Here is a 72,089-nt window from a genome sequence, read left to right as displayed (position 1 = left end):
TCTGAAATCTAATCAAATTTCAGTAATATCAGCCCGTGACCTTTTCTCTTATTAGTGAATTTATGCACAGCTTAGTCTCTGACTCCCTCAGTGCTTTGTGTGTGCCGGTGTTGCCTTCAGCATAATTATTGGAAAATTTTGAGTGCTAATTGAGCATGACTGAATTTTGATATAAAGCATGTGTACTGTATGTGAGAAGAAAAGCATGCTTGTGTTTTTCTCAGAGTGGAAAGGGATTGGGAAAGCAAGATTTACCGCAAGACATAGAATCCTGATTTTTCACGATCTAGTTATTTTTAATACAGTTCCATTACCAGGAGTCTGGTGACATAGTTCCATGTAGAACTGTACATGTTTCACATAAAATCCATTACCATAAGACTCCTTGCAGCACTGAACTGAAGCTCAGATAACACTGTCAATGATAAACCACTCTATTTTCAGGTGTTTAAAGCAGCAAGGAAATTTTGCTTCTGGCAGAAGCTTGACTAATGTCCAAACATCAAAAATAATTTTTATAAAATTAGTTTTTACACTTTCTGTAAAATCTTGGCTGTCCTTTCAGAAATAATATAAAGGTGATGTCCTAGAATACTTTGCTGAGTATTTTGATGCTTTATCTGCAACCAAAGCTGTTGCTTTCTTTCATCCTATTTTTTTAAAATTTGTTATCTGTTAAAATGGATTATTTTTGCACCTACTGGTGAAGATGCTTTAGTTTCACCATTGAATGAATGTATTGGTTAAGTAAATTAATGTGATTTCAAATAAAAAATTAGTATTAAATAAAGTAAATTAATGTGATTTCAAATAAAAAATTAGCTTTCTCTCAAGAATTCTCAAGCAAACAAGACCTAGAAATAATAGTTTAATTCCCACAAAGTAAAATACTGAAAACAATATTTGAAAGTATTTGTAAACAATCTATTTGTCTAAAACATTTAGACAAAAATTTAGAAATGCAAATTGAATCACAAGGTGACTTTTGCCTAGTTTCTTTGAATTTTAGCTTATTAGCTAAGGCCATGCTGGGTGCCCAAATTGTTCACTTAATTTTTCCATGTGAACATTCTATTCTGGTTTTATTCTGATTTCAGATGTTTTGAAATGTGATAATCCTTTTTTGTTTGCAATAAAGTTACTTTTAATTTTGAATAAGAATGAATGGAGATGATAAATTGTGAAATGCCCAAGCTTGATCAAGTTTTCTTAGTATAATCAAGCCTGAAGTGTAGATGAAAATCTAAACTTATATCTGTCTTTTCTAACATATAAGTTTAAGAGATAAATTGATAGATTTTAAGTTAAAACAATAAATATCTGTGATTCAAGATTTAATTTTATCCTTGTAAGTTAAATATCTTATCTAAGAATATAGGATTTTTACAAAAATAATTGCTAAATACTTTGTTTTTAAAGACTATTTTCTAAGCAGGCTACAGGTTAATTTAAAAAATGCACCATGCAATGCTAGCGTTTACAAAAATAATTGCTAAATACTTTGTTTTTAAAGACTATTTTTCTAAGCACACTACAGGTTAATTTAAAAAATGTACCATGCAATGCTAGCATTTAAAATTTCAAACATAAAGTAAGCTGAAGCTCAGTCCCTCAAAAATCTGTTTTCCATTCTTTTTAAGGACAACATATGACTTTTTGTAAGAAAAACAGATGGTTCCTTCTTAAGCAAGTCACAGAAGAGACCATGATTGCAAGAGAAATGCTCTAAACCAGCTCAGAAATTTAGAATGAAAAGAACTGCATATATACCTAAAATTACATACATACTTCTAACAAAAATTGTTTTAAGAGCCTGCAATATGAATTTTTAAATCTTACAGCAATTGTAATTAGCAGACAGAAATTACATGGATAATTCTTTTATAAGGTCAAATTAATCCTAAAGCTTTGTTTGGATTATGAGGAGAAATTTAATAACATCAGCAAACATGAAGAAATGTGAAGGGGGGATCTTTTCTATTTATTCACTTTTCTTAGTTTTCACTGAAAACTCTAGAAATACCCAGCTCAGGACAGCCTCTTTCCTAAGAGAGACAGATATCCACTGTGGATGAAGAATCTGTGAATAGAACATCCCACACTAATAGTTCTTTTTAACACTTTTTAATTTATTACTACCTTGCTAAGACTAAGATTTCTGCAGCTTTATTTGCACTCCTTCATTTTCCATGCACAATTCTGACCAAGAGGACATTCAGTGTTTCTGACTCCATAGGATGAAGAAAGTACTGAAGACTAACTAAAATAAAAGGCAGAGATATTTCATGTCATGTGTCTAAAACTCTTCAACTAGGTGTAATGAAATTCTTCAAAAGAAACAAAATACTTTGAATACATAGACAAAATGTATATAAAAGGTTGGATTTTAGACATAACCTTTGCTGTTCTTTGTCTTTCTCACATTATAGAACTGAGTATTCCTCATACTAGCAGTGGCACAGACAAGAAACTTGACTGGTTCAGAAGAACTTAGATGTATTTTTGCCATCCAGTAAGGGATTATTATTTCTGGGTTTTGGGGGATTTTTTGGTTTTTTTAAACATGTTTATCTCATTTTTAAATAAAACATTACTTGATAGTGCTCTGGCAAAACCTGGAAAAAAGATGTAATTTCTCCTTAAGGCCAATTTGTGATGACATCTCGTAAACTTTAGCAATGGAGAACCTCTCCAGTGACCATCACTTAGAGTCCACAACCTGCAGGATATGAGTATTCACTGGGAGGATCATTTCCATGATTTCACACGGTGAAAAGGCTGAAGCCTGACTGTTTCAAACACATTAGAACACCACATTATTTTGCATCTTGCAGGGCTCCAAGGGAAGGCTAGTATATCATTCATTAATACAGAGATGAAAAGGAGAGAAGGCAAACTGTTCCTAAATGTAACTATAGAGAGTGGGATGAAACAGCACATAGTAATTTTTTTAAGCCCTCTGGGAAAAATCCGAACTTATATGACACAATACAAAATATAATTTAAATACAATTGATCTGAAAGCTTAGAGGTTTTGGGAATATAGTGTTATTAGTACCAGATAATAATAGCATGCATAGTAGTAATATTCAACAGCTGTTACAAAAATAACATTTAAAACTCATCATGCATTTTTGAGAACTTAAAATATGTGACTTTAGGCACGGCCCTTTTCTATAATGTCTTATGCATCTAAGTTGTGCTACAGCTGGCTGCTTGATCAGATTGGCTAAGCACATCTGGTAAAACAAATTTTCTTCATGGGGTACAACTGAACATAGAATCATAAAATAGTTTCAGTTAGGGAGCACCTTCAAAGACCTTTCACTAAACCAGGTTGATCAAAGCTACATCTAGACAGGCCTTGAACAATTTCAGAGCTGAAGTATCCACAGATTCTTTGGGCAACCTGTTCTATTGCTTGCCACCTAAATCTTCAAGTTTAAAATCACTGCTCATTGACCTGTTGCTACAGGTACTGATAAAAAGCCTCTCCCCATCTGTGTTGCAGATGTCCTTTAACACATAGGAATGCTGCACTAAGCTCTCTCTGGAGCCTTCTCTTCTCCAGACACAACAACCTTTCTCCACAGGAGCAGTGTTCAAATACTCTGCTCTTTCTTGTGGCTTTCCTCTCTACCTGCTCTAGCAGGTCCATATCTGCTTTGTACTGGGAACCCCAGTGATGAGCCATTCTATGACATTTATTAGGAGCCTTTGCTTAGTTTGCTTATAGGACAAAGTCATGCTTATTACGTCATTCAAAAGAAAAACAGGTAAAAAATTCAATTATTTCTAGTAGCTAGTTACCTGTACAGCTGACAATGCTCTTGCTCGGCAGAAAATTATGATCAGCAGATATCACCTGGGGATGCTCCACAGAACCTTATCTTTACAATGCCTTTTAGTACTTTTCATTTTCAGAAAAATGTCAATTTATTTTCCTTAGGTTTACAGCCACCGTGTTATATTTTAACAAAATATTGTAGCATCAAAATAACTGAAACAGCCTTTGCTGTTAATTATTCCAGTGTTATCAAAAGCCATCAATGTGAAAAAGGTTTTGTTGCCCAATGTGATTTGAGAAAATGAAAATTTCCCTAACTAGCAAAAAACCCAAAGATAAAACAGCCTCCCAAAAACTGCTGTTGCCTACCTCCAAGACAACCATTCTTTCGTTTTTCATTTCCATTACAGTATAAATATTGTTTCTAGTCAAAAATGCATAACAAGGTGAATTTTTCTTTACCTTCTCCAAATAAAAAGGCAAAATAAAGGGATATGTTAAAATATGCCAAAATAAAACCATGTGAGAAACACAGTATTAGAATTTTTTGTTTGCTTTTACAAATTTATAAAGCATCTGTTAATATTTATATATTTGTACATTCATTTTATTATAAACTCAGTAGACTTTTGAAGAAAGATTTTTTTTCTAAAAAGACCAAAGCAGAAATTATATATTTTGAAATATTAAATATTTTATGTGCTATTATCGTGAGATCATCTCTAGTTTCCTGTTTAAGTAGGGAAAAAAAAACCCGAACCAGAAAAATATTGTAAGTCTTCACGAAATAATATTATTTGAGCTACATTTTGATAGCGTGTTAATTAAACATGTTAATTTTGATATCGTGTTAAAATTTGCAGTGTTTCTCCTTTAGGAAGTCTCCTTTTGAAAATTAAAAAAAAAAGATCAAGGGAAACTGAAGAGACTTGAAGTGAAAAAGCTGTAGTAGTACTCAGATCTTGTAAGACACCTGACACTTATAAAGAAATGAAAAAAAAAAGAAAGTTAGAAATAGTATTTCTCACCAGTTCACCTTTATCATTGTCCCAGAAAAACCCAGACACAGGGAGATGCTGACCTGTCTCAGCAGCTACACAAAGCTGAACAAGAATGGAAATGGAACCTTGCTGGGCTTCTTTTCCAAAACACTTTGGGGTCCAAAGTTATTGTATCCATCAATCCATTAAGGTAGAATTCATATCTTTTTCCTGTATTTACTTTTAAAACTGAAATTTCTGCAAGACAATTGAGGGAAAAGTGCTGAAAGAAGGCAGCCCACACTTTCCTACTCACTGCCCAAATGGCTGAAATTAACCCCCCATGTTACTGGTTGCCCACTGATAGCTGGATAACCGTGGAGTCAGCCAAAGATTTTTGGTGATTATAGCCAAGGGTTGTTGGTAATCACACACTGTCAGAGAGAGCAAGATGTGGCTGGAGGAGCAGGCTCTACAGAGGTAGGGCATATTTTTTCTGGGATAAATGTTCCTGTTCAAGTTTCTGGGAATAAGCACAACTCAATACTGTGCACGTGCATGCCTGATCTGAGTTTAGGCCCCAGGACCCCGGATACCCCAGCCCCAGCCAGGCTGATTTTTTAATTATTTCCTTTCTGTCTCCCTCTCTTGAATTAATCTCTCTCTTTCTTTATTCCTATTTACCCTACCCCTTTATCCACTTTATCCCCTTATCCACTGCTGTGTTCTTTAACCAGAAGGTCAGGTACTGACCAATTTCCATGTCCAGAGTGTAAGTGTTTAATAATACTTTGTAAATTTATTTTTTTTTGGGGGGGGGAAGCCTCTCACATTTGTCCTTTCAACTATGTGCATCCATGAATCTTGGGTGTTCCCTGCCCCAAAAGGGTGGGACACCACAATTTGTGTCATAGAGGATGCCATCGCTTTTGGCAGAGCTTGAATACACCTGAAGGACTCTGCAATGCATAGACAGGATATATACAGGATGTACTTCCTGTGTTTCGCCCCTCGGTATGTAAACTTCAAAATCTGAAGCATAGATACGGAAATTAAAAGGAGATGAAGATTCTTTATTTCAGACTGTACAATTCTGACTTGCTGTGGTGTTTTATTGGTAATGTCCTCCTGAGGAAAAAAAAATATAAGCGATATCACATTCAAAACACTTCACTTTTTCACAAGAATTTCAGTTACTCTGGAATACTTTGATGTCTTAATTTCTGTGACAAGGTGTGCTATGCTTTCCCAGCAGAAGGAGCAGAAGGTCTGGAGCAGCAAGGCTGTCTTTCCTTTTGATTACTCCAAGTGCTACATTGAAATACCTTTAATGCTAAGTACACATTGAAAAGTTGTCATTTGAGCTTAGCTTTTTGGAAAACAAACAAATCTTTTATACATCATCTTAGGTACATAGGTTAACATGAAATAAGTTATAAACTCCTTTATAATGTAAGGTTGCATAAATTGGATTCCTTGAAAATAAATTTCAAAAAAGTGCTAGGTAAGTTAAGAAGATTAATGGGTTAAATCTCTTTACACATTATTACTCCAAAGTCAATCTCCTGTTTCCCCTCTAGCAAAATCACTATTCCTAGCTTGCTTTTCTAAATGCTGCTGGATTTTTCTCAGTCTGGAGGAAAGTTGAGGGACTAGGTGATGACTGGGATGGATGACAGATGATACACTTGTTTTACTCTGTTTGAGGCCATCCCCAGTTAGTACCAAAGATTATATATTGCATTTGATGTTGTACAGTGAATTACAGACCTGTCAATAAGTTATTAAGAGTTTTCTGAGCTATTTGGAGAAGTTAGGGTATTTTCTGTCTCTTGTGTTGAGTTTTAAACAAGCCACCCTCTTCTGGCAGTGTCCCTCCCATATCTATTCCCTCATGTCAGTGAGCCTTAAATCACTAATAAGATCTTATATCCTATTGCCTGTCCTCATTTTCTCATTTCATGATTTATTTTTTTTTTCACTAAGTGCAAATATCCTTAGGGCATGTTATTTCCTTTCTTTGCTTTCCCCAAGTGTTTTAGCCTTATTACTTCAGTCAAAGATTTTTTTCACACCCTCCTCCTCTAGTTCTGCTTGCTTAAATCATGAAGCTGTACTTTTTCTTTCAGAGAGGATGTGCTTACCCTTTCTCTGCCATCAGAAACTGTCCCAGTTAAACATTCATTTCCTTTTTGCAAAATAATTGTTGGATAGTTCATTTTCTTCCAGCACTTTAGCTGGTTAATTGTTTTCTCATTAGGGTTTCTGAAGGATCCTTTCTGTTTGCTTTGTTATGCTTGGAAAACCAAAGAATTCTTTTTTCCCTGTCTCAAGGACATGCAGTCTATCAGCCTTGGTATAAATTCATATTAGATTATGTGTCTGAATGTATTGCACAAGATCTAATTTTTTATTCTGTTTTCTTTTCCTCTTATATTTTTCCTTTCTTCTCTCAGGAGACTCCTGCATTGCCAGAGTAACATAGGGGAATATATTCCTACATTTTGTGCTTATTTAGCAGACTACTTCACAAAAGAAATTTTTTGAAATTATTACTGAACAGAAAGTGCCTCATTTAATGGTTAAAGTCTTGGAGGAGTCTGCAAAATCTTCTGACTTTTCCCATTCTGAACTCTCCATCAAAAAAAAAAATATAAACAGCAATGCACAGATAGTGATATCTGCATCTTCCAACAGTTTCTTTGGGTCTCTGATATCATTACAGAGATTAAATAGTAGTTCTGAATTTTTGTGTAAATGGAAGTGTCCTGCTCATTTAATTTCTTTGGTCTATAATGCTTATAAAAACAAAACAACCAAGCATAAGGATATTTTTAAACCTGAATTTTTTTTTAAATAGCCAGGTGTATGACATGACTTAGAAACTCCCAAGACAAAGGCAGTATTGTTCAGATGCTTTTAATAATGATTATTTTCATCTGGATTCTGACCATCAGAAAATACATTAGCAGAAATTCAAGTATTTTACAGCCTTTAACATTTTCTGCTGGTTTACACACAGAAAGCAGTGACTTTTTTCATAACCAAGTTAAACAGTTGTTTCAGGAACAATCCAGACCTTTTAATTCCCTAAATATTGCTAGTGAGTTGGTGAGAAATGTTGCTGAGTGCCTTCACAAAGTCCGTGTAACAAAATGTCACTGGAAGAAGTTATTCCTCTGCCACGCTGTGTGCAATACTGTCTCCTTTCAACTACATATCTCACAGGTAAGAAGGGATTCTTCAAATATATTGATGAGGTCAGAAGAGATTCATGAGGGAGAAAAGCTCCCTGGAATAGGCCATAATAGGACAGGAAAGCACAAATGACATGCCACTGTAGTCAGCACTGAATAGAGGATTATGACAGAATTGTCTACTTTAAAATATTGTTCCTGTCAGCTCTTCCTGCAGATATGAGAATGAAACTCCAAAAGAAGTGAAATAAGGAAACTTTTTAGGCAACATTCACGTTCTTTTCTTTCTCTTAAATATTTTTTTCAAAGCTTACATATTTTTTATAAAGTACTGAAATAAATTCAGAAACTTTTTTTTATCAGAAGAGATATATGGGAAAATCATCAGAAACAAAAGAAAAATAGAATACATAAGAGAGAAAAATCATAATTTTAGAAAAGAGGATGGTTTCTTTTCCAATTCTTTGTAATTAAAATAATAATACCAGTTATATTTCAATATCTCATTTTAAAGAGGTGATATCTCGGTAGAGTCATGAGCTTTTCCAGTATCATGTATAAGTCAGAGATCCGTCTCAAAAGAAAAGGAAATTAAGAATGATTTCTTCACAAGTTGCTTGTGCAGTTTAGGTTATCATATTGTAAACATTCAGGTTATATGTGTCTATTCCAAAAGAAGACTCATAAAAATAGGTAGAATCAGGCTTATTAATTTTTTTCTTAATCTATGATGACTTCATCACTTTAGTAGTATCTAGTCCATGGTGTCATATGCAGCTAGTTCAGTGATATGATTAGAGTGGTTAAATGTCTATTCTGAGTTTTTGTGCAAATGGAAATTTCCTGCTCATTTAATTTCTTTGGTTTGGAGACCAAAGTCAGAATATTTTTCAATATTGGCTCTAAGACAAGATGTAATACATCAGCAGTGGGCATCATAAAGTTATTGGAAAGCATCCAAAGTAAACTGCCTTGTGACACCAACCTCACATTTGAATTCAAATTAAAATCCAATTTAAAAGGAGCCCAAATTAAAAAAGCTCACTTGATTCCTTCAATTTGCAGAACTATTCCGTTCCATTAGGCAGCTAATTTCTACCTGTCAAACATGGCGTAAAAGTGGCCCCTCTCTGGAGGAAATTTTTTATTTGTAGTAATTAGGTATGAAGACTGAGGAAGATGCCCATACTTTGACAGTAGCCCACACCTGACTCCCAAAGTGTATCAGCCCATGGGTAAATTCAATTGAAGTGTCATTTTCAATAGTTTCATGCTACAGAAGGCTTAAATTATGTTACATATTTCAAAATTAAATAACAAAATTATTTTAATTTTTGTTAGAGAATCATGAGAATTACCTTTGTGAAACCCATGTGTATAAATCCCTTTTGTTGATCTATTATGCTAATAAGCTTTTAGAGACATTATGAAGAGGTCTTAATTACTCTTAGAGGATAAGAGCCAGTAGTATGCAAGTAATAAACAATATCAAGGAAATAATAAACAACATGAAGCTAACAGAATTCTGCAGACAAAATAAAATTGATTCTTCCACAATTCCGTTTGGATTGCACCTCCATTTATCTGTTTATGTCTTACCTAAGAACATGTTACAAAATAGGTGAGAAAATAAAACACATGCACAGTTTGCTGGAGGAAATGAAACACCGTATTTGTCACTTAAAACTACTTTGTGCTTGCTTAGATACAGTGCAATTCTTAAGAAAAAAAGAAAAAAAATCTTCATCTAAGTTCATATGCATTTCATTGCCTCTTTTTACACAAAGATAATCCATTTCTAGATGAGATGGAGTTTAAGTTGACCATCCTTCAGTTTAGAACAGATGGTATCTTACTGTTTCATAAAACGATATATATTTCATTGTAAGGGCAAAGGGGAAAAATAATTACAATGATTTAGTACATTATTTCAATTTAAATCAAAACAAGTGTGACATTTGTAATTTTTAAAAGTCCAAAGTGTTATAAACTGATTTGGATGTATATCAGTGACTTATGGGAAAGAAAATATTGAGAGTAGTGGAAAGATTTGCTTTATTTTATTATCTTATCCCTGAAGTATCTTCATTTTCTTACAATGTGAGCATTAAGCTGCCTGCAAGTCCCCTTAGGGTTGAAGACAAGCTTTGCAAAGTTTAAATAGGAAAAGCTCAGTAAATCTCGGTTAAGAAAACAAAAGCACCTTCTAAATGTTTCCATATAATAGGAGGAAGGGTAATTTTTATATTCCTGCAGAGTTTCTTTTATTAAATTGCATAATTATCTTGAAAGTAAGTTGCTAACAGATGAATGCACACACCAAGAATTCCACAGCATACCTTCGAGAATGGCATATTCGGAAAACAGCAACCTTTTATTTTACATTTTCTGCAATACCTACAAGTAATTTTGTTAATGTTTTAAAATTCATTTCATCAGTAGGGGGTTGTGATCCCACAACATCAAATTAGCATAAGAACAATCCTGTTGCATATAGTCGAGGACAGAAAGGCAAAGCCTTGTTAGGAATTTATGTCAGGAAGAAAAAACGGTTTTGTGCTAGACAGGAACAAATTCTCAAAGTGCACCCCAGTTTAGCAGAAAAAGTGGGGCTGCCTATAGCACTTTGACCTGAAGTCTTAACTTTTAGATATTGATAGAGAGGGTTTTGAAAAGTGATATTGGTTGGGATATAAATACAATCATTGTTCCTTTATAAAACAAATTGTATTGCTATTGTGAATGCTGAAAGAATACAATTAAACCCTAGTACATTGTATACTCCATGCAACTAGATTTTACTTATTGAGATATTCTTTAATCTAAGCAATGCCTCAATATTTTTTTTTGGTGGATGATCTTTTCTTACCATGAGTATGCATGTGTCTGCATCATGGAACTATGTTGAAAACATCTTTGTCACCATTTTCTTGCACCAACAGACTTATAGTAGGCAGTGAAAAAAGAAATATGCATTTTAAAAAAAAAGGTGTCAGATTTCTAGACTGAATAATATGTGTTTGAAAAGAATTAAGAATATTTTCTAGACATGGAATCTGGTCTTGTAGGGAGCTGGAACAGCATTCTCAGGTTCTTGCCTGCAGTTTGAAAAGCAAGTATCATGGGAAGGATATATCCACTAGGCAAGGGCAAGTACTGTCTAGACATGTTTGAAAGTACGTTGCATATAATAAAAATACATCTGTCTAGACATGTTTGTTTCAAGAGGAAATTTCAGTCTACAAAAAAGAATTTTAGAGATATTCCTTTAAAAATAAATACTGTATTTTCACGTCAGATGAGGATCAGTTTAACCTTGTTTGCTTGGCTTTTGAATTTTACCAGTATCAGTTGTATGAATATATTTGGTTATCTATATTATATTGAATATTTCTACAGTACAAAATGTTAATTATTTAAATCATATCTGCCCTTTAATGAAAATACAGAATTTCTCTTTCATATGCGGAAAATTATCAATTCTTCATTTTACCTTGAAATAAAAACAATTTCCAACACAGGAGAAGATGGAGAAAGAGCTGAAAAGCTGAGACACACCTTACATCCTTCTTACAGATGATGAACATTAGCAATTTGGAAATATGCTTTAATAAAAATAGGATATCAGTGTGAAAAGTGACATGATATGGAAAGACAAAATAGAAAGACCGATCTCTATATTTACTTTTTCTCATTTTAGATGCTTCAATTTAAAGAATAGAAATTGCAATTGATTTCCTACAAATTTAAAACAGTGACTGGCAAATATATTTTCATTTTATATACATCAAACTTGTGGAACCAATGACCACTGTATGTCATCTGAATAAAGGAATTTTGCCTTAAGTAGTGGGACTAGAAATAAATATTGAAAAGGTATAAATATTGAAAACCTCCTTTTTCAAATCATCAGTAAACAACTAAGTTCAGAGGGATTTTTCTCCTGGGGAGGATTTTCATGTTTCTTTATTTAATGTGTTTGGGGTTTTGGAGGTGAGGCAGGTAGTGGAGGTGTGTCTCAATAATAAAGAGTGTTGGAAAGCCTACACAATAGTAAATGATTACTGATCTATATTCTTACTTTTTCCATTACTTTCAAAATCTGTGTCAGCACCAAATAGAAGCAAATACTTGGAAATTCCATCATATGTCTCTCATTCATACCTGTCCCATCGTAAAAAGTCATAAATGCTAGGATTATGGCAAGGAACAGCCTATCCTCTTTCATGGATATGGGTAGATGCCCTGACCTTCTCCTAACTTCTTTATTACTTTGGGTATTCTCTAGATGATACCTACCAAAAAAGGAAACTTAGTGGCTTGTTTTAGTGGACAGTGAGAGAAAAAGAAGATGAACTAAACTTAGAACACTGCATTATTCACCTGAAAACAAAAGGGGGAAAGTGTTTTGGCTCTGTGTTTACTGCCTTGGTCCTTTTCCATTGATTAGTAAACCACCCCCAGTAATAATTCCTCAATACTTGGATTATTGATTGTAGCCATAATTACATATATTTTCTAATCCAGGACATTTTTACTTGATATCTCCAAATAAAATACCTACAGATTAATTCTAGTAATCACAATTTACAATGGTTATTCATATCCTCTTTAAAGCTGTTTGTATAATTTTTTTTCCACAGCTTTATTGTTGCTCATTCAAATAGTAAATATGTTATAAAGATTAGATTTCCTTTTGGGATTCTTCTGACTTGTATACAGAAAGGATGGTCTTCTTTGTAGTTTTTTAAATGCAAGAATGGCTTACCTTTATGTTGGTTTCTTCCTGAAATTGACACAGAAAAATAATGCAGTTAATTTTTCACACAGCTAAAACTCCTAGTGAATGATGTATTTTACTTGCCACTAATGTATTCCTCTCTCAAAATTTTAGGAAATTTTATTATTTTAATCATGAGTTAGGAAATAATCAAATTGTGTGACGAAAATTAATGGCCCTTGCAATTTAAAGTAAAGGTGGGCAAAGGCAAATGATGAGCCAAGAAAATGAACCAACAGCTTCAAATCCCTAACAAGTTTTCAGGGCCAAGTGCTTATTAATATTCTGAATAAAGTGATTAGTTTTATTAAAAATTAGCTAGCTAAAGCTGTTTGTGAGGCTAATATATTATTAAGTTATGCAATATAAAATAAAAAGCTATTGGCTTTAATCTCTATTTTGTTAGTGATCTCCTGAATAGATTTTGGGAAAGTCACCTTATGTGTACATTATCTTTTCTACTTTTAAAGGACTTAACATCCAGTGATACTAGCTTAGTTCTTTAATCCATTTAAAATTTCAAAAAAGTTATTTAATGCAAGAGACAAAAAACCCTTAAAATATCATGCAAGTTTGAATTACAGTGGTAAGAAGTAGGATTTGTTTTAGGTGAGTTAACTAGTTGTGGCTAGTTAAAGGTACAAAAAAACCATTTTATATTAGGAATTCCAAATAGATATAAACATTACCTGAATATACATAACTGACATTAAGAAACTAACATGAGATTGTTCCCAAAAAAAGTTAAATTTCAATTAAAATTGGAGTGTCCCTAGACATATATCATCATTGTGATATTTGAGTCAGTATCTATCCAAAACTTGCAAATTTGTCATGTTCCAGAATCATCTCAAACTACAGACAAATTAATAGAAATGAAATGAAGCTAGATGTCTCTTTTGATTGTCGGAACCCAGAGCATCTCCCTGGATGCCCTGGATGTCTCAAAGCCCTGGCAGGGGCTTGGAGACCCTGGCAGGAAGCCAAAGACACCTGGAAATTCTATCTTAATTAATGGAGCAAATTGCCAACCTTATATGAAGAATTACAGGTCACAAAAGTTTAAGTAGCATAGTAGCAGCAATCACAGGGTGAAGGGAAAAATTTTGGAGCACTGTACAGGGGGGTTTTGAACCTTGTACAGGGGGGTTTGGAATCCTGTACATGGGGGTCAGGAGTCCCAAGATGGAGGAATTTGGGCGTACCCTGTCCTTCTTCTTTCTTCTCCTTGGCATCCATGTTCAGGATGATGTTGGCATGTGTGAATTGGTTCATAGTGAAAGTGCACTTGCCAACAAGGGCGAAAAGTATTGGAAATTGAAGGTAAATATCTAATACGTAGTTTTCACTATAAAAGAGACAACTGCCCTGTGGGTGGGAGAGAGTGCCCTTGGCTGTCTTGCTGATCAGACCTCGGCTGCACAGACAGAAAAACTTTGTAGATAAGGAACAATAAACTTAACTGAAGACCGAAAAGCAAGAGTCCAGACTCCTTCTTCCAGAGCGCGGCCTGCCCAGAACCACCTTTTCCCGTGCTGGGGCAGAGACAACTGACAGCCGACCCCGGCATTGATTTCAGTTGTTGCATTGCTGGAGAAATGGCTACAGCAATAGTTAGAGCACTTTAGAGAACCCTGATTATGATGCACATTTTATGCATGCAACATTTGTTCCAAAGTACCTGGATGTACAATCTATTTTGGTAAATATTATGGCAAATCATTCCTTTAGATGAATGAGATTTTTTGATTGCTGTCTTAATTAAAAAGCATGATTAATGAATTACAAAATCTCATTAAAATAGGTCTAAATATGATATTTGAGATCTCAGGTTCAGACCTGTTGTTAGACTGCCAGTATGCCACCTAGGCTCCAATGAGTATCATTAGGGTCTGAAGATAGTATATTTATACTCAGGGATGCAATTAACTTTAATAAATCCTAAATTACCTCAATTTTTCAAATTTTTCAAAGAATAAAAATAATCTATGTCTAATAAAAATCTTCTTGCTATTAGTAGTCTTTTGATATGTTGCTTTTTTAATGGGTTAATTGACCTAGGATTTCTGGAAAACCATGTTTGGTAAATGAACTTTTAACATACATACATAACATTTTAACATTTTAACATACATAAACTCACTTGTTTGTAAAGGTTTTAAGCATTGGACTACAGTAGCATTATGATTGCTTCTAAAAATCAGTCTCAGCGTATGTTAATGATAAATTGATTATGAGGGTTTATGCAAAACAGACTTCTCAGTCCTTGAATATCTTGAAAATTCTTGCTAAAATACAGAATGTTCTTATTAGTCCTGCAAGTGTGATTTGGGTAAATGTCTGGTTTCCCTAACAGGAAGAAAGGTGAGAGAAGCTAATCTGTTGAAGAAGTCATATGTGGTCTAACAAAGAGAAGACCAAAAAAGTGTCTTGTGCAATGGGATGTAAAATTATTTATTTATACATCTTCAGGTATAAATAGTGTGAATAATGGGTTTCAAGTTTTTTTGCTTATATGACTTAAAAGTAATACAGTTGGAATACATAAATCATTATTATATCAAATATACAATTTAAATTACTAAAAAAGAATAATAACATCAAAATCTTTTATCATTTTCCAATTTTAAAAAGAGTGAAAGAAAACCGGAAAGATAACGGCAAATATCTTCAGAGTATTTTTATAATGGAGATACTTTAAATATTATCTCTAAACTAACCACAATTAATAGAGAATGCCTATAACAAATAATTCCTTTATAGTGGTCAATATATTTTATATATATAAATCTATGTTGTACTTGGTTTTGAAAGTACCAGGAAAATGCCAGAAACCTTCAGTTTTTATAAACTTATCAGGAGTATAAAACAGTAATTCCAATACTTTTGCAACAACTGGGAGTGCCACTAGTATCCTTCACACTGAAAAGCCTGCTAATTGAGGAATAATCTTGAAGAAGAACACTTACTGTAGAATGTGATGCTGAGGAAGACTTACTTCACTGCAGTAGCATGCCATGTTCTGGATCAAAGTTTCAAGTACAGTTTTGCATTTTAATGTTTATGTATGTATTCCTCTAAGCTAACAAGTAAACATTCAAAATGAATAGCTTTATTTATCTTCTAGCAAATCTATGAAGGCCTTAGAACTACTTCTTGCTAAAAAGTGCCATGCTGTTCATACTCAGCTGTCATTTCAGTAAAGCACGCTGATGCCATGATTCTTAGTATTTACTTTCCTTAATCATGTTAAATTAAAAAATAAAATGCATACATTTGAATGACACAGTAAATATTGCCGGCATAATTATCTTCAATATAATGGTCATGGAATGGGTCATAGAATGATAGAGTGGTTTAAACTGGCAGGAACCTTATATACCATCTAGTCCACACCCTTCCCAAGGACGAGTTCACCTTCCTCTAGACCAGGCTGCACAAAGCTTCATCCAACCTGGTATTGAACACTTCTGGTATGCACAGCTTCTCTAGGCAACATGTTCCAGTGCCTCACCACCCTCACAGTAACGAATTTCTTTCATGTATGTGATCTAAATCTACCCTCTCTTAGTTTAAAACTGCTGTTCCTTGACCCGTTACTTCAGGCCCTTTAAAAACGTTTCTCCATCATTTTTATAAGCTCTCTTTATATACTGGAAGGCTCCACTAAGCTATGCCTTCTCTTCTCAAGGCTGAATAGCCCCAGCTGTCTCAGCTTTTCTTCACGAGAGATGTTTCAGCCCTTTGGTTTTTTTTGAGGCCTGGCTCTGCACTCTATCCAACAGAATTATGTCTTTCCTGCACTAAGAACCCCAGAACTGGATGCAGTACTCAAAGTGAAGTCTCACAAGAGCAGGCAGAGGGGCAGAATCACCTCATCTCACCCAGGACACAGCTGGTTTCCAGACAACATCCCTATGTTCCTCTTGGGATACCTGCCCCTGGTTCCAATGCCTGTAAATTTCCTTCTTGCACTTAATTTGGCCAGGAGGTCCTTACTTACACATGCTGGTCTTAGAAAAATGTGCTCTTAGAAACAAGTCGTTAAAGAACTGCCAACTCTGTTCTGATCTTTTATCCCTGAGTTTCTCAGGGAGTCTCATCCACTAATTCCTTAAGTAACTGAAAGTTCACTGCTAAAATTCAGGGTCTTGACTTTACTCATTGCCTGGCCTATATCCTGTGAGATCACAAATCCTACTAGGTCATCAGAGCTTCTGCATCAGGCAACCACCAATCCTGACCCCCCCTAATTATTTCATCTGTGTTGATAAGCAACAGGTCCAGCAATGTTTCTCCTCTGGTCAGGCTTTCTGTCTCTCAGATTAAGAAATTATCCCAAAGTCCAAGAGACTCCCAGACCACTTAGAAATTTCTTCTATTTTCAAGAAGGGGTTAGGGTGAATGGAGCCCCCCAGCAGAATCAGAGCTTGGAAGTGCAACTCCTCCTCTTTGTAATCCGCACTACATGTACTGGTACAGACTCCAGTACTGTGTCATAGTTTTAGAGAAACAAGTCAAAATTCCTTTGAGAAATTTCATGGTTGTTTCTCTAGTGGTTCCCAATATGTCAGCAACTCCTGGATTTTCTGTTACTCGAAGTTTCATCACATTCCCCATTAAATCTATGTTAAAGCTCTCCTTGTAAGTCTGTCCAGTTTATTGTAAAAGACTTCTTGCTTCACTTTGTTATGTGAATTCCATCAACTCCCAACAAATCTGACTTCTCCAAGGTCAATAAGTCATGATCATCAAAGTCAAAACCACTGAGTATGTCACCAGCCATGCAGCCAAGCATTCACTAGATTAATTATTCTGCTTCTTCCTGAACCCTCTTCCTCTGATTGTGAAGATAGAGAGCACCTGTGCTTCAGCTGTAAGGAGCTGAGTTATCACTCAGCCTGGGACAGTGCATAAAATCATGCATAAATCTGCTGCTGAAATTCTCAAATATTGTGTTTCCTGTTGAGCTCCTCTTGTTGTTTGATGTAAGTAACCCTTGAGATCTGTAATGTATTCATTGTATTTTAATTAAATGTTCCTTGTAGAATACAATATATCTCTTCCCTCATTACTAAGAATTAGAAAAAGGCCTTTGCAAAGTAAACTCCTAATAATTATTGTTTATTAAAAAACTTTCATGAAGACTACTCACTTATTACACAGATTCAAAGCAAGTTCATGAAACCTGTAAGACTCCAGCTGACTACTGCAAGTCTGGAATATGAGTTGCAATAATTTTTATTGATCTAGCAAATTGGTCATGGGACTTAGTCCTGTGCAATGTCATATTTCTTCTTTTAGTACTCTCCCAGTATTTAACTTTGTCTTGTGCTTTCTGGAAATGAATGGGCCTTGAAGGTTTTAGAACTGATGTCAATATGATGCTGGAACAAAGAAGAAGCTTCAGGCTGAGACCCTGGAGAGCTGATTTATCCATCACTTTCAACTAGCTAAGAGAAAGCTGTTGACAAAAACAAAATATTTCTGTGAGGAAGAATTCGCAAAACTGTCCATGAAATATGTTTTCTATTTTTTTTGGCAAGATATAATACCTCATCTCCTAGATGATAACATACATTTTTTACCAGGCTAGACACTCAAGAGTTTTTTGTGCATAAGCTGAATTTTAATAGCTCCCACAGGGAGACATTGTGGAAATTGTCACACCATGTTTGATCACTATCTCCATCTAGGTTTGACACTATGAGAGGAAAGAGACATACCTGCTCCTTTAAAGAAAGATAAATCCTTCCCTTTCTATTCCACATGATCATGTGTAATTATTATCAGACCTGTTTGCATAGAAGCTATTCTCTATGGCAATAAGGAGAATTTACACTTTAAACTGTAACATTAGATTCTGTTTTATTGGGGGTATATTTTGCTAAGGCAGAAGCTAATAGTCATAAAACTGCTAATTCTGTCAAAAAATCAAGTCTTTTTTTTTTTTTCCTTTAATGTCCACTTATAGTTGTGAATCTTAGAATTTAACAGCAGACTGCATAGGGAAATACATACATATCTAGGTCAACAAACAGAAGTAATTTTTTATTAATGAAAACAGCAAAAAAAGAGCAGTTTATTTTGCTTTATTCTTCTTTCAAGTTCTCTAGTTTCAAATTGCAGAAAAGGAGTGTTCCTTTTTGTTTTTCTGTAATACAAGAGATTTATACTATCTCATAAAATTTATGCTGCAAGGCATAACAGCCGTAACAGAACTGAGAGTGCTAAGAAGGTCATAGAATGAGTCTTTTTTTTTTTTTTTCCAGTTAGACAGAATCAAAATAATTAGACTTTAAAAGATGGAAGAATATATTAAAAAGAGCAGGACATTCCTACTCATGCTTCACATGCAGCTGGAAATGGAGACATATTTCACAGATTTCACAGAATATTCTGAGCTGAAAAGGACCCACAAGGATCATTGGGTCCAAGTCTTAAGTGAATGGCCCATACAGTTCTCATTAAAAAAAAAAATAAAAGGTGTTAAAAGAGCAGGAAGATAACAGTCGCATCAATTTAATTAAAACTCTTAAAGGTAAGCTCTAAGTTGATTTCAGAAGTCTAGCAGGAAGAAAGCTTTTCATTTTCAATCCTCAAATAAAGTGACTTAACTTACTTAAGTGTAATTATTAATTGTAACTGTGAAAATTAAAAAATGTACCTAATTTAGACCTCAAAACTGCAGGAAAAAATATAGGTCTCTCTACAGAGTTCTGCATAGTGGTGAAGGAGCTCTGAGATCATCTGTCCTATACAACTGTCAAAAAGGAAGAGCAACTTGTGTGCAAAACATAAGCAAAGACTGAATTTATCAAGGAGTTTGTTCTAAACAACATGAAATATTGTGCCCCAGTTGCCTTAATTACAGTGCTGCATCTGAACACTAACTTCCCTGCATGTTGCAGGGCTCCTGTGGAGTTCTGTAACTCCATTCCTTAGAAGTTTAGCAGCTCTGAAAGATCCTGGCATTACCTCCGCTACGCCGCTAACGGCAGCCCTGGCTCACACTGGCTCCAGGGACAGGTTGGGTAAGTGGTGTTACAGCCTCAGTGCAGCTGTGTCTGCAGCTGCAGCCCTGCTGAAGTGAGCCTGACTGCCCCGCACTAGCAAGGGTCACTCGACACCCTTGGTTCACCAGTGAGGGGAAAGATCAAACATGGGGGTTTGTCTGTAGGGTGCTATAACTCTCTGAGGGTGGAATTTCCTCTCAGGAGGCATTTTATCTGTGTGCTCGTCTAAATCCCTTTTTCTCGCTCATTTTGATGTGTTGCAATTATGAAGAATTTAATAAAGAAATAAGTGAGCACACAGGATATTTGTCCCAGGAGGATACATGTCATGTGGGTAGGACAGAGAAATCACACTGCAGACAATTGAAACATCACTGAGCTTTGAAGGTACATCTATTTGCCTGCTAGGCAGAGAAGATACACATCTGAAAAAACTCAAGAACAAAGAAATTCTTGTTTTTTTGGCTTCTGTTAACATGCTTAACATTTCAATAACAATTTTTTTGTTTGATTTTTTTCTAACAGAAGATTATTTTTGTTGTTGTTTGATTTTTTAACAAAGTTGGGCCAAGTAATTTCAGAGTTTTACAGAGAGTGAAATAATTGTTCCACTGGGATTACAGGAATTTTAAGAGCTGCTTAGCAACCGCCAACTAATGGCTTAAGGTCAAGCTGTCTTCAACCACCACTATGGCCAATTATTTTGAAGTTGTTTCTGTTGAGCGCCAAAAATTGGATATCCAGCATGAGGCATAAGTGAGATTTGGGAGGAGTAAAATTCTGCACCAGACTCCAAGCAGACTGGCCTCCAGGCTCTAGGGAGCTGCCGAAGGGCTTGGCACCTTTCTCTCATCCTGCACATATAATCCAAAATAGAAGGAAAAAAAGAAAAGAAACTGACAGACTTTGCTCCTTTGGCAAAGTCCTAACTGTCTGCATACTCTTTTTTTTTTGATATGTCACTGAAAATCAGATTATTACAAAATATTAAAAAGTCAAAGAAATTTTTTTTCACTCTTTGTATGTCTTTTGAGAGTGTTTTCTGTATACCTTTAATTGTCAGAAGTAATATCATGTAAATGCTAACTCCATGCGAAGAAAAAATAAAATTGACCACTGAAAAGTATAGTAAATTGAAAGGATCGCATATTTTTTGTGTTAATAAACAAAGAAACTGTTCTCTTTTCAGTAAGTCTGTTGTCTGATGAGCCATCACTTAGGAAGTTCAAAAATCTGACAGGTTAAGTTGATACAAATTGCATTAAAGCAATTAGAATATTCAAGAGTTTTTAGCACTTGAGCTTCCTGACAAATGGTCTTATAACAAGAATTGGTCAGTTTATCTCCTTTTCTGTCAAGTATTCACCTTCAATGAAAGCTTTGCATGCATTTTAATTTGTCTTAAATTTATTCATAACTAGATTAGCAGTTTCTAGCAATCATTTGTTTTGCTTTTCTGCTTTCAGCCATCTCTTTTTTTATACCACCTGCTGTATTTGCCTTCTGTTCAGAGTATGCATTTGACAGTTACTAATAATGCAGATTAAATTTACTTAGTATGACAGGCAAAACACTGTGTAAAACCAAAACAATAGAATCCCATATTCTTCTTCTCTGTTTAAGTAGTAGCTTAAAAGGCCAAAACAAATTTTTAAGATCATTAATTAATTAACAAAGCTGGTCTCTTATAGGACTTAAAAATGGACTGTGTGGAAAGCTGGCTATGGTAATATAATATTGCAAGGTTTTAACAGCTGTATATATACATCTCAAGAACAAAATACAGTTACAGGTCAATTTTAATTTTTTTGGAGCTCATTAGCATTTGCTACTAATCAATATAGAATTTTTTTATGGAATGAAAATAAATGAAAATTAAGCTTAATTCAGATGTCTTATTTGCCTATTTTTATTATTTATTTGTCATTTCTAAAATATCTGTAATTCCTTCTCATTCATGATTTTTAAAAAAGCTAGAAGAAAACTATTAGATGCCACTTTTTAGATGTAATGATGTGGCCCAGACAGAAGCTGTGTTTATTATGCACTTAAGATGTGTGGTTAGATGATGGCAGAAGCAGTGAGTTTATTAAATAACTGCCCTTTGCACCAGTGGATCATTGACCTACAGCATCCTCCACATGGCAGCCTGGCAAAACTCCTGAATTGTAGCAGTCTGTGCCTTTTCCATGCATTTAACTTGGAAGATGCATGAATTCCAGAGATCGCATAGAAAAAGCTGTAGTGCCTCATACTGCATTATAATAGGATTGTTCCATAATTGGCATTGTTAATGGAAAAAGATTGGGTTGTTGGTTTTTTTGTTTAAATCTAGGTCAAGATAGAATAAGCATGTTAGACATAATTTAGCCCCCAGATGCAAATATAAGGACCCTTTTAAATGGAAATAGGAATAATTTAGAGCATTAGAGAAGAAAAGATGACCTTCAAAAAGAGGAATTTCTGTAGATACATAAAAGGTATGTTATAGAATATGTATACAATAGTGATTCATAAGTAGTCAACTACGCAGAATTTCAAATTAGCTGGAGATTCACTGACTGATGTATAAAAAAAGAAAAAAAAATAAAAAGAAAAAAATGTGAATATAAAATTGGAGCTGTTAAAAAATGTTATTTTTCTTTCCAGCTGGGCCTTTCCCAAAGACTTTCATTAGACCTACAGATTGCAATGCATAATGTTCTGCTGTAACAAGGGAAAGAGGATTTTTTTCACGGTGTCTACATTAGACACCTAATTTGGGAGACAGTTAATTGCCTAGGCTCATTATATATCCAAAGAATAAAAGTAAGCATCTCCAAAGGGCACCTCAGAGCATCTCAATTAGGAGTAATCTACCTCCATTTATTATAGAGAGAACCGAGACTTTAGTTTTATGGATCAGTTTTCTTAACCTGTGCAGGGACCGTGAATCTTACATTGGGTTACCAGAGTTTTTAAGGAGATTTCCAGCAAACAGGTTGTCACCTGCTGAGAAGAAATATCCAGGTTTCTCTCCAACTGTCATTAACAGAGACCTCAGCCAGTACCAAGTAGCTCATTTAATGCATATTGGTGAAGGGACAATAAAAACATCCAGACTTGAATAGAAGCAAGATGGGGCTTTGTTGTTTTTAACTGAGGACAATAGTGCAAAGCATGAAGGCAGAGTCAGTGGAGAACATGGAATGCTAGCAGGGGAAAGGAAGCTGCAATAAGAGGGACTGCAGCAGAGCCCAGGGTGAAGGAAGCCAAGCAGCAGCAGTGACAAAGTGTTTTGGTTACTGCCATAGAGCTTTCAGAGTTTGTGAAAGAGAAATACTAGGAGCATCTGCCACAGTAGGCTACAGCGAGTGAGTGGGTTTGGGATCTCAGAAGCTAGCACGCAAAAGCCAAAAAAAAGAAAAACAAGTGCTGGGAAAGAGCATTCACATCAGAGTTCTGCAATAGCAACCTCCACGCACCATTAAAACAACTGATATAATGCAGTAGTGAGTGTTACAAAGTTACAAAATTCTGACTTAAAAGAAATGGCAAAATGATCATGGCTGCATCTGGTAGTAATAGAGTAAACCTCAATAATTGTGTTCTGGTACATAATTCTAGATTAGAAACTCTTAATTATGTACCTTGTGCATGATGATCCAAAGTAACTGCGTGTACTCACTCTGAAGCATTTACAACAGGAAGATAGAAAAGGAAACTATCAACAATAAATAATTACATATGAGAAAATATTTCAGGGAATACTGGACTTATATGAATAAAAATTATAAGTGACATCAGTAATTATAAAGGAAGTGCTGAATCTGACATATTTAGTGATGACATATCTAAAAAATGTCAGAAATGGTTTCTGATAACATAGGTGGGAGTGACAGAGATGCAGAACAGAAATTGGGAAATAAAAGCACAAAGGACAAAAACAAATGCACCTCCTGAAGCAAACAGATCTGTGAATCTAGGCCTAAGTAATCAATAAAACATAGATTACTGTATATTTAGATAATTAAAAACTTATGTTTACTTGATACCAGGTGATAAAACTTTCTATGACAGTACCTTGGTCTATATGGACAGGTCATTTTGCTTTTGCACCAATGCAGGTAAAAGATTAGAAGGAAACTGAGAGTCCCTCATGTCAAATGAACTGACATAAATGCATGTGCAACCTACATCAGAACATATTCTCATAATCTGTGCTGTATATGTATTCAATAGAGTTTTGCCTTCTCAAATCATAAGATGATTAACTATTGAGAGGTGATACTAAAGCAGAACTGGGCCTTAAAATTTGACTGTCTACACTGAGAATCTCAAGAGAAATTGGGCACAGGACAAAACTGGGAGCCCAAGACTTCTGAATTTAGCACTTGAGATATTCTGCAAGTTCACGTGCATCATGAAGACATATATTAATAAGAAATTAATCTATTATGTCAAAGTGCATTACCTCCACTGTCACTGAGTTTTGTTCACTTGTAAAACTACACTAGTCACTTTATACAGTTTTGGTCACAGCTACTGGGTATAGAGCTTTCCTAAAATGTACTGCTTCATTGCAAACCCTTTTTCTCTCTCTCTGTGGTTTCATAACTAATTTACTTACTGACCAAGACATTCCAGAGACTATCATTTTCTCCTAACTAGTCTCACTATCACCAACAGTTTTTGTGATAATGATTTGGTAATGTGTGACATTTCCCAATAATTCTATTTAACATGCAATAGATGAGGACCTGTGCTCCATGGGGTCGTTTTGTCACCCAAAATTTTCAAGTCTTTAAAAATTTTGTCATTGAAAGAAGTATTAAAAAACTCATTGTTTTAATTTAAAACAGTTTCATGGCCAGAGAATTAAATACAGGCTTTAAAAAGTCAAGACATCAGTTTAGCCTTCTGGATCTCTGAAGTCAGAGAAAAAAGATGACAATTAGACAAAGAATAGACAAGACAGAGATAGTAGTAGAGCATTATAATTATTAATATTTTTGAAAGGAAGTCCAAACATGAAAGAAATCAGAGGAGAAATGTGCAACACAGCTAGCTTTTATCTTTTATTTGCTATGAGAAACAGCCTCTAGAAAGAACTTGGAAAGATTCAGGCACAATAATAGTATGCTATTAATAAAAAATACAACAGCAAGATGAAGGAAAAATCAAGGGACAAAGAAAGGTACATGAAAAAAGAAGAAACAAAGGAGACAGAGAATGAAGCGAAGAAAAATAATTCATTGCAAAATTTCATTCCTATCCTTTTATTTTCCCCCATCCATCTTCCTTTGTTCTTTCTTTGTGGTATTTTAAGATATGAAGATTGAATTTCTCCTTCTGAACATTGACTAGCATGCTGTGATTGACATGTCATCTGACAAATGTTTTGCAAAAATTGAGCTATATATCATGTATAAATTGTTCTGCAGTTGGCTTCATAAAATTGCTGTGCTGCAGTTAAAAATCTTCTAGAAGCTACTCACAATGGTAGCATCAGTCCACAGATAAGAACTGAAATGTTTTTATTTTAGACTGGTTGATTCATCTTTCATAATTCTATGAACAAATCATTTGCAGTTGGGTTGTAATAGACTCTGGTGTCATTTTTATTTTTCTTAATACTTTTCTTAGTCCCAGGGAAACATATTAGATAACATCAATTCCAAACAGAACCAGTTTTATCTCCAGTATTAACTGCACTGAATTCACAGTAGTGTTCCATTGTTAAAAAAACAACCAAACAATAATGAAAATAAAAAAACAAGGAGTCAAAGCCCTCATTTAATAGCACTGAAGTTAAGATTTTGCCTTTAAAAAACACATATCAGGTTCATCACCTTCAAGAAACCAACCTTCTTATACACTTCTGTTTTATTGTTGAGTAAGTCACGGACTCATAGAATCATAGAATTGTTTAGGATACAAAGGTCCCCTAAGATTATTGAGTTCATCCATTAACACAGCACTGCCAGGTCCACCACTTTTGTCCCAAGTGCCTACATATCTACACATCTTTTAAATACCTCCAGGGATGGTGATCCAGCCCTCGCCCTGAGCACCTGTTCCAGTGCTTGACAATACTTTCAGGGAAAGAAATATTTTTTTAATATCCAACTTAAATCTCCCATTGCAACTTGACGCCTCTTGCTTTCATCACATTTTACCTGGCAAAAGAGACAAGAAAAGTCTATTTTTCATTATATCGACCAGCTCAATACCACAAGTGCAGAAATTCACATTTTCCCTTACCACAGTCTCAATTTCCTTGTACAAGTTTAGCACCATATATATTCACTGGCCACTTTCAAATAAATAAAGAAAATATTAAGCTGGAACTATAATTTCCTGGAATTTCCCCCTAAATAAAAAGACACTGAAAATCTATGGCAGATATAATTTTTATTGGATGTATAGATTGTAAAAGGATTCTCTAAAACTGCTCAGAGATCCTGTGGTCTCTGAAATGCTTGGGAAAAAAAAAAAAAACAACAACCCTTTAGCTCAAAATAGGAGAGATTGGTTACACTGACACAATGAGTTTGAAGTCATATGAAGCTGCAACCTAAAAATCTAAGCCTTCTGGAATTACACTATCAGAACAGAGGATTTTTTCTATTTTATTTTCTCAAGTATCTTAACATTTTTTTTGCCTATTTAAATCATGCCTTTTGGAAAGCATGTGTGATAATGCAAGGAAAGTCTCTTACTTGTGCTGATATATGAAACTTGGGATTAAAAAGGCAAAAATAAAATCCGGAATATGAAGAGAAAGTTAGCTTACATAACTCAATTTATACTCCAAATAAGCGAGGGTCACATAATATTTTGCTTATTTTGCTTAGTATTTTGTATATTTTGCTTTCTTCTCTAGGTAAAAATACTATATATATTCATTTCTGACAATGAAAATGTAAACATTTTGAAAAATTATATTATTTGAAAAAAATGTTTCACTCATCTTTCTCTTTTTCCCATTCTTTGTTTTTTCCTTATCTGAAAGTGCCCAACAGGGAATGAAGATAGAACTCACGGATGTCTAACTGCCTGAATGCCATCAGGATAAACAGAAGTAAAAGATGGCATTATTTCCTAACTATAGCTGTATGTATGCAGGCATCAGATGTCTTAGGTTTTACCCCCCATTAAATGGAATTGTGTAGCACATGAAAATTTTTTACATCAAAAAAATCTTTGAACTGCAGTAACATGGATGCAAATATTACGTGCACATAGACAGATACTAGCAATAATTTTAAAATATTCTAATTGTTTCCCATTATACTTGAGATTTTCTTTAAAAACATTCTAACAAGTATTTAATTTATATTAGTTGTGGGTTGGGCAGTTTTGACTGATTTTTGATGTATTCCTTAAAAGTGTTTCTCTTTATACTAGGTCTATAAAGCAGTTTATAATTCTTTAAATATTATTAGCCTGACACCAAGATTAAACTTTGGAAGAATCTAAATGTCCTTGAAAATTGCCACCTAATGTCATAAAATCATAATATATGCTGAATTGGAAGGGATTCATCATGATCATCAAGTCCAACTTCTGGACCTGCTCAGGACACCCCAAGAATCACAACATGTGCCTGAGAGGGGTGTCCAAACTCTTCTTGGACTCTGACAGGCTTAGTGCTCTGAAGTCAGATGCCAATTTTGCAACCAGTTGCATTTTCTGTAAGTTTGGGCCTTAACTTTACTTAGGAACCCTACGACACTTGGGGTTATTCATAATATGCATTCAGATTTGCTAGTCCCATCGTTTCTTCTCTGGTGTACTCTTGGAAAAGAACAGGTGATCGCATTCAAGTGCTGCAATCTAACTCTTGCACTCTGAGTGCCCCATTGTGGATAACAATAACAGTTCAGAAGGGGGTTCTTTTTTGCTCTTCAGGATCCTTTTGATTAGACTGAAATTGCTAGTGCATAATTTAGTTCTGGTGAATGGTGAAGAGAGTATCTTTTGAAAATGAAAGAGAAAGAGAAAAACACTGATTTTCACAGGAGTGTATTAAGGATTTAAGCATACATACCTAGATTCTGATTTTGAAGTACATTGATTGTTTTTTTCTTTTGTTGAGCATACTCAGCTTCTAGTAAAATTCAGCTAAGTCTGCAGATTGTAGCACATAAAGGTGATTTTTGGCAGGTTTTCCTTTATGAAGATCTGGAATATATAAATAATATAGAGTCATTAAAAAAGTAATAATTGTTTTGATTTCACAGCTATCTAAAATGAATTATGTTGAAAAATATTTAAAGATTACAAAGATTAAATAAAAATGTGACTTATTATGAGCTTACCATGAAGAATGCTTTCTTTTGTTCTCAAAAGAAAAAAAGAGTTCAAATTAAGCATAAAAGTTTCAAAAAAATTTTATTTAAAAAGTTACAATAAAAGTATTATTAAAAGTTTAAATAAAAGTTAATTAAGACCTAAAATTTTTAATAATTAAATTTTATGCAAAGAGTTCCATTCCTGTAAAAATTTGTGCTCTGTCTTGGAGGGCCTTTCTGGGACAGAGACAGTATACCAAACCACTGCCAAACTCTGCACTCCATATTTCTAAATATTTTCTAAAAGTATGGCAGTTGAATATTTTAAACAGGAAAGAGACAGTGAAAAGGGATGTTATTTCCTTCTAGAGCTCTCTGAGAAATGTCTCTGGAATTGAGTCTCAACATAAACACAGAAAGAGGACATAAAACCTGAACCTTAAAATTTTAATAAATGTGTGATTAATTTGATTACTGATGATGGATTGACCTTGATTTCCTGTTGTAATTTCACCACTCCAGATTTATAAAGGAAAACAGCCTTTTGTTCCAGGGATCAAAATTCACTCACTGTGCTGCTGCTTTTAAAGAGCAATTGAAGCTGTCAGCTGCAATTGGCAAAGGAGAAAATAAATAATGAGTCCTTGAATTGGGTATGATTCACTGCTATGGGAGACTTGAAATGCTACAGAGTCTGCCTCCTAGTAGTAAAGCCTTAAACAGGGCTTTGCAATGCTGTCTGTATTCCTAAAAGTCGGTTTCTACAGTACAGTTTTGAAGTGTTACCATGCAAAACGACTATTCTTTACAGAGTGTCTTTGCAAGCATCTCATTGCACCTGCATTAACCAGACATGACACAACAGCCATGGAGTCATAGAATGGCTTGAGTTGGAAGGAACCTTAAAGAGCACCCCTAGATCCAACCCCTCTACAATGGGCAGGGACACCTTGCACTAGACCCCACTGATCAGTGAGCTGCATCCCAATGACACGATGTGGTGTGTGATCAGAGGGCAAATGACATGAGGCATTTACAATTCCCACATCCTGTGGTGCTGAACCTCAGAGAATAAATACATCTGCCTGACCACAAAGTCAAAGTCTAAACCCCAGGGACTGGGGCTGATATTATGGTGTGTGCTTCCATGTACAACGTTGCCTCATGAGGTCCTCGACTTCTGTATGCAATACTTCAGTTTACAGGGGTGTTTAGAAATACGGGAAATAAGTACAACAATTGCAATTTTACATAAACATGAAGGCCACTGAAAAAGCATTTTAACTGCAGAAGAATAATAAGAGAACCCTTGGAAAAAGTAGTGTTATTTAAAAGTTTTTATGTGAAGATGGCAGGCATCCTTTCATGTAAAATTAATGTCTTTTTTAAGGACAGTTTTGATTGCTCTGTGGCAAAAAAATCTGCTGTTATTAATTAAATTAATTAAAAATTTGAAATAATGAAAAAAAAATCCAGCTTATCTATCACTATTTGTATAGTTAGAGCAAGGTGCAACCTTTGTGATTTGCAGCACAAAAACTTTTCTGACAATTGTCCTATTTGTCTTTTTGAAAAGAGCAAAACTATTAGACTGGAAGATTTAGAGTAGAAGTCTTAAAAATGCACCTAGAAGCTTATGTAGCAAAAAAGTTAAGAACTTATTTTAAAGTTATTAAAAACTTCATTTGAATAGCTAGAAGCTTCTTTCCAAGCTTGTTAAAAGACATTCAGAATTTGTGTCTTTGTTCCCACCAAGCCTTGAAGGCTTAGAATTTAATTTAAAATAGTAAAGTTTTATTTTCTCAAGCTCAGAGGCTCCTTAAAGCCTAAGTCATTCATAGGACAATCAAATTCTCTTCTATATGACGTGACATAATCACTTTTAAGAAAATTTAAAATGATGCCATGAACTGTACTAAGTCTTCTGGCCTTCATCAACCCTTGCAGTAATTATCTGTCCCAGAAAAAGGCTTTTGGAGACATGAATTGGTTATAAATCACTGAAAGCATTCTTGTTGTACTTTTTAATTAGCTGATTTGCAGCACTTATTAAAAGATAACTTTACTTTGTGGCTCCTGTCTGTCTGAAATAAATTTGATTAGACAAAGACTTTTTGACACCTAAGAAGAGTTGTTTTCAATCACTTTTATGTAAAATAATTGCTCTTTGACATTGCAGTTTAATGCATAGTGTCAGTTGTGCCAGAAAAAAAACAACTGAAAACCAAAACCAAACCTCAAAAGCCCCAAACTCAGAGTTCAGGGCTTCACTACAGGTTTTATACACAACCTGTTTTGATTCTGGATTACATTGTAGGTTCAAGACGTTGAAACATCCTTTGTTAGCATGCCAGTGTATATAAACCTGAGTTTATTAAAAATTTTCCTACTTAATACTGACATTTTCAACTAACATTAACTTTGCTGTTAAAAAGCTGTTTATATGAAATCCAGAGTAAATGTGACACTAATAAAACCTGCTCTGTAATATACTGAATCTTTAAGTCTGTTGTTTGTAAAGCAAAACTATCATTAGGATACAGCAAGGAAGAGTGCTTCATGCTGAAGATCTTTTATGATGATACATCAAAGAAACTGCCTGATAAATCTGATTCTTAGATGATAGGTACGGAAATCTTGCCAGAGTGTTGGGTTATTTGGTATACCTTGACTAGACAATGATGTGATATGAAATTTAAAACTACTCAATAGGTGATATAATTGGGTCTTTTTTGTTTATGAAATAAAAACTATTTGATAGTAGATTTTTTTTTTCCTACTTTTCATTATCATTAATTCAACCAGCTCAGTTTTATATCGGAAGAATGTTTTGAGAGGCAATGTTTTCCTAAATTCTGTGGGTTCAATATTTAAAGTACCACATGGACTGGGTTAAGAAAACCTTCTGAATATATTAGTGAAGGCAAGGACATCTGAGATTAAGTATACCACAAATAGAGAGGTTTTGTTACAAAGTTTGGAGCCAGTATCATATGATATATTTCATATTAATAGTAAATCCATGCTAATACAGCAGTCGCTACAGAGAGCTTAAGAAACAATAGCAGTAGAAAATGTAAAGAAAATGTAAGTGTGGGGGTTTTTTTGTTTGATTGTTGTATTGGTTTTTTTGTTTTGTTCTTGTTTTTTGGTGGGTTTTTTTGACACCTTTAATATCATTTCTTAGGGACTTCATTTTCCTGATATTTTGTAGGAAGAAAATAGAAGATGCTTAGGAAACTGACCAATTATAGACTCAAAAATGATGGTATGAATTATGATTGTCTCTCCAGGAAAGAAACAGTGCCTCTCTGTTCCTCTTCAAAAGTTTGTGGCTCAGCTGATGCAATATAAGTTTGCATTATGATATAAGAATCTCTTTCTTAATGACACTGTTTTACTCTTCCTGTATAAATTCCATTGTTGTAGTAGCTCATATACATCTATCATACATGGAATTTATGTCACTCATATGCTTGGAATGTGGTTGGAAACAACTGCAAACTCACAAAGGCATTCACCATCTAGTTCTCTCAAACAGATTCACGTGCTATTACATACATTTTAGTTCTCTGCATATTTTAGAATAGAAATTGGAATTTAGACTCTAACTGAATGACTGTGTTACTATTTTCAAATTTATATTTCTTTCTCCATATCCTCTTCTTGCCCCAAAATTCTGTACACACCTGTCCACCAAGTGGCAAAGTTTCAACAGTTTCAGTGCCATCCTCCTGACCTATTTTTCCAGCCATACATTAATATAAATAAATTACTTATATTCTAATGTAAAGGAAAAATCAATAAAGTGTCATCTGAGGATTACAGACCTGTGGGAAAAGATGTCTCTTATCAATCCAGAATTACTATTCAGAGCTCTGGAGAAGCTGAGATACCAGGAAAAGTTTTTGCATGTCTTCTGAGGCGAATAGTAACCTTCTCACTATGTTAAATTACAAGTTGCTGCTGGTGTTATGTGATGAGCTTAGACATCCAGCCCTTGGGTGCAGATTCTGCTCAGAGTAGAGGCTCTTCAGGAGCACCACCAGCATGCCCAGCTTCCATCTGATGATGTGATGTGTGCTGTAGATTCTCTGCATTCTGTCATCTTCCCCTGTTGATTCCCAATTATACCAGATTTTCAGTGTAGCCAGAAATGTAGGACTGTTCAAGCATTGCTTTGATGAGGATTGTACGGACTGTGTTTCCTCCAATTTAGATAGGATGGAATTGGGTGTGAATTTCAGCAAATTTTCTGTGGCCTTAATCACTAACTTTATTTTATTATTAGAAATTAGGAAAGAAAGGAAGAAAGAGGGATAATTAGATTTCTCCCTGCTTCAGGCTCCATCAAAGATACATTAAAAATCAAGCTACAAAGAGATATCTAACAGAACTTTTTAAAGATAGAAAACTAGTTAAACAAAATGGATAAATACTTCCAACTTTTCCTAACAGATAAAGCCTACACTGAGTGCTTTGAATTAATGTAAAAATGTTTTACATAAAAAAATGAAACATAATATGAAGATCTAAGAATATGTTACTGCACTTATCTATGTAAATTGCTTAACATCTTTCCTCTCTTGTACAAGACTTTACAAAATTTCTGATTTCACTGTATCTTCTTTTCTGTCAATTCTGTCCTTTTTGTGCCTTTTATTTGTACTTCCCTAACCTACAAATAATGGTAAATGCATGCAGCAGTCCCAGCCCAGTTGCTCTCCCACTCCATTAACCTATAGAGAACTTGGCTGTGTAGCAGTTGTTCATCCAAGTGAATCATCCTCATAATTACGTATGTTGCAATTGTCATTAGGTGATCACAGCAAAATGCTAATTCAGAGGAACAGTTTGGTGGAACTAGTTTTATCCCAGTCTTGGACTCTTTGAAGCAGAGCTGTCATACAGTTTCATGGCATTTGTATATTTTCTTTCTACCGTTAGAAAACAACCTCATCAATTTAGATCAGGTTTTAATCTCAGTCATGAAGACACTCAAGGCCAAGTACACTTGGCTGCACTCCCTGCACCTGAGGGGATACAGCTGAAGGACCTGCTGGATCACCAAGACTGTCACATCTCATTGTTTGGACGTGATTGACTGATGCAGTACCACACAATGCTTTAATGAAAAACTCCAAATCATGCTTTTCCTTAAGCAAATGCATTAATTTTTTAAAAGATTATCTTAAGCTTTCTTTTCCTTTTTGTCTTGTTTAGGGAAAGAGAAAATAACAAATGAAGAGGCATCCATTCTACATAAGAATTTTGATGTAAGGGAATAACCAAGCATTAAAAATGTCTATCATTTGCAGCAATGATGCTATCTGCTACTCATTTTACAATTTATTCCAAAGAAAGAGAGGTTCTCATTCAGATCCTAAACACATTTTTCACTGTGCTTAACTGTTAGATTTGAAGAGGCTGAAGAGAAATTATTATTAGTGTCAGATACAAGTAGCACTGCTGATTTCTGAAACAGTCTATGTGATTGTATTATTCTGTGATTCACTCTAGTTTTGCTGGGAGACTGTAACTCATACTGTATATGAACTTTATGCTTAGCCTTTGAGACAAATCTTCTAACTTTACCTCATTTTTGCACTTAATATAGTTTGCCTTAGGATAAAAAAAAAAAAATCCATAAGATTTCATTATTTAGGGTGCCCTGGCACGCTGCTTAACAGAAACTAGTCCCTGGGATGGAGGGAGGTTTTAAAAAAATGTAAGAACTTGTGCCATAGATTTTTATCTTACATCTTAGCTTGGATTTTGTCTTCTCTTGTCTAACTTCGTGAGATTTCAGTGCACATCAAGGTTGTGGGAAAAACCCCAAAGTTTTCATTGAAGGAAATTCAGAAGGTCCATTTTTTTACTTTATACCTGTTTAAGGTATTATTTTACTCTCATGCTGTATCAGAATAGAAAACTGTAGAATAAATAAGGAACTTATAATAGTGCATATTTAAAAGTGACAATTGTCATCTTTAATAGTGATCAAAAATAATTTGTTCTTTGAAGACTAACCTAAATTTCAAAACATTCAGTTGCAGTCACTCTGATCGACAGTTCTTCTGTTTTAGTCATTATTCTGATGATGTAAGAGCTGGAGGGTGCATCAAAGTGGAAGATTCAACTAAATGCAACATTGTCATATTTGCCACATATGCATGTTTTAAACTAAGATGAATTTTAATCTATATCATGGAACCATAAAATCATAGAATGACTTGACTTGGGTTGAAAAAAGACCTTAAAGATGTAGTTTTAACCCCCTTTCAATGGACAGGGTCACCTTTCACTTGACCAGGTTGGTCAGAGCCCCATCCAACCTGGTCTTGAACACTTCCAGGGATGAGGCATACACAACTTCTCCAGCAACCTTTTCCAGTGCCTCATCATCCTGAAAGAATTTTCCCCTAATATCTAACCTATATATACTCTCTTTCAGTCTGAATCAATTCCCTTTGTCCTGTCACTACATGCCCTTGTAAACTGTCTCTCTCCATCATTCTTGTAGGCTGTTCTCAGGTACTGGATCAGCTGAACAATCCCAATTCTTCTAAAGATAACTTGGAGAAAAAGAAAAAAAATCACACTATTGAGTGTGGTTATCCGCTCAACTGGAAATTTGATTACAAATTTCCAGTTTCAGCTTTTCATTGGGTCTGGCCAAAATTTTTAAGTTTTATAATCACATAAGTAAAAGGAAGATGTGACCCATATTATCATGTTCTTCAGAGACCTCATTGCAAAGAAGGTAGAAAAATGTTAATAACTCTTTTCCATGCAAAATTTATGTCTTACGAGAAAAATTGCATTTTGTTTTCTCTTGCCATCTCACAGAAACAAAGGTTCATGCACATTTTAAAACCTATAATGCATTTTCTATTTAAAATGCAGTCATTATAATGACAACATGTCACAGATGGCAGATGGTAAAAGGGACAGTTTTGCAAAAGTATATTCCTAAACTACATTTATGCATACTGACAAATAAATAGAATCACAAGGTCAGTTTGTATATTCCCTGTTCACATTTATGAACACTCACAGACATGGGAAACACCATTACAGTCAATGAGATAATTCTTCTGGATAGCTCTCAGCATCTGCAAAAGGTAAATCACCTGATAGAAATCATTTTATAAATGATTTGACAAAGATAAAACAAGGACTACAAAGGTACAAAATTTACAGTAAATAATTTAATAAGTCTCACTTTTGGGGAAGTCATATTTTATTAAAAATGAAACAGGGTTATTGCTGGGATAAATAAATAATAGCAAAGGACAAAAAGTCACATTTGAAGGAGGACATAAATCCACATATCATAGTGAACCAATTGATCTGTCACTGAATAATGTCCATCTAAGCAAACTCATTGATACTGGGGGAAACTGCTCTTGTCATATGCTAATTATATTTTTATCAGAGTACTCAAGAAACCTGTGCAAGAAATCTTCTCTTTTTATGCATCTCTATACTCTCAGAGACCTCTGTAGATCATATTAATCCCCCACTCTCCCTCCAGCAGGTTCACCTGGAGTGGGATGTTCAGGACCACATCCAAGCAGGTTTTGAATATGTCCAAAGAAGGAGATTCTACAGCCTCTCTCAGCAGCCTGTTCCAGTGCTTTGGAATGCTCAAAATATTAGAGAAGCTTTTCACTACATTCTAATGGAACTTCCTGTGTTTCAGTTTGTGCCCATATTGCCCCTTGTACTGTCACTGGACACCACTGAAAAGAGCCTGGCTCCATCTTCTTGAAACCTGCCTTTAGGATATTTTTATGCTTTGATCCCCTCTCAGTCATCTTTTCCCAAGGAAAAGAGGCCCAACTCTCTCAGCCCCTTATCTTCTCATAACAGTAAATAAAGTAGAGATTATACTTTTGCATTAAAATATCTGATTTTAAAATGACATTAATATATACAGCTTCACTCTGTCAACAAAAATGCCTAAAATTTACAAAAAATATGTCTTCAGGAAGTCATATAAGCAAAAATAATTCAATATTTTAATATGTTCACATTTCAAACAAATTTTTTTAGGTTTTTCCCATACATTCTGCACTTTGTTTAATTGCAAACAATTTTATACATATATATAAATGTTTTGTTTTCTGAGCGTGATATTCTGAAGTCATGATGATTGACCAATATCTGAAGTTTATGTTCAGACAGAATTTGACCTTACCTCAGACTCAGAACACGTTATGCAGGTCTGCTGGATCAGTGGCTCACTGTTGCTTCCTCTTCTATTTTGATCACAGCAACTCTTGCATTATATAAAATTTTATTTCCTTATTTTAGTTTTTACTGGGAACTTTCAATGATATTGACTCTTACTAAAATTCAGGATTGGTTCTCTCTCTCTTCAGTAAAGGTTTAGTAAATTTTTATTTTGTTGAAACTACTGTATTCTTTACAGAAAATGTAGGGAAAACTTACACAGTGAGAGAACTTTCATAAAGACCATCTTAAAATATCTGAAGAAAGAAAAACAACCACAGGTATCAGATTTATATTTGGATCTGCTATCTTCAGTTTAGCTTCTCCTACAAAGCTGAAAAAAAATCTTATAATCATGGTTGTTTTTTAGTCTGGACTGCTGAACTCTTCAGAAGCAGAACATCTCTTCCCCAGGAGAACAGAAAATGCCCAGGGAATTCAGCCATCTCTACACGGAACTATGAGAACTGAGGGCTCAGGCCTTTCATGGAGACTGTAAATATGCCTGCTTTTCATTTGAAATGACTGTGAAGCCAAGTTTTAAAAAAGTATTAAACCTCTTTATGAAATAAAAATTCCACATTTTTTTCGGATACCACTCTGTCTCTCACCCACCCCTAAAGAACATAGATAATTATTGCTGCAGGGTGAGAAAGCAGAAAGAAAGTGAAGGTTGTTAATGGTTTCTATTTTTACACAGATATAAATGATGTTACCCAGTGGGACCATATAAGAATCTAGGTGGATAGACATCAGCAATCATGTTACACAACTAGAAGGAATAAGATTATATCCAATGAAAATTATGAGAATATTTTATCTATAAAATAATCTTTTGAAACTGATTATTGCACAGTAATAATAGAAGTACACAATAAAAATAGAGGGAGAAGAGGGAATATAGGGATCAAGTTTTTCCACAACAGACAAGCCAAGTAGGAATAGATAACATTAACTTTCAAGAAACTACCATTCTATTCCTGAAAAGCCATTAAAATATTGTCCCAAATATCTCCTAAAATCATTAGAAATACATAAGTGTACTGTAAATATAGCATTTTGTGAGCTTAATTATATTTTGGACATACAAACATCTTTTGAAATTTGAAAGGATCTTTAGAACTCTCTAGACTCTCTCTTGTTTCTTGCATTGCATGCATTCCCCTTTTTGCTGCTTTTGGTACATGTGCACTTTGATTCTAAGGTTACACTTCAATGGAATAATCATCTTACAGGGCAGATACCATCTAGGTTTAAGACAATGAATTCAAATGTTGATGCTGCTACAGCATAGAGGTCAGTCCAGGCACCTGCGTTTCCCAACATCCTGGAACAATATTCATGCAACTAAACTGATCTAAGACAGTGCAGTCGACTCTCTTTCAAAGCTAACCAGCAGAAAGCAAGTTTGGATATAGCCACAAAAGCTGTACTCGTGATTGCTTTTGAAGGTGTTGACACATCTTAAGGATGGTATAATCTTACACACAATCCCCTGAAGTGTTAGCTGTTCTGGGCAAAAATCTCAGAGGAACAGCTCATTAGTTTTGACTTAGGAGCCACCTAAGTTGCTCTTGTAGAAAGAGCCATTCAACTGGTCTGACAAACTGGTAATTAATAGGATACTTTGCAACTTGCATTTACAATCAGAAAGGCAAAATTATTGAGTCTAATCATTAATAGGGAGATCAATTCTCTGGCGTTAGATTTCTCCTGTAGACAAACTTGGAAAGGCAATATATATATTTATTAATCTCAAAATATAACTCTTATTCAAGTTATTAAATTTTTATATGATGTATTATTTTCTGTAAAATGGAAATTCTTCCTTAGGGTTTGTTTTTTTCTTTTTTCCCTATGAATATTTTGGCATGTTATTGCTTCTTATAGGATTTGCAGAGAGAGTTTACATTCAGAATGTGAGTTTCTAAATTATAGTTCCAAATGCTGGCACTGTAAACCTGAATCTTTACACTTACAGTATAATAACAGTCAGTGATACTTGTGTCCGTAAAAACATTTTTAATTTCAAGCTAGGCACAACCAGTAAATATCCTAAATTACTTCCAAAAGCACCTAGATTAGATGGATTCAAGAAATTATATCTCTGACAATACTGAAAGATGAGAATCAGACTCAGTGGATTTACCCCCAGAAAAAATGAAATCAGAATTTAGCTCTTTCATAGAATGAACCCTCAGCAGGCACTTCCAGTGTTAACATTTTCTCTAAAAAACTCTGCAGATGGAGGATCTCTTGCCTACATTGCCACTTGCTCCAGAAGTCCTCCTCCTACTGAGTTACTCCCTCTCTTTGTGTCTCACCCCACAACTCCTTTTTAACTTTACCCTGAAACCAAATCCTCTCTCTGCTCAGCTCAGCACATCTCCTCGCTGTGCTCACTTCAGGCTGAAGGAGAACACTGGCATCTCATTGCTTTAGGCTTTCAGTGTGCTTGTTCTTTCACTTTTCTCTATCCGCACACGGCATGTCATTTTCTCCGAGCTATCTGCATGAGTGTAACTATTGCTACTTCTGTGAAACATTTGCTCTTTATTCTGCTTCTCTTCCTGTGGAACACTTTATCACAGTTCTCATAAAGGCCTTTACAAAATGGGGAGAAAGAGAGGCAGTCTCTTTTCTATTCATTCCTTCAAACTGCAAGTTGAGCATATGCTCGCACTTGTTTTCTTTGAAAGATGTGACGAGAGATTATACTGCCATATGCACAGTGTCCTATAATGCTGGTGGAAAGGAAGGTCAAAACCAGCTTTTCATGAGCTCTGCACCCAACAGAGCACCAGGTCCATTCACAGTGATATTCCCAGCATTAATAGACTGCAGAGATTCATCTGGCCATGTGATTCCTCTCAAGTGATTTTTATCCAGTGCCATGGCAAACATTAAGCCTTTCTTGTTCCTCTTTACTGACAATGAAAGGTTCAACTGCATCCTGGAGCATAAGTGCTACAGATAATGTAAATGCAACCAGAAACCTCCGAAAAGTTCTTTTCTCTCTTATAATTCATTATCTCTAATATTGTTTCTTTGTATTATTGTGTGTGTCTCCTCTGGCCACCCCTGCAAGATTTTTCCAAACTGAACTGCTTTTCTAAGACAATTTAATAAAATAATAAAACTTTTATAGATTAATGTAAGAAAGAGAGTGCTCTTGATCCTCAAATATGACAGTTAGCATGGGTTGACTTGAACTTTACCCATATGACTTATTGAAACTGATGCATTAAATTAAATCAATGCTCTGGATACTACTTTGCCATCTACTGGTACATCTAGGCTGAAATGATCTGATGTGGAGTGAATTCAGGTGGGAGTGAAACAAAATATTCTATACCAGAAGGCAGCAATTCCACTTGTTAATTGATGGGTTGTTAGCAAGACTTTAAACAACTTGGCAGCTGGCTGGCAGGCCTTGTTCAGTGGGTGAGCACATATGATGTATTGATATTTAAAAGGATATAACCCACTTACAATCCATATAATCACACTTCTTCCTCACACTTTTTTCTACCTAGTCTTGTCACAGTCAAAAGCAAGGAGTTATGGCATTCTTTCTCTTTACTTTGCCTGACAGCATTCAGAAAACAGTGAATTTCACTATTTGCCCTGTAAATTTCCAGCCGAAGGACTAAGTTTTGTTCACCTAGATAGAGACCAAATATCCTTTTGCACTTTCAACAGTGAATTTCACTATTTGCCCTGTAAATTTCCAGCCGAAGGACTGTTTTGTTCACCTAGATAGAGACCAAGTATCCTTTTGCACTTTCGCAAATTGTTTCTCTAGTTCTCTAACATAGTAATGAGTTAGAAATTAGAAAGTGCAAGTCAAAAAACTTAAAAATCATCAAGCAGACCAAGGCTAAGAATCACTGTAGAGTTTGTTCTGGTTTTCTTTCCATACAGTATTTATTACACATTAAGTTCACTATTTTCTTTTCATTCACTGCTTTATGTCTGTATGTGTTGTTCAAGACCATTGGAGTGGTATAAATGTACTTTACAATCTTTATTTATGCTTATAACTACTGTGCACAAAGGTTATTTTACTCATTTTATAAATAATAAATTGTAGCACAAAGAAAATAAATTACTTTCTCAGTGTTAGAGAACAGAGAAACTTGAATCAAACCTTCTTGTTCCAAAGATGTGTACAAACCTGGAGTGTATGTTTCACTGGCATTATAGAGGGCTATAGAGGTCACAGTTTAACACTTCCCTTGCTTCAGATGTGATCCAGAGCACATCTACTCTTTCATGCCCAATGAACCCCTCTCCTCACCAGATGACTATCTTCTTTTACTGTGACAAGTCAACAGTGTATACGGAAAATTACTAGATGTCATCTGAGATGCTGACCCGTGTTTAGTGACAGTCTCAAGTGCAGAATCAACCCATTCAGAGAAACACAGAGTTGCAAAGACTTGCTAATGATGTGGTAAGTGCAATGCCACTTGCATTTATTTCTGCTGTGCAGTTCTGTGGATGCACAGAACCACCAGCTATGAGTGTCTCCCTAACCCCCTTTGAGTCCAAACCAGGAGCCTGCTTCGAAGGAGACTTATCCTGTCCTACCCTGTATCCTTTAAGTCATATTATGGAAACATCTGAACTGAGCTGTCTGGAAGATATGCTCCAAAAGTTGTTTTCAGCGCTCCTCACAGCACCTCACAGGACAGATAGAGCTAGTCTAATGCAGGCCCCCCTGAAATACACCAGAAATATATCAGATGGATACTGGTCATCAGCACCTAATGCCTCTGGCTTCAGATTAACCTCTATGACACTAAACCACTTGATTAGGTAGAGCCCTCTTTTAGGCATGAACTTTTTTTGCAAGATTCACAAATTAAGTGAACATTTATCTATAGGTCTAGGTAATGTGACTCTTACGTGGATATTCACTGCACAGTCCAAATTAAAGTGGATTCAATGAGAACTCTTTTAAACAAACTTGATTATAAATGTGTACGGGATAGAAGCATGAGAATTATAATGGTTCTTCTAATCTAAACAGTTCTGATGGAGAATGACAATGAGTGATCTCCTTTGCCTTTCCACTGCTTTAGGATAATGAACTACATTATTGTAGCAGGATGCTCTGCCTAAGTGGGGGTAAAACAGCATTGGGATTACACTGCTTATGGTCCTGAAGAATGCTGAGACCAGCCTGACTCTGCAGTCTTAGAGTTAAAAATTCTAAGGATGCGAAAAATAGTGTTTCCTGACAGAAACTGACACTGGTGAGGAGATGGCAAAATTCCTGGTGAAGGAGCCAAGTGATAGCATCGATATTTTATCTAAAGCTGCTGAGCTGGCACACGTAGCCTAGAAACATTTGATTGACAGTCAATCACTTTATACTATAAAAGCTCAGTCCTACTGTTTTACAGCACTAACCTAACACATTTCTTCTGGAGGTGTGTGTGGAGATTCCTGCCTTGAGCGGGGACAGCTCAAAGTTACTCCCTGAGGCCAAGTGAGAGATTTGTCTGCAGTCATTGGCATGGGTAGGTAACACAAATCTCTACTTATTAATTATTAAGCTAGCTTTGAAATTATCAATTTAACAAATATGGCAATATACTCTTATTTATAACTATTTACACTATTAACTATGTTAATTCTGATTAATGTATTTTTGGTATAATTATTATAACCAATTTTAATAAATTATCTTTCTATGAACATATTTATATTTATATAAAACAAAAAAATAACAATTATATGTTTGTGTTAATATTCATAAAAGATAAATTCACATAAAGGATCAATTACTCCTATATAGTCCTTTAAACATAAATTTTTGACCAAGTTTTGGACTTGCATTGGATCCAAACATAGCTAGGCTCCTCTTTGAGAAGGAGTTTAGAAAGAGAGCAACGAGGTTGAACTTCATGACTCAACAGGACTGCTGGCCTGATAAACTTTACCTGCAGCTCTCATTCTCTCTGTGATAGTTAAAAAAAAGATAAAACATGGTCATGTTTCCATAAGAATGGTGGGAGATTTTGGTGCTAGCTTCAAGGACTGAATATTTTCCAGAAGTCCTAACAAAGGGTATGGTCAATGCAAGTTCCATGTTCAGGGCATCTCAAAATTTCTCTTGAGCCATTAAATATGTTAGCAATGTCCCTTGTGAAGAATAAGTGGCAGTGAGGAGCTCAATAATATGAGATTATAAATAATATGAGATTATTAATTTTTTAATTTACAGTTTTATGATGCAATTTCTCACACAAATGAAAGCTCCACTCTTTGAGGTGAAATGTTTAAAGATGTCTGCACAACTGCAATAAAAATATTCAAGGTGATGAAAGACCAAGAATGTGATGAGGTTATTGTAATTATGGCAGAGCTTGCAGGTACAAACCATCTGGCAGAACTGCTAATTTCATAGCATCATATTCTCAGTGTGATAACTTTGTCAAAAGCCTTGAAAGTCAGCATCCATTTCTATTCTGAGGTACTGTTTTCAAAGGTCACTCTCTAAAGTGTTCACACAAAGACAGAGAGAATAGAAAAAGCCTGATGGTTTATTCACATTTTACTTGCACATAAAAGGCAATTCTGAATTTAAGTGGGAGAAGAAATGTGATATCCATTCAACAACTAAGAAACATTGAGCTATAGCACTTGAGAATGCCCTTAGACCTACTGATGTGATAGTGCTATCTTATCCTGGAATTATTTACACCACCTTTTTCTTTAATATGTAGAATTATTTTTTATTACAAGTATTTTATTACAAGTATAAACTTGTAATAAAAATATAAAAATGTAAAAAATAGAAGTATTTTTATTACAAGTATAAATTACAAGTATTTAATTTGATTGTCTGATGATACATACCCTATATATTTGCTTTCTGGCAGTAAAAATTGCTCACAGGACCAATGATTTGTCACAAATTTTTATTTAAAATACTCTAATAATTCTGAAGAAACACTGTAGTTATCATCAATTAATTCCTGACTCCCCAAAGACTGTTGTCTCTACAGACCACATAGCTCCCGAGAGAGAAACCGAATAACAAAGTAGTCAGGACTAAATTAGAAACTGTTTCTGCTTCCTTGAAATATGCGTTCTTCAAATTCATCTGCATGCAAACACATTTTGTTCCTTTATTCTTATCTGAGGAATGTAAATCACATAAAAGGTATTAATTATTTTTTTTTAGAAAGGAAATTTTCCTTTTGCAGAAATCTCAGCTGATAGCAATAGATTTTTGTACTGCATGGCCAAAATAAAAGAGATGTTTAAATATTTCCTTTTGGAAATTTTATATTTGGCTCTTAGTTTTCATTGGGCAAGCACACAAATGAATCCCATGACTGTTTTTTGCAGTGATTTTGGGCAGTTTATACCCAGTTTACCAAAACCAAAGGGGATTGTATATGTAATTTTTTTTTTGTTGTTTGCTTACTCTTAGATTACATATTTATCTGCCTCCAGACAGTGATAAAGACAAGTACTTTCATCCTTGACACAATGTGAATATTTCACCCTGAAATGAGTTTTAAATATTCAAAAAAATGTATTAAAAAGCCCTCAGTATATACAGATATTTACCATTTGTAAACTGTATGTTTCAAAGATGTGTCAGCTGGTATTCTGACTGCCGAGGAAAATAAAAAATCTTCATTTTTTCTGTGCACAGGTTGCTAAATTTAAAACCATTATACAGCGAATATCCGTATCTGAAAGGCTCATATGTAGTGAAATATATTAAGAAATATCATTCAAAATCAGTAATTGATTTTGTTTTAACAGAAATGTCATATTCTGCATGACATATAATAAATTCCACATTCATTTAAGAGAAATTTTAAAAGTTAATTTAAAGCTCAATGGTTCAATTTACAAGAGAATAAGGTTTAAAAGCAATACATTTCAACATATTTTTCACCTCTTCTGTGATAGCCTTATTGAGGAAGTATCTGAGATCACTTTTGGAAGATTACTTACTGGAAAAACTTGTAGGAATGCAAAATACAAACAAATAAGATATATAATGATAAAAGGAAGGGTTGTATATATCAAGAATGAAAGGCAAATATCCCTTGGATTAATAGCAGATGTTTCCTTGGTAAAGTAAACCATAAATAAAGTGGAAAACAAAATGAAAGAAAGAATGGACAGAAGGCTGAGAGAACCATAAATAAAGTGGAAAACAAAATGAAAGAAATTAAGAATGGACGGAAGGCTAAGAGAAAGAACAATGTGTGTGGAACAAATTCAGGAAATAAACTGAAAAATAAAAGATAAAGTATGACAGGACAAACTGCACTTAGAATTTTTTTAAACTGGCTAAAAGCCATGTATTTGATTCCATTGGTTGTATACCTCTGAGCTAGAATCTTTTTTTCAGATTTTCTCAGATCATTCACTCCTTTGTCTGCACATGCAGTCACAGTCCAGGGCTCTTAGGAGTAAAGTCCAACATTAGGTTTCTCTGTAGTTTTTATTTTGTAACATATAACAATATAAATGGATTCAAAAATCAATTTTTCCAACTGGAAAATCTATGGGTGTTATAACAGAAATAATTTAACAGAGAAAAAAGATTAGAAATGTAAAATGCTTTCCCAAGTGTTTAGGTCATATTCATTAATAGAAAAACTCTGATTTTTCAACACATATGCAGTTTAACAGAGTATTCCTTCAGGGAAGGCTTTTTTGTAAGAGATAGCTTGAACCATTAGTTTTTGGCATGATATATGAGATTTCAGTTCAATTCTATTAGGCCCACACTGTCCTCTATTGATGCAAAGGATATTCAGAAATAGTATGGGAAGCGTGGAAAAGCAGAGAAACTCTGTCCCTGTATGTGTGAGAGCAGAATGATGGTTACCCAAAAAACAGGAACACAAAAAGCTGGAGTTACAATAACAGCTACAAATATTTTTTTTAGGCTACTGATTTAAAGGCAACTGTAGGCCTGTATTCGAGGAGGATGATTGTCTTATTCATTCAGTGGAAGTCAAATGCAGAATAAAGCCCTAAATGAGTTTGCCAGCACTGTTGCTGCTCCCTGAAGCGCAGTGAGGGTTATATTTCTGCCCCCATCCTGCAAACAGGGGGATGATCAAGGGGATGTGTGAAAGTTTATAGGCAGACCTGGCCAACCTAATGAGCCTTGGCTCAGTGCTCAGTGGTGGTTGTCACAAAAATAGGGAGTGTTAACAACAAGTGACCCTGAATGAGTGAGAATATGGCAAATTTTTCCTTAATGAAGATTTCCTTTAAAAGAAATTGGAAATCAGCTCCTGTAGAGACAGCTGGTTATCCAGGTCAGATACAGTTCAATTGTTCGGTTCTTTGGTTATCAGTATCCTTATCATGTTGTCTAGAACCATGCAGAATCAGGCTATTACATAAAAGTTATGTCATTCAGAAGTGTATTAAAAATATCTTGTACAATATGACTTTAACAATTCCACCTCGTTTTGGGAAGTTTATGTATAGTAAAACAAACTGCAAAAATAAAATATTGTGATGGAACTCCGTAATTTTGTAGACATAAAAGTGGAACACTTGGATAGATTTAAAACCTAATTAACTACACAGGATTTTACAGGGAAAACAAAACAAAACAAAAAGCAAACCCAAGACAAAAAGCCCTCTACCAGTGTGATGAAAAGATAGTTCATGTGACTGTTGTAGCATCCTACACCAGTAATAACCACACTAATGATATTAATCTGCAAAGAAAGCAACAAACAGCAGGTGTTCAGGAAGAGAACAGAAGAAAGCAGAGGATTTCTGTCTTTCATATTTGCAGCATAAATTAGAGAAAAAATATTTCCCTGTGCTTCACAAAGATGATGGATAATCTTCCAGCCAGTACATTCCAAGCAAGAAAGAGTGGACCACAGAGAAGCTGACTGAATTTTGTGACTGACAGAGAAATCTAAGAGACAAGTGAATATGGAGAAGCATATAAGAAGGAGGTATCTTGACACAGTGTGACAAGTGACACAGTAGTAAATACATTCTAGGCAGGAGGGTATCAATATACAGTTGATTTGGGGGTTTTGGGTATTCTTAGAAAGCATTATCAGGTAACCAGCTACTTCTTAAAGCTTTTATCAGAATTTTTGGAAGGTTGTTCTAACAGGAATATAGAAAAGGGATCATCAGTGCTTTGCGTAAAGTGCTTCTGAGAGCTACAAAACACCAGATAAATTAATTCTCTGCTGGAAACAAAGGATATGAGAAACTACATGCTGTATATGAGAAGCTACATTTGTTAAAAAGAACTTCCAGTAGCTGAAAACTATAAGTTGTGCAATGGAGACCAAGTTCCTGATGTGGCTAATAAAAAACACAAGCAGAATTAGTGAAAAAATGTGACAGCGTTGGTTTTTCCATGCTGTTCTGATTTTGATAATGTTAATTTTCTCCATAACAGGTAATAAGCAGACGTGTTTTGGATTTGTACTGGAAACAGTGTTGATAACCCAGGGATGTTTCTTTATTGCTGAGCAGGGCTTACACAGTGTCAAGGCCTTTTCTGCCTCTCACATCATCCCACCAGTGCTCGGGCTGTGGGTGCACAAGGAGATGGGGGAGGACACAGCTGGTGCAGCTGATCCCCAACTCACCAAAGGGATATTCCACACCACATAGTTCAGCAGAGAAAGCCAGAGAAAGAAGAGGGAATGGAGGGACTTGAGGACTGATGATGTTTTTCTTCCCTACTATGTGATGCAGGTAGACTTCCCTGGAGATGGTTGAACGCCTGCCTGTCAACAGGAAGTGTTTAAAAAATTTTTATCTCGGTCCATGAGTTATTTTCTTTCTTTTACCCTTCCGATTCTCTTCCCCATCTCATGGTGGCTGTGTGGGGTTTAGTTGATGGCTGGGATTAAAGCAGGACATGTGCACACTATACACAAGCATCCTAGATGTGCAGAAAAATCCTGAGCAGCTGGATGCAGTCCCTTGTTGTCTTTATTTGTAACAAAAGAACCTGCCTTCTTTTGGAAATTATTGAAGAAATAATCACCTCTGAAAATTACTGCAGAAATTCAGTATAGACAGAAAAGGAATAATATTGTTAGATCAATACCTTTGTATTAAACCACTGAAGTACAAAGGAAGGAAGTAATTTTGTCATGGATTGTGCTTACACATTTGATATCATATTGTTTGTTAGAAAACTGCAGCTGGATGGAGTTGGTGAAAATATTTTAAAAAATTATACAAAATATATTGGAAATTCTCATTAAAAAAACCATGAGAAATGTAACTGGTTTTAGTTGAGGGTAGGTTAAAAAAAAGGTTGTAAACTCCACTGATCCTCTTTAACTGTTAAAAAAAGCCAAGAAACAAAACAAAACAAAAAAAACAAAAACAAACAAAAAAAAACACAAAACAAAAACACCAAAACAAAAAATAGTGTTATCATTATTACTTTCAAAGAGTAGTCATCATGTCTTGATAGGTGATATTTCCCTACTCTTTAACTGTTAAAAAAAGCCAAGAAACAAAAACAAAACAAAAAAATAGTGTTATCGTTATTACTTTCAAAGAGTAGTCCTCATGTCTTGATAGGTGATATTTCCCCGAGTGGGCATTGCATAGAAATTTCAGCAAAAGAACAGGAAAAATATAATAATTAATTCTAAATGTATGTAAAAGTACAAAAAAAAAAACCTCTTAAAATCTTTACAACTCAGTGCAAAGATTTGATGAATTATGATGAGCTCCTTGAATGCAGTACTTTGTGAAAAAAATCACCAGAGATGCTAATTATTGTGAGAGATGTAGCTCTCAACTGTTGCTCTTGGGAAAATCTGCAACATTTTTGTGACATGCATATGTCACCATATTCTTCTCTTCTGGTGCAGAAGAAAAGAAACCCATTGTCTCTGGGATGTTTGTACAGCTACAGAGATGAGAATAGTAAGAGACCAAGTGTCATGCATATTCCTGCCCTGGTGTATCATTACTCTCAGACATTCTAAAATCTATGTCTCCCCTTTACAATTCATCACTCTCTCAAAGTTGTGGGACTGAGTGATTCTTTATGTACAGGTACTAAAAAAACCCACTGCAGTTAGTCATTTACATCAACTATGTAAATTTTAGTTGAACAATTTAAATTTGAAAAGGAATCGTGACTACAGAGATAATGTATTCAGACTGCTTTTGCCCATGTAGGAATACTATTTATGCTGTACTGTATTTCCATATACTGTTTTATTTGTGAAGTTAAGCATTTATGTCCTTTATTGATATAATCATTTAATGTCTTTGGAGAATTAATGAGCACTGATCAATAGTTTGGAGGTTAATCAGTACTTTGCTTCTGTACTCCAGTTAAATTTAGTTCAATTAAACAGAATTGATGCTAATTACTGTCCTGATTGAGCAGTGGTTATTACCATATTACCATCCACTATCAGAAAGCTAAATTAGTTCCCCAAGAGGCAGTCCCATAGAGCAGTTATAGTGACATAGCATGCTCCAATTAAACTGTGTGATATGTGATAACATATTTACATAGAAATTTTCATTCTGATACAAAATATCAGAATGAAATGATACAAAATAGAAACTTGCATTGTTTTCAAAACTAGACAGCCTATAGCCAAGACACAGATGAGTGAACACCGGTGTAAAGATGGAAAAATGTGTAAATTGCACCCATGAATATAAAGACATGGTTATTTCAAGATTCAGTTCAGTAATAAACAAAGAAACCTCTGCTCACCTCGTGGAGGAAAAATTGAGAAACATTCTTTTCTGAAGCATTTAGAAATATCATTTTTGCAAGGTGTTTCACATACAATGTTCTAGTCCTTTTCCTCTTTCCCCATATTCCTTCTCTCTGTTTAGGGGCTGAAGTAGCTGCTGGGATTGAATTTGTACTTGAACAGTCATTTGTGATACACTCTTAACTAAATGGGGTAGCTCTTCTTAACACTGTGATCATACTTTTTAATTTAAAAAAAACAACACCAACATTAAAAAGCATAGAGAAATTTAAAAAAAAAAGACATATGATTATATCACAATAGTATTTGCTGAATTATTTATTTCATTTTGTTGTTTTTCTCCCCACACCTGCCTATTCTGAAGGAAGTCCAAGCATCTGTAATAGCTAACAGTGATAAAGGAGCAACATTTTATGTTTTCAAGCTAGGTAGAAACATTAAATAATTAATCCTTATATGACTGCCTCTTCTTTCTTAAGTTAGAAGACTACAATTATTCAACGTGTTTGTATTCAATGTGTCAGATCATCTGGTAAATACAGCTCTGCCTATCCAAATGTATCTGGTTTTAGTGAGATTCATTTATCAGTTCAGCACAAAGCCTATGCATAAGAAGATGAAAATATAATTCTTCTTCCTATGATATCTGTCTCAAAAGTTATGTTGTCCTAAGAGACCTTCTTCTCCAGTATCTTTGGATCAAAACTTTTTATCTTTCAATATTTATGAAATATGTGTTATATAAGAGCACTGTGCTGATATGTGTGTGGCAGGGGGGAATATTTGATTTGGTTGTTGTTTGGGTTTTTTTTAACTCAATTTGAATCTTTCACGTTAAGATTATCTTTTGCAACAACTATTATTTAACTTTTGGGTTTGATATACCTTGCTAGGCAATAAGTTATAACAGAATTCATCTGAGTTTACTAGTTATGATTCTTACGGGCAGACAAAGAAGGTAGCTGTTTGCCCTTTGTCAGCCTTCTTCCCCATACCCTTTCTTCAGAGTGAAAGAAATCATGGAAACCAAAAAGAATAAGAAATAAACCCAAAACTTAAAAGCATCTTACCTGCATCCCTCTCTTCTTCCCAGGCTTTTCTCACACTTTTCTCTATTTCTTCTCCACTAGAGATGCAGCAGGACAGGGCACAGGGGCTATGGTCAGCTCATCACATGTCTGCCACTCTTTCTTCCTCAGGAGGACTCACGCTCTTACCCTGCTCCAGCACCGGATCCCTTCCACAGGAGATGGAACAAGTGTGTTGGTTTTTATCTGCTCAGGTGCTCTAGGTAAACATCTTCCAGGCTTTACAATCACAGAGATGACTAAAGAGAAGAACAGGTCATAATTTGTTGCTATTTCACTTAGACTGAAAATGTAGTTTTTAAATTCTGTAAATATTTAAATCACATCTAAAATTAATTTTGTATAAACACGTTGCAATGGGACAAAATATGGAATGTGAAATACAATTCTAAGAAAAGCTGATGGTCAGATTTATACAAAAATGTTTTCTAATTTTTTCTTCATTTCCATTTTTACCCATCATGTTTCATACATATTTTGGAAAATTTCCAATGTTCTCAAAGTATTTTGGTTTTGATTTTTAATATATTTTGTTTTCAGATTGTTTAGATAAAAAATATTTAAATACATATATGTATAGGAAGTGTTGCTGTTATGTATACATAAAGATGCCAAGTATTTAATTTAGGGAATGTATTCTTGTTGAGAAATGAGCAACACAGGATTGTTGGATAGGCAGAAGGAATGCTGGCTCTCTCAAAAGATTTTAATCATTCACATAATCTTATAATAACCATTAGTTTCTTTAGATGCTTAATTTTATCACAAGCAATTTCTGAACCTTCGGAGGTGCACAGTGCACAAATTCTAGTGGAATTCTTCTCTGATGTTTAAGTAATTTAATTAATTATTATAAATCTGCAGGAGCTTGATGGATTTATAAGAAAACTATGTGCCTTTAATGTAGCACTTACACTCCTGTGGGATTGCTCTAGTGAATAAGTCTTTTTATTATCAAGATTTACTTTCTTGAGTAACTGTAATGATTTGCTGGTTTCTGAAATTATTTTTTTCTCCTAACACCACTCATTTTGTCTATTTAGGAAATACTCATGGCTGGTAAAAGCATGTTAAGATAGTACTTCATCAAAAAAGGAAATAGAATAGGAGCTGGTTAAGATTAAGCTGTGTAATTAAAAGTTGTTAATTGTTAATACTTGTGGCCTTGATGCATTATTGTTCTTATATTGGAATCAATATAAATGCATTATTATCATTCATTATGAGAGTAATTAGGCAAGGGAGAGCGCATATTCCTATATACATGTGTCTTGAGAACTTGGCAGAGTTACTGAACAACATTTGCTGGTTATGATGGTTTAAATGCGTAATTCTTTATCTTAATCTAATGTAATATAGTAATAATTAATTTGTTTACAGAGCAAAATACAAAAAAAAACCTACCTGATAATGGTGAGCAAACAGATATGAAAGACTTTTTTTGTCCCCAATGGTGTATTTTCTTCCTTTGTTACTCTAGAAGGATTCTAAAATTCTTCAAGGGCTCCTCAAAAGTATTCTGGTATAGAGGAGAGATCCATCTTGGCAGGACACTGATTAAGGCATTCTGCAGTCAAGAGGTTATGAATAGGAAGAACTGTTGAGATAAATTGAAAGAGCTGATGGTGATGTTCTGATTTATGTGGGGACTGCAATAGACTTCAGAATCTCTAGTATCAGAGTACAAGAATAAGGCAGCTCTGAATCTATTCTTCTGCTTCTATATTAGTATTTTCTTTTTTTAATTTTTTGTTTGTTTGTTTTCATTTTGTTTTGGGTTGGGGTTTTTTTTGGGTGGGGGCTTTGACTGGTTTATTTGTTTGGTTTGTGAGTATTAATACCAAAACATCAGTGAAAAAATTATGTATGATTCTGTTTTCTAGAATAACATATGTTTCATCATCTTCATGGCCCTGGTTACCTCCACAAATAAGTAATTATGCAGTAGGTGCATCTATATTTTCTACAGCAGAGGGTTTAATTTCTGGATAAAGTGATAGTCACACCAGGGGTTGAAATAGACCTCAAGCTTAATGCAGGTGGCCCAGGACCCTACACTTTAATCAGAGCATGGCTGTCACAAGACAGTTTCAGACAAGCACATATCCACAAAATACCATGGATCAGAAACTTCCACACCAACCATTCCGTGAGGAAAAGCTTTCCATCTGCAAATAGACTTCGTCCACCATAATTTTGAAAGCATAAAGTACATTCAAGTACACAGAGATTATTAACCTATGAAAAAAATATAACTTTGTATGAGTATAAAGCTATTCCAGTGTCTATGCATGGAGACTAAGCTTTGACACGTCAATGTGAACTGCATTTGTTATAAAAATTATAGTACTTTAAGATTGTCTAAAAATATACACTAGCTGACAGTTTGAGATGGGAATTTATCGGTATTGCTGCAATCTTGAAGACTACTGCAATTCTAATACACTGAGCTGTTACAAGATTTATTTAGACTCAATGGTAAGGAAATGACTAATAGCTTAAGAAATTCTTACAAAAAGGAGGGTGACAGAGAGCCATAAATGTTCATCCAGATTCATTAAAAGACCTTTGAAAACATAAATTTAAGAGGTTTAATTATAAAATCTTTAAAGTTTAAAAATCTCTATCCACTAAGGAGAGCAAAAGGAAGTTATGAGCTTGATATTTAATATGCTCAGGGTACCTCAAAAACATGAGCAACATATATGCTGCAACCTCCAGTTTCATTACAGTTGTTGTATTAGAAAAATATCTCCATTAATTTGATGGCTCATTAATCCAGTTTCTGACAATCAGTGGAAACTGTACTTATGAAATTGCAAGTGAGTATATTCGGATATTGGAAATCACGGTTGAAAATTTACTCCATCAAATTGCAAAACCTACAAGTGCTACATTACGTTGCTGTAAACCTACATTTTAATTGGTCCTTACTTGTTCTTTTATTGCTCTGAAAGCAAAGGAAGCAGAACCAGAGTGCAGATTATTTAGCTGAAGTGAGGATGGTCCTAACACATGCACATAGTCCTAACATTTTTTAGGATCAAAATCTGAATATGAAATACCTGGTGCCTATTAGTGACTTACAACAAGTGATTGTGGATTTTGGCTGTTTTAGTTATCTTTCTATATCATATGTCTTAGAAGAGTGATTCTATCCACTTTGGTTCACACGCCTCTCATTCCTCTTTGCTCTTTGTCCCCTTCTATTTGCAAACCTTATGGGTATGTTTCATTATATGAAATTATGCATGTTTCAAATCACAAAACATGCTGATTTGGGATTGGATAGCATTACTGTTGGCAAAGTATGTTGCCCCAGCAGAACAGAGCATGTCCAACTACCAAGAGATTATTAAACATTGCTGAAAATAAAACACCTCTATATAGATCCGTAAGTGATGATTAAAATCAAAGTGATGGTGAAGTATGCTTATTTCAGTTTGACTGCCTTAATTATATATATATATTTGACTAAAGCCTTGCCTGAGATTTATCCTTTCATTGTCTACTCAGCCTTGATGAGGCCACATCTGGAGTGCTGTGTGCAGTTCTGGGCTCCTCAGTGCAAGAGGGACATGGAGCTGCTGGAGCAGGTCCAGTGGAGGGCAACAAAGATGACTGAGGGCCTGGATCATCTCTCTTATGAGGACAGGCTGAGGGAGCCAGGCCTGTTAGCCTCGAGAAGAGATGGCTGAGAGGGGACCTCATCCTTGGACATAATTATCTGAAGGGAGGCTGTCAAGAGGATGGAGCCAGGCTCTTCTCTGTGGTGCCAGAGGCAACAAGCAGAAACAGAAGCACAGGAAGTTCCATCTAAACATAAGGAGGAACTTCTTTACTGTGTGAGTGACCATGCACTGGAACAGATTGCCCTGAGAGGTTGTAGAGTCTCTCTCACTGGAAATACTCAAGAAACACCTGGACACAATCGTGTGCAATGTGCTCTAGGATGACCCTGCTTGAGCAGGTAGGCTGGATGACAAGGCCCATTTTGTTCCCTTCTAACCCTCCCTATTCTGTGATTCTCTGATTCTGCAATTCTGTGATTCTGTGTCCATATGTAGCAGAACCAAGGCACAGACCCTGCCCCTCCTAAGGGACCCCAAGTGGTCTGTGTCTGCTTCTCTTCTGTGGGATCAGTTCAAGCTACAGAGTCACTTCAGCCTATTATAATGCTAATTAGGGATAATTTAATCCTAATCTAGAAGTAGAAAAAAAGACCAGTAAAACTGTTATCCCAGCCTAGCAGTTGAAGATAAGACAAAAAAAGACAAAAAAAAAAAAAAAGAGGAAGGTGAATAATACATGCAAATATAACTTAGTTTCACCCTTTCAAATGAAAGTAATTTGCCAATAATTATGGTAGGTTTTTATTCCTGACAATTTTAAATGGTGATTGAATGCTTTGTTTATGCTGTCTAGTTTGAATATGATTTACTTGAAGTAATTTCTGTGCCTTTTGCTAGACAGGACCAAGCAGGTCCTCTTTAGTATATCTCTCTTTAGCCTATTTCTTTTCCTCGAAGGAGGAGTGTCCTTGAATAGGCAAGAGCTGCTTGTGGAGAAAATGCTATAGAGGGACAAAGACATTTGAGATAACTTATTCTGTCAATCACAGGCTAATAGAAATTGTTCCCATCTGTTACTGTAACAAAGATGAACTATGTGCCTGTCTACAGAGGCTGAATAGAAAGGCAAGAGCCTACTCTTCCTGCAGGAAAATTGATCACCACAGTGATATTTACTCTGAAAATTGTGCTTTATGACTAGAGCTGAATTATTAAGCTTCACCTATAGGCATGATTTGTGAGTTTTACACCTGGAAGTATTGCATGGCTTCCAGGCAAAATCTGGCTCCTAATGTGCATCCTTAAAAGTTACATCATACATCTCTGAGAATATTTACATCCCAAACTATGAGAAAGATTAAGAGAAAAAAGAAAAGCTTTTCACTGCCTATGTTTCCAGACTGTCCTTACCCATAAAAAGAATCACAAGATCAAGTTATCTGTATGAACTAGTAAGCATTTCAGAAATCTGTCATTAAAAAAACCCTAAACCATCGCTTTATATATGATATAAAAACCTCAATTCAGTTACATAGAGAAGGAAAATTCAATTCCTCAATGAGAGGATTTTCCATCCCTCTCTCTGCCCCAACTGGGAATAAAGGACAAATATTTCATATCTCTGTAGGGAAAGACTTTTACCTCCAGTACCCAAAACCCTAAAAGATCTCATCAAGAAAGTCAGATTCTTGAAGCTCATGTTCTGGAGTAGACCCTTGGACAATACAGCCTTAATTCACAGGAGACTTTGAAACCATGTAGGATTTGCTATGAAGTTCAGTGAAACTGAACACATCTGATTTGTTGAATTGATAAATGGCAAAAATAAAAATGGTGCTTGCTCCTTTAAAAGACAAAAGGCAACTGCAAAGTTTGTTGAAGTTAACAGAAGGACTTGAAAATACTGGCTATAAATGTCTGTAGTATGTGGCTTTAGTATTTGTAAATTCCTGCTGTGGGTTTTGGCTTTAACCATATCCAGCAGGCAAAATATTAACACTGAAATAAATTAGATAAAGATGTTCTTGTGTAATTTCCATTCAAATTACATGGAAATCTGATTGCCCCTGGAATATGCATCTGCTGAGAAAAAAACACCCTCATATTCATGGTTTTTAAGACTGCAAATCATAGAGTGATTCATTACAAAACTATTTTCAACTGAAAAGCTTTGATAACTTATTAAGTGAACCATTTACTTGATTTTTTTTCACATATGTCAAGAGAATAAATTTTTTTTTTTTAATCTATGCTGGTATTTTAGGTACAACAACAACAGCAAACAGGCTCAGTGGCTTTGTTCACCTTGGAATTCCTGGAAAACAGTCCTTTGGTGAGAAAATTTAACACCTATTTTTCCTTGCTATTTTTTTTTAATATGAGTGTATGGACTTGGATTTGGTGGGAGTGAAGAGGCTTGTTGTTAGGTGGTTATTTTTTTCTCTCTTTCCCCCTGCTTCCATGGAGATTAGTAATTCTATACAGGACTAAATCACTATACAGAAGTTTAACCTTACATAATGAATAAATAATAAAATATTGCACACGAAGGTAGTAAAAACGTAGTTTCACTATTTTGTGAAGCTTCCTGCTACACTAGGAGGATAAGTAAATATAATTTTGGTGTCCTTATCTCCATATTACACACAAGTTGAGGGTTTGTCAATATTCTTCTAGACTCTTTTGAACATTTATCAGTCAGCATTGGCAGCTGTGACAGGATAACTGCTCACTGAATACCAAATGCAGCAACACAAAGATCTTATTCTTCAGCAAGTTATTACTTTGAAATGATTATTTTAAGATAAGTTTTCTACAAGTACTTATGTCAGACTTTCCACCATCTCTGAGTTATAGGAGGATGTAAAATACTTTGATGCAAATTTTATCTATAAGCAGTACATGTAATAGGAATCTTTATGTGTAAGTGGATTTTTGTATTGAAAAGGAATTGGATTATTCCCTAACATAACAAGGTCTTATATAAACTACTGTTTATACTAATGCTTATAATTAATAATCTTTAAATATTTTGGATGGAAGCTCATGCAGAATGCAATGGCGTTCTTGGATTAACATGCGAGTTTTTACATATTTATAAAAAAAAAATCCAATTTTACTTTTATTAAACAGAAAACCTGCACCACATTAAATGCATAGAATGACAAGGTTAGAGGTGAATAATTTCTCCAAGACATGGAAGTACTTACTTCCAATAACTTAGGAGCTGAATTAGGGTGCAGTGGGAAGAAAAACGCTTACCCTAAAGAATTACAGATGTGCATTTGGAATAGAACAGTTTCCATATCATTATATATTTTTGCATCTGAAGAGGTCTTTGTTTCTGCACATTCTCCACTGCTGAGGGTAAATGAAAATAACTCAAGTGCTAGAGATAAACCATGTTTCCATTAAAGAAAACCCTGATCACATTAAAAGTTTTTATAATCATCCCACAGCAAATGAAATGTAATGCTTATATTTATGCAATGCAGAAATTATCTGACTGGTAAAAAAAATTGTTTTTGTTGATTACAATATACACTTTTATAGCATATCTTGAAGATTAAATTCCATCAAACAGATGAAAAAAGATTAATTAATTAATTTATTATATTAATTTGGAAAGATGTTGGAAATGTTTTTTATATAATTTAATTTCCATTTGTTCTTGAAATAATGTATTCTAGTGTAATAATAAAGATAATCCAGTTCCTTTTCTCCTGCAAAAAATATCTGTTTATATAATAAAAGAAAATGTGGTTTCAGAGTCTGACAAAAGACTAAGGTTTAAAGGTTTCTGGAGAGTGGGAAAAACCTGCCTTTTAACAGCTGTAGAAGCAGTATACAGTATAAAATGTTCCATACAGCTAATGGCATTCTTCTAGGTGTACCTTGCTAGATACACCTTAATATTTATCTAAGTTAGCAAATGATAGTGATAATATTTTTTTTCACAGTTAATATTTCAAAACTTTTTCTGTTGTCTTATCCATCATTATTTTTTTCTGCATATTTTAGTCTCATTACTATTTTCTTTGGCTCTAACTGGTATTGTTGCTGCTTCTTAGCTGAGTAAAGACTACCCTCAAACAAATTTTTTTGTGAGTGTTTATGATGCTGGAACTCAAATGAATATAGAAAGCAAGAAAACACAAAAGGATGCATATACCTTTAACGAAAATTCACTAATAATGTGAATAAATATCCCTGCAAGTGACATTTACTCAACTGTATTCTTAATTACAACTTGAAATCTGCAAGCTTAAATCTATTGCTTCACTTAATTAGGCTTTTTCCTTTTAATGCAACTTGTATTTTACTGGTTGTTTCTGGATCTCTATTGTTAAAATGGTAGAAGTTCAATTATTTCTTGATTTGCATGTAAAAACAGCATCATTAATGACATTACAAAAAGGAAAACATTCTCGCTTTTTAATGTAACACGGGTTTTGTAGCCCAATCTCTAAAAAGGTAATTGTGCATCTGCTTTGTTTAATCCTGTTTAGAATCTTTGTGCTCCCTAACTGATGTGCCACAGCACACACTAGCAATTAAGAGGAAGACTGGGGCTGATGGTAACCATTGACTTTGGAGTTAAAACAATTAATTCCTCCAACTGTGAGCTGAGTGTTCATGTTATTTGTTGTTGTAGCTATTCAGGAACAAGTTCAGTAATTTATGTAAATATCTGTCTCCAAGAGTTCACGGGATCTTTGAATGGGTAATTAATCGTGGTAAACTTCTCATTTGAAATGGTCATTCATTTCCCCACTTAATCTTTTTATCATCACCAGGCAAAGGAGCCACAGGCATGGAGTAGCACTTTTGTTAGATAAGCTGACTTAGAACTACGCACAGACCTAACCTGAAGCCAGCACAGTCCACATGGAAGATGAATGCATGCACACAGAACTGGGAGAGCAAAGAGAACATAAAGCTTACTAGGAAATTCAATTGACATATCATCAGGAGTGCTATTTGCAAGCTTTTTATTAGAATTTGCATTGAGGGAAAAAAAAAATTGAAATATTTAAAGGGGTCCGTTCTTCTACTTCTCAAGACATGGTCTTCAAAATGTGAGAAATAGTTTGTAATTTAAAATTTAACACATAAGCAATAGAGGCAAGCATAAGCAGAAGTGGGAGCCAGTAATGAGTGTAAGGTGACAATAAGTAGGAAGGGACATAGCTGTGAAAGACTTTGAAAGTGAGGAAAAGATCTTATGCTTGATTTGTTGGAAAGAAACAAGCACCAAAAAGAGTGGGTGGTATCAAAGCTTAGAAAATGTTTTTCAGAGCAGCATTAAGAGCAGGATGGATCTGTACTTATCATCAGACAACTGAGGTGATGAAAGCCTGAATATTAGCTGCATCTGAGTTTCCAAGTCCTTAAGGACTCCTGACTCTTAAGGAGACAAGGGATATCTAAATTATATCTCCTGCAAGGCAGTGAAGGGCAGTTTGGGTAGAAATATCTCTCGGAGGTAGGACTGAAGGTTTATTGGGTTTTTTCCCTGTTCTTATTTAGTTTATTTCATCTAATCCAGAGCAATTTTGTTGGGGTCAGTTCTACAATAAAGAAGCTTACTTTGAAGTTTTCATAAGCGAAATGACATTTTAATGGACAAGGTCATTACATTAAATGAATTTTAATGAAATAGAAGGTAAATTTTCACCAGGAAATCATTCCAAAGAAAAATCTTTAACTATCTTGAAGTGATTTTTTAAGTGAATATTTTATAATCAAATATCTAGCAGTGATTATGCAAAAAAATATTTTTGAATGATGATACATTTTGCATGCAAACAAGACTGGGTCATGAATAAATTGATAATCAAAAAGAGACTGCATTTGCATATTGTTAGTAATGACTAATCCATCAATATTTAAGAAAATGTTCCTGAATTTAATTTTTTTTCTTTTTGTTTCTGTGTACTGCACAAACTGTCAAAAAATTATACATTATAAAATTGTAAATTTGTATCTGCAATGTCCTTACTAGTTTTTTCTTCATCACAACTACTTTTCTTTTTCCTTCCCAATTTATTATAAGACATTAAGTATAGCAAGCACTGTAAATTAGCCTACAGAGAGTAAATGTACAAAAATAATGCTGTGGGTAAAATACTTCTGAATTATTTCTGCCTTTGCACACTAACATGAACCACAGTTGACAGTATTTGTATATATTCTTTTAAGTGAGCATAGGTTATTTTAGAAAATGATGCAATAGTAATAAATATGCACTCATACATTTTGTAGAAAATATTGATAGAGCAACAAAAATCCTCAAGAAACTGGTAATCCTCTTCCTCTTCACTGAAGCTTGGAATCACAACATTTAGTTGGTCACTAGAGCTTGCCACTGAAGTGTTGGTAATGACCACCTTTACAGCCCTAATCTGTGATGGATTGTACTTGGAATATTTCTCATTCTGGGCCCTACCTTTCATTGAAACATAGAATCATTTAGGCTGGAAAAGACCCTTAAGATCACCACCAAGTCCAACCCAGTATTACCAATACCACCACTAAACCATGTCCCAAAGCACCACATCTGTGTGTCTGAAATATTTCCAGGGGTGGTGACTCAACCACTTGCCTGGGCAGGGCAGCCTGTTTTGATGCTTGACAACCTTTTCAGAGAAGAATTTTTTCCTTAATACCAATACTAGACTTCCTCTGGCACAGCTTGAGGTTGTTTCCTCTTATCATTTGTTGTCTGGGAAAAGAGAACCATCTCATCTCTACAACTTCCTTTCAAATAGTTGTAAAAAGCAATAAGGTTTCCCCAAACCTCCATTTCTTCAGACTAAACACCCTCATCTTCTTCAGGTACTCCTCCTAAGACTTGTATTCCTTCACCAGCTTTGTTGCCCTTCTCTGGATGTGCTCCAGCACCTCAATGTCCTTCTTGTAGTGAGGAGCCCAAACCTGAGCAGAGGATTCAAGGTGCAGCCTCATCTGTGCTGAGCACAGTGGGATAATAATTTCCCTGATTCTGCTGGCCACAATATTAATAATACAGGCCAGGATGCCATTGGCCTTCTTGGCCATGTGGGTACACTGTTGGCTCATGTTCAGCCAGGTGCTGACCAGCATCTCCAGATCCCTTTCCACCAGGCAACTCTGCAGAAACTCTGGCCCAAGCCTGTAGCACTACATGGGTTTATTTTGACCCAAGGGCAGGACCCAGAACTTCTCCTCGTTGAACCTCATAAAATTGGCCTTGGCCCATCCAGTGATACTCTCCAGATCTCTCTTCAGAGCCTTCCTCTCCTCCAGCAGATCAACACTCCCACCCAGCATGGCATTGTCTGTAAACTCACTGAGTGTATTAACTCTCCATATTATTGACAAAGTTATTTTAGAGAAGAACTGGCCCCATAATGAGCCCCAGGGCGCAGCACTTGTGCATAAACTGAATTCCATTTACCATAATTTTTTGGATGTGGGCATCCAGAAAAGAGCACACCCAAGCTATAAGTAGCCATTTTCTTCACAAGAATGTTGTGTCAAATACTTCAATAAAGCCTTGGTGATATCCACAAACTTTTTCACTTATATCAGACAACCTTCATGAAACACCATTACAACTTCTGTATGGTTTACTTGACAACCATATTCACTAGAAATCAAAAAAAAAATTTTTTTTGCAATATTTACACTATATTCCATATACTTACTTCCTTCTTATGTAGTATCTATGGTTCAGACAGCCTGCTTTTCTCTTTCTTGGGAAGTGTTTTTCAAGTACGGTTGTTGTCATGTTCATTATCTTATAATGTCTCTGGATATGGTGGAACTGTTCTGCTAAGACTTCACAAAACAATTAGTCCACCTTTTCTGTGGAACTATTTATTCATTGATATGATTTGAAATATGTCATTTCAACTGTCAGATATATTTTTAGATTTTTAGATTCAGCACTTGCATGTACCAAAGAGAAAAATATATCATGCCAGCCCAGTACCACTGATCAATCAATTACTGTGAAAGATCCTCCTCTGCCCCTTCCATGCCCATCTTGTCTTTTAAAACATGCTTTAAGAGACTCAGATCTGAAGCAGGTGCTACAAGTATAGGTTAGTGGGTTACAGCCTTTAATTACGTATGATATCCTGGAGGACTAATGACAGTCTACCACACAGATGCCTGCAGAGATCATTACTTCCCCTTTTCAAAGACTAATTATCTCTAGCATGATGAACTATGTCATCTAGCATATAGAAATTATGACTTCAGTTTAAAAATCAAAAATCAGGAAACAAAGATGTTTTGCATTTTTTTATTCAGTTGTGACTTTGTTCTGTTTCTTTATGATTGATGATTTTGCATAAAGATTGTATTAACATATGTGAAAACCCTAAATGAAATATGTTCATGAAATGCTTTCACTGGGGCCTCTTCATCTCAATTACATGAGACACTGGTGCATGGGATCTCTCATATTATTGGGTGCTAAATGAATTAGGTGAAGCCTTAGGCTACACAGTACCACAGAATTACCTAATGTGACTACATCCTGAAGCAATGCATGCTCTGCTACATCTTATGACTAAATTGTCTCATGAATATGCAAAATGTGGTTAAATTGTGGAGAATGCAAAATTATTTACAATTCAAATACCATCACCCAAATGCATATTAAAATTAATGACTTTTGGATAAATGCTAATGAATAGGAAATAATTCTGCTTAAAAAATATTCATACATCAATAATTTATGTATTTTTCTTTTGAAACTAAGTGGCTTCATTTCCAGTTAGAATAGAAACAATAACACACTAGTTATTTGTACTAAATAGTCTTTTATAAGAACTTATATTTATGCCTACATATTGCTTTTCTGTTTCTCAACATGGCTTCAGTCAGAATTATTTTATACATAATTAGTTTTTACACATACAGATCAATACCTTGGTACAAACACAACACACTACTAGACCAGGCATGCTAACTGCCAAGAATTCATAATACAGGTATTGACCAAAAGGGAAAATGTGGACATGTGTCAGCATATTTGTGTGTGTGTGTGTGCTCTTTGGGGGGATGGATGAACTTCTGAATGATGGAAAAAAAACCCCACTTGAAGTCAGGAAATTTCTGAAGTTATCACCCTAAAATGCACACTTACACTCAATCGTGAAATAGCACAAGGCAACATCTACCATATGTGATTCTGCTTTTCATGTGTCAGTTTCTTCATATGTGGTTTTGTGAAGACTTAGAAGATAAATGTCTGGCTACCAGCATGCCAGAAGGGTTAACTGCTATATCTAGTTGGATAATCTAACATATAATATGGTTCAGTAGAAAATATCCTAAGTAGGAAAGAGATGACTGAAAAAGTCAATCTAGTCATACAGACATGTTCATAAATAACATAGAATCACTGAGAAGCACGGAGAAAGTTCCTTTTTTGCAAATATACCATGTTCCACTTTTCAAATTCCCAGCTAAGAACAGATTAAACATACTTTTAGAATCATTTAGGTGAACAAATGCAAGAACAGGAACTAAATTAAATAAGAGTATTCTCCATTTTGCATTTCATTAAAATTGAACTTTAATCTCAGCTTTAGGGAACGGAGGTAAAAAAAGGTCAGATTTTTGTAGGTAATGTAATCTGCAAAATCTCATTACTTCATGATGGTTTGGGCAGACTTTTTAGAGAGACCAGATATAGCAGAGTCATTTCCAATGAAACACTGATGGAAATCCACCTGTGCTTGTCCTCAGTTTTGTCTCCCCTGTGACTCCATGCCGTCCTATGCTCTGGCTCCCAGGAGCATTGGCTGCTAGAGGAAGGCAGCTCACATAAAACCATTTTTCTGAAACAATTGTATGGAATGAGGCATCTGGGAACAAACTGCAAATTTCTTTTCTTCCTACACCAAATTGTTCAGAAATCTCTTTTTTTTTTTTTTTTTTAAATCCCATATCTGTATTGCCTTAGGCTGCACTGGCATCTGTGGCTATGGATTTTAGCAGACTCTTCCTTACAATGTATATCAATTCTTTTCCTGGCTATACAAGATATATATATTCATCCATCATCTTAAAAAAAAAAAAAGTTACACTATCAGCAACACTGACTGTATTTCAACAAAAATGAATTTCCTCAAGGCACCAAAAGCAAATAGCACTTTACAGCAATTTCCAATTATTGCAAAATGTTCCACTCCCTCTCCCTCATGGATTTTTGATATTCGTGCTCTGGTTAAAGGAGTTAAATACTGTTGCAGCCTAACAAATCTGTCTTGGTGATTTTAGTCTGATTTTTAGTGTGGTCCTCAACTGTGATTACACCTAAGACTTAGAGTTAATGTATTGGCATGAGAATTCCTTGAAATTAAATGTAAAGAATTACCAATTCATATTCTGCCATGATATTTTGTGGCTTATTCACATGTCTATTGGAAAAGGAATATTGGTGCCTTTATTTTGTGAGGTATTCCTTCTACAAGTGTTAACTAATGACTAAAGCTGACCTTCTGATGCATGTTTCATAATTCAAGATCACTTTGATGGATTTGTGATAATCTGAATGCTAAAAAATCTGAAGAATCTCTTAATCCTATAAATCACTTTCAGGCTAACATTACAACGCATGGTGGTGGACACATTCCATACTTTAACTTCAGAGGGTCTGAGAGAAGTGTACCAAAAAATAAAAACAGTTCCCCCAAACCAACCTCCCCACTCCCTTTGCAAAAAACACACACAAAAAAAGGCAAAAAATCCACAATAAATAAAAGTGAAGAAGTGAAAATAAAAATTTACTCTCTATAGAGAAAATATAGGTATTTATAGTATGTGTAATTCTTTACACTGACTTTCAATTCTCTTTTGAATGTGGTTGTGGAGCACTATAGAATTTTGATCATGAATGAGGAAGGGCAAAATTCAAATCCAAAGAATTTTGTCCATATTAAAATGAAAGTAATAAAAAATATTCTGCTTATGACCTTGGCAAGTCTTTCTTTAATATGTTTGGCTTTCCAATATTTCCTACAAAAAAAAGTACATGATAAAAATATTTTAAGGAAAATAAATTAAAGCAAAGCAGTTAAATAATTTATTTCAATGCAGAAAGAAACTCTCCCGTCTCAATTTTTTGCTGAAAGGAAAGGTGTCTGATTAAATTTTGTATTTCATGCACCAGAAAGGATGCTTTCAGTAATCCAAATCTTTGATCAGCCAGCAACTGACTGGAGACCATGCAGTCCTTGGAGACAAAAATAAATGAAATGTCTCCAAACAGCTGAAAACCAACTTGCTTACTTAGGGAAGTGATAAACCAGGTTTTCAATTTGATTTTGTTATAAAAGTGCTCTAGGAATCTTTAAAAAAAATTACAGGACATAGAGGAATCTCATGTACTCAGTAGGTCATATCAAAAAGCAGCAGGCACAACAGATTGTGAGGCTGAATGATTTTGTTACTCAGAAAATGTGCTGTAGTCTGACTTCTGCGATATAAAAAAAAATTGATATGTAAATGGTTACTTTCTAAAGCTAATTTCTCTGATCTGAAGTCAGTTTTATATACAAAATGTGAACTGTGATGTTGTGCTCCTGTTGTTAGGTTTCTGCTCACAGTTCATATCTGTATTTTGTTATTTTTAGAGTGGAAATATGTTCAATTTAGTACTAAATGAATTTAAAGTAGTTCCATCAGAGTGTGAGAGTGTGACTTGGGACACTACTGAGAATAAATAAGGGAATGAAATAAGGAGGCATTTTGGCTATTTTTTTATGGTGACGTGTGGATGCAATGGAATGAAGACTCGGATTCTTGTGGTGTTTTGGTTTGGTTGGGTTTTTTTTTCCTCTTCTTGATAGTTTTAACCTATCATTGTGTGTGTTCTCTCAAAACACTGGAACAAAAGAGAATGTGGAAATTGTGCTGTTACACCTTTCAAAAACATTTTGTCAAAATGTCTTAGGAAATAGTATATGTAGTCCTAAAATCTGAGGGCACCAATGGGAATTGCAGAGACAATATTGGTTAAGAGTTAAACCCAGAATTGCTCATTTAGTCATATTATACTACTCTGAAATCAGCAGAAAACCGTAAAACTGAATGCATTATTGAAAGGACATTCTGGGCCTCTTGACCATGTAAATAACATTCAGGGTTAGGAGCAGTTTTGGCTGGGTTAGACTGGAAATCAGCTTTTACTATGTTCTGCTCTCAGTTTCAGAAATGTGTCCAGAAAATTTAGGTTCTTATACTATATAATAACTTGATGGAACTTTTGGAATATCCAAAGTAGTTGATTGCTTCTCCCATTTAAAATTTTACTCCTACCACGGTAACATTTTTTCATTCCAGAGTAAATATTCAATGCCCTGAATTACTTTTTCTATGTTTATCATCAAAACTCCAAGGACAAAAGGATGCAGGGGAGTGTTCAGAAATATAAACCAATAGGGATCAACATGAAGCCATAACTCTATGTCTGACCTAAAAACACCCACTGATGCCTTAAGTTTTAGCTTTCATATTTTTCAGATTCTGTACTGCCTTGTGTGTTTCTGAACTTCATATAAAGTGTTAGCAAGTTCTCTTCACAGTTTAGTTAGACAAAACAATCCTTTTCCAGCCTGAGATCCAATTACACTGTTTCAGCTTCAGGCCCAAAAGTACAAACAATGGTGAATTGAAGAGAGAAAACTGGAAGGATGGGACTTCATGACCTTAAGTTGTAATTGGACAATTAATCCAAATATATAAATGGACTAAAATTTATAAAAGTGTGAAAATTCATAACCAGGAGTCCATCTTGGATAGAGCCACAGCTGGGGTCTTGTACTGCCCAAGGTGTATCCTTTGAAGGCTTTTTAATAAATACCTACTTTATTCCTTTAACACTGCCTAGCCTCTGTTCCAGGCACCCTCTCATCGCATCAGTTCTCTGGCAACCACAAAGGGACAGAAAGGCATCACCATCAGTCCAGTGCTAATTAGCATTAGGTCATGCCAAATTAAAAAGTCTTTGCAGCTTTAAGTGCCACCTTGGTCCCTGAGCAAGTTTGCTGGAGTAGCAGCAGGCAGCATGGTACAAATGCCATCCAAAGGCTTAGACAACAAGATGCTTGTACTTGCATCCCAGAGTGTTTGTCTGGAGGGAAGTACACAAAAGAAATATAATAAAACATGAACGCTGAACAGATTGGAATAAAGCATTTCCATTTATATGTGTCAAAATGTAATCATATTTATCTTCATGGTAAAAATACATTAGCCCTCCTGTTATGACTCTTCTACCATATTCAAAGGGTCCATAGAAACTTGTCATTTGATAATCTCAAAAAGGAAGAACAGCATATCCTCTTTAGACAGATGGAAGTATCTGAAGCACAGATGAGCAAAATATCCTCTAAAAATTGGATGACATCTCAACATCCATGTTAGGTAGCAGAGAATGGACTACAACTCCAGTCTTCTGACTCATAAATCTTTACATTCCAGTGTGTTTTTCTGTTCTCTTATTAGTTCTCTGTGATATGCTCTTACTGAATTGAAGTTGTAAACTAGCACAGAGCTTTTCATTTATATAACCTTTCCTCAAATATAGTACAACAAAGTTTTCTCAAGAATCCTAACATGTCTTCCACTGAAACTGTTCATTACAACAGTTTTAAATTTGCAATCTGAAAGTCTAAAAATAATTGTTCACGGTAAGACAGCAACCAGAGGTGATAAATAAAAGAAATTATGAGGTACATGTTCTGTCAGCAGTGAAAACAAGCAAGTGAATGGTACGATTTGTCACTAAATTGTTGGCACTTTGGTAAATAATCACTTTAGGAACAATCCCTTAGGGAACAATTTAAAAATGTGCCCCAAATCATGAAATGAAGCTCTAATAATGGGCTTGAACTTCTTCAGCTGTAGTACACAGCGTAAGGAAGAGCGAAAATGGAAAATGTTGCTGATAAAGGGCTTTTATACTTAAGTTGTCTACATTCAATTAAAGTGGCAAAAATAATATACACTAAGGACTAGATTCACTAGAAGGAATAATGCCTCTTTAGGCAACCATTTCCAAGAAAGGGTATTTTGTTGGATTCCCTGGAAGAGAAGACTTTTATTTTGGCTAGGAGAGCATTTTGAATAAAGGGAAAAGAAAAATTACATGAGAGTTAGACACTTCCAGTTTCCTTCTGGCATTGGATGTTTCCCAGATTTGTATTGAGTGTGCTGTGAATGCAGATCTTCAGCAGCAATCCCTTAAAATGGCCTTATCCTGCACCTAGAAATGTGTTCATTCTTAAATAAAAGAATCTGTTCCAGGGAATATAGAAAACATATGTTAAAATGCAGATGTGAAAAAAAACAAAGGAAGGTCATGAGTGGAAAGAACTTTGTGTACTGCTAGCACAGAAGAGATACGAGGTGCTGAGCACCCATAAGATAGAAATTAGAAGCAAAGTATGGAGCCCTTCTGTTAAGTAGGTAAAGAAGAATGGAGGCACTTATGTAATGAGAGGAACCATGGAAGATGCAGGAATAGATTCAGAAAGGGTTAAAATACAATTCAGAGAAAGATAAGACTTAAAACATACATATGTCATGTAGTATGCAAAAAAAAAAATAGAGAGCCTTTAGAGTGAGAAACAATAGGATGAAGACAAGATTGAGAGAATGTTTGAAATCCTGCTGGAAAAAATGTTAACAGAATAACAGTGAGGGAAAATCTGAGCTAAAGGGGTGGCTTTCTGTACTGGAAAGGATGAACAGATTGTGAGCTCATGATGTTGGACACAGGAGCAGACTCCCCAGGAAAATGGTTGCGGCACCAGCCTGAGAGAGTTCAAGAAGTGTTTGGACAATCCTCTTGTCCACACGGTGGGACTCTTGGGAATGGTGCTGTGCAGGGCCAGCAGTTAGACTTGAGGATTCTTGTGGGTTACTTCCAACTCAGAATATTCAGTGTCAGTCTGTGGAAACCATGTTGTTTCTGAAGGACTTAGTAATAGAGAGCAATAGTGAGAAGAAGTTATGAGAGAAAGCATGAGGTCAAAGGTGTAATTTTTAAGAGGAAAGACAGAACATTTAGGTGACATGACACTAGGCTATATGTGACATGTGAAGCTATATTTACAGTCACATGACACATATATAACTATAGCAGACCTAAATCAGCAAAACACCAACAGACTTCTGTCTGGGATTTCATACATGATCAGCTTGGCTTTTGCCTGGAGTAACTGTATTTGAATATAAAATTTTTTCAGCTGTTAAAGAATTATTTCTCTCTATTCTGATATCTTTGCCACCATTCTTTTGGACTTTAGTCCACCATGGAGTAAAGGAAGAATATAAACAAAACCAACCTAGGGAAAGTTAAGATCCATGTAACTAACACAGAACTGTCCTGTTGATAAATAGAAACACACAGTCATAACTATGTACAGAATTTCAACATTTTGTAAGTATATCTGGATAAGTACACAAGGTAAGGCATAATTTGTTTTTCAAGAGATGAGGACCCCTGGAAGGAATATAGTGCAGTTGAAAATTTTTAGGGACCTGTGCCGCTGCTGAAATCAAGAAAGTAATCAAAACTGTGGGCATAAAGGAACATTTGTCAAATTGATGGCATGGTACTCAAAACTGGCACAACCTCTAGAGTCAAGAAACAAATGTGGTGTGAGGACCAGAAGTATAAATTTCCCATTCCCTATAATTATATCTCTGAGGTGTGGGAAATAATGTGGGTGGAAAATTTTTGGACCTAAAGTAGAGTGACAGTCTGCAAATCATGAGTGGTGGACAATTTGTAACAGAGATAGTCCAATGCTCTTTAATTTATTTTTTTTAACAGAAAACTGGGAGGTGTTGTGGTTCACCAGTGTAGTTGTTGTCCTGCACTGGGTGATTGGGAATTTGCACAGAATAGTTTTATATTGCACTGTATAGCTTATGTTATATCACGTGGTTTGTTACCCCTTTCCCCTATCACATGGTCTTTCCATCGCTTGTCCCGGTACCACCTGGTGCTCTCTCCCCTGGGTTACCGCTCCCCTCGCGACTCCTCACTGGTGTCCCATTGGCTGTGGACCTCTCCCTCTGTCTCCATCCCGGGGTATAAAACCTCCCTGCCACCAGGGAATGACCTTTTCTCTCTCATGAGTTTGTCCACATGGTGTGTCTCTTGGAATAAAGGACAATGTTTCCCACGTGGAGGAGAGCGCTTCTCAATCTTTTACCATCGTCTATGAAGTATCGTGTGGGCAAGGGTCTATAGCTAGCCGGAGTGAACCCCAACAGCCCTGGAAACACGATTGATTCTTCAGTGGAAGAGACTATGAACTTTTTTTCTTTTGGTAATCCAAACAAATGCTTATCTAAGTAGTGGATCTCACAATTTAGAAATGTGCAATCAGTCAAGTAGTCTTACAATGTTAATTTTATAGCAGATTTAACAACTACAATAGTGAGTTTAGTGCTTGTTGATTTCAGACAGATTTGGACTACTGATTCAGACAGGAGAAGATTAATTTGCAACCAAACTTTTTCAAGTAGTGTAGAACGTGGAGACTTAACTGATTATATTTTTTCATAACAAAAAACAAGACAACACTGGTGTCAATTAGTTCAATTAAATTATTTTGTATTTCCCAAACTAACAGTGGTTTTCTTGAGGTTTATCCTAGCAGAAAAATCATATTTCAAATTTAGCCAGTCCTTAGCTCCACCTAATACTACAGGGATAAAAAATATTCAGCAGTAAGAGAAAGGAAAAAGCATTACTGTGTTATGAGTTAATTATTTACTAAGATTATTATTTTATTATAAATTAATTATAAAATAATAAACACAAAGCAGACACTCCAGAGTAGTTTTTCAAAGAGTTACCATTCAAAAATTAGGAAATACAAAGAATGTTACAACCACACTACCAATATTGTATCAGAAGAGTATGCTTATTTTTTTAACTCTGCTTAAATTCCTGGGTCTCAAGTGATAATAATTTCAGTTCTGTTTTGCCATATGCTATGTTTGCATTTGTGGGTACATCACATCTGTACCATACTGTTCTTAGCTTTAAAATAGTAATAACTGTAGTTCTTTATCTCAAAGTATTTCTTCATGTTTTAATATTTTATTTAGCTTTTCACCTGGAAGATGCTCATTGGGGCATTTAACAAAAATAACTTGTGTCACTACCTTTATGGCAAAGGAAAACTGGGACCTTGGACCACAGACTTACATCAATCTTGTTCTTGTCCAGTTTTTTAATTAAATAAAAGGGACTTCTGTGTGTATTGTGGACACCTACTGAGGGTTACACAAGCATTTTTCCCATGTAAGTCTCCTCCACAACTTCATGCACTCCATAGTACACCAGACAATCTCTTGCATTCTACCATCACCTTGCTTCAGCAATTGGTGCTTGTTGACAACTGGGCTCCAGCCCCTATTACCAGTATTGTTGATCAGAATCAGCAAGCTCTCTTTGTTCTGTGGATCTAATCAGACCAGCTCAACCCAGCTGCTCTTTCTTTTGCAGCAGAAAAAGTAGATTCTCCATACTTAAACACACTTTTTACTCTAAGACAGTCCCCCTAAGGTAAGTTAAGTTGTGGGACCACATCCATATAATCCATAACCAGCTTTTAAAGTTAGTGGAAGGCCTGTAAGCACACCCAGCACAGAGACCGACAGTAAGAACAAAAGAATTATCTGTTTTTTCTCACCAAGACAAAAAACCAAAACCAACAACAGCAACAAAAACCAGCCCCAACACAGAAGGGAGAGATGTACGATACATCTGCCCCCAAAACAGTTATGATGCCACCTTAGGTTTTTCTGATGGCCTTCTTCCCATGTAAGTCCTAAAAAACTTACAGAAATTGATTCAAAATATCCATTTTAAATACAATTTGTAAAAAAAAAAATATATATATAGGCAGAAAAAGCAAAATATTTTATCTTCTGCGCAACCTTTCATACCTGCTGAGCTCAGCAGGTTTTACGCACCCAGTGAAAGTCAGAGTGTGACCCAGATTTAAAGCTTTTCACAAATTTGCAGGTATTTCAGACATTTCCCACGTAAAAGACATTAAAAAATGTAGAGTTTGACTGCGACTAACTGTTCTCCATGAGAGCAAAGCCTCAGAGTATTAATCCAACAGAGGCTTTCAAATATTCAGGAAATTGTGGTGGATTTAGGTCTGAATAGTTAAACAAGAAGAGAGGATCACAGTCTATGCAACTGCTGCAATAAATGATGCTCAACAGAAAAACCCAGATTGTGAACAGCTTTATCCTAAACAAGCAAAAAATTAGGAGCAGGTATGAACAATGAGAAGAACGGATCAGCGTCATATAAAAAAAAAAAAAAAAAAAAGAAACCAAAAAGTGAAACAAATTACATTCCTGAACAACAAGA

At 35.1% G+C, this 72,089-nt stretch overlaps 1 long non-coding RNA gene across 2 annotated transcripts; it reads right to left on the bottom strand.

The window, feature by feature from the left end:
* Positions 1-24,697: 24,697 nt before the first annotated feature.
* LOC120512134 lies at positions 24,698-50,211 on the bottom strand. Of its 2 annotated transcripts, none has more exons than XR_005629945.1 (3): positions 50,088-50,211; positions 27,793-27,926; positions 24,698-25,918 (listed from the first exon to the last, which is right to left on the bottom strand). It is a non-coding gene; the product is annotated as an uncharacterized LOC120512134 (long non-coding RNA). The 2 variants fall into 2 exon arrangements; XR_005629944.1 differs by lacking the exon at positions 50,088-50,211 and adding an exon at positions 31,867-32,283.
* Between the last annotated feature and the right edge of the window lie 21,878 nt (positions 50,212-72,089).

This window comes from Passer montanus, unplaced genomic scaffold, assembly GCF_014805655.1.
Source record: "Passer montanus isolate IOZ18808 unplaced genomic scaffold, ASM1480565v1 scaffold70, whole genome shotgun sequence".
Lineage (NCBI taxonomy): Eukaryota > Metazoa > Chordata > Aves > Passeriformes > Passeridae > Passer > Passer montanus.
Note: the sequence above shows the minus strand (reverse complement) of the source record. Positions and strands in the feature narration are given on the sequence as shown.